This window comes from Zophobas morio, unplaced genomic scaffold, assembly GCF_036711695.1.
Source record: "Zophobas morio isolate AGI-343-1 ecotype UQ-CSIRO unplaced genomic scaffold, CSIRO_AGI_Zmor_V1 ptg000011l, whole genome shotgun sequence".
In the NCBI taxonomy this organism is placed as follows: Eukaryota; Metazoa; Arthropoda; class Insecta; order Coleoptera; family Tenebrionidae; genus Zophobas; species Zophobas morio.
Window position 1 is genome coordinate 2341815 of NW_026972116.1, and position 72089 is coordinate 2413903.

The following is a 72089-nucleotide window of genomic DNA, read 5'->3' on the forward strand; positions in this document are numbered from 1 at the left end:
TGAATTTATTTTTTCGTTAAACTATCCATTTTTTAGTTATTATTGATTAAAGCATGTATTTGTGTATTTTGCTGTATTATGTCTCTATAATAATCCCTGTTCAAATCAACCCAAATCAACATTCACTAATTCTAGTACCCCTACAGCTAATTAGGTAGGCACAAATATCAAATAAAAAAAATTTCTAAAGAAAAACATGAACTTGTTACACTTGTTATCCTCATCTGACCAATAACTGACCGACTGCTCTGCTGTTCTGTTCTATGTACTTTTAGTGGATAAGTTAGTGTAAAGTAGGATTTTAGGAGGTGGTAAGTTTTAGGTATATTGTAGACAGATTTTAGGTATAATTTATAATTTCTTTGATTAATTAGGTACTTTAAATATTATTTTTTTAAATGAACTCTTCATCAAACAATACACATCCTAGCATGAGCGTAAAACGCAAAAGTAGGAAACAAACAATGAAAAATGGTTGGAAGAATTTAAGAAAAGGATTAAAAATGTTTAGTCAGTGAGTGTTTCACAGCGATTGTGGAGAATGAAAACAGATGTACCTAAGCAGACTGGTAACAGTTTTATTCCTTCTGGACGTAGAATTGGTGACATAGGATATTTATTATCAATTTTGAAATACCTATGTCTGGTTGTACTTTCGTTAATCTTGAAATAATTAATGAAACTCGTTATTGTTTTAAAAGTATATTTTCTTACAAATGTTTTTCAATGTTAATGATGCGGCTGTTTGTGGAGTAGCAATGAGAGCCGATTACTTTCAACCTACAGAACTTTGTTCAGCATTGGACATACCTCAAATGTCTGTTAAGAGTACATACAATAAAGCAGAGAGCAAATATTTTAAAAATTACTCATGAATTTTGTGAAGAAGAAATGGTAAAAGCGGGCAAAGAAGAATATAGGCTTGCCGTTGAGGAGAGAAATAGATCGTGATGGGGTACCTTACATTATTACGGTGATTGTTCAGGGTGCATGTAGTAAGCGTTCCTATAAGTAAGTCAAATTACAATGCACTTCAGGTGTTGGATGCATAACTGGGGCTAGAACAAAAAAAGTTCTTTTTGTTAAAGTCAAAAATAAAATGTGTAGCTTTCATAAAACTTAGGAAAGCCAAAAAAAGGTTCCGTTACATAGGTGTTTAAAAAATTGGGAACAAACATCCATGTCAGTGGAAGTCACTATAATTTTAGATGGTTTTAAAAATTCAGAAAAAGTGCACAATTTAAGATTCAAAAGAAGTATTGGTGATGGAGACAGCAGCGTTTTGGAAAAATTCGTGGTGTAAGGCCGTACGAATCCAATTATTTTATCGAAAAAATTGAATGTTGCAATCATGTTTTCCGAAATTATTGTACAAAAGTAAGAACATTGGCAAAGACTCCAAAAACAGATACTTATGTACAGAATTTATTGAAAAGTAACGTTAACAAATTTAGGACCGCAGTTGTAAGGTGGTTGTAAGTGCCATAAAATTTTGCAAAAATTAGAATTGTTCATTTTATGAAAAAATAGAAAATCTTAAAAAAGACATATTAAATCCACCCCAGCACATATTTAGCAATTACGAAAACTGTGCAACTGATTATTATGTACCAAAAGTGGTCAGCGGAATGATATTAATTTTTAATTTCTTCATTTAAAACATTGAAAAAGTTCTTTGTTTCAATCATTTATTCAGGCACTGCACCGAGTGGCTAATTTATCATCAAGTTTATTATTTGATGTTGATAATAATGCAGTAGAGTCATACATATAATTCGGTTTTAAATAAATTTGTTTGGGGAAAAAGAATAAATTTTTCATTGCGAGGTTCCTATCAGTGTTTCGCTGCCTCCATAAGTTACAATAACAAAGGTACCTTTGTACTTGAGTTATTAAAAAAAATATATGGAGAATATAGTATTGGTTTTACACAAGTTCTTTTGAAAACTGAAAAGGCTCAATGAAGAACGAAAAATCATTGGAAAAAAACACGTATACAAAGTACATATTCCGATAATGGAAAATGTGAAGTTACAAATATGTTAAAATTAAAATTGTATATAATACAATAAATTGTGTTATTCTTTATTTTTGTATTTAGTTCCTACAAAAAATTAAATGTTAAAATTTTATCCAAACATCACATTTTTTGGAAAACGAAGGAACTTTAGTTATTCCTCTTATTAAAATAAAACAAATCTTTGAGGTAGTCAGAGAAATAGAAAAAGAACACACTGTTTGTCGCATTTATAAATCGGTTTTGGCAAAGCCGAACAATCGGCCGACTAGTCGGTTTTTACTGGCCGAACAATCGGCTAGTCGGTTAGTCGGCCAAACCTACAGTCGGTACACAAACCTCATTTGACATACACCTGTCATTGATTAAATACATATGTATTTAATCAATGCACCTGTTAAAACTTTTATGACTTAAGGGGCTTCAGCCAAACCACCCTTATAAGTCAAACTGGCTATTGTAAACTTTGTGGACCCGAACCGCAAGATTATTACTGCCCATTGTTGGCATAATGTAGCTGTGAACTGAGTTAAGTAACACAACAGCCAGTTTGACTTATAAGGGTGGTTTGGCTTAAGCCGCTTAAGTCATAAAAGTTTTAACAGGTGTATGTCAAATGAGGTTATATACTTTACATCCCTAGTAGTAATTATAGCTGTTGAAACAAGTTAGCAAGGCAGTTTTGTAAAAACTTCAAACTCAGTTGTTTATTTGTTATTCTGAAATTGGATTATATAATACTCTTACATAATTTTATGATCCACAACTTCCAGGTATAGAACACACTACGGTCAATTTATTTGAACACTTTTTCAACAAAGGTTTTAAATCCGTCTAAACTATCAATAGTGGCCAACCCTATCGTAAATCATATACTGTCTTTACTCGTTCTTGACGAAAGAAGATGTTTGGTTGTCTACATTTACAAAAAAATGACTTCTTTAAGTCTTGCTTTAATCAACAATAACTAAAAATTGGATAGTTTAACGAAAAAACAAATTCGATAGTCGGGTGAACTACTACCTGTATGTATCTACACTGTCAGATTTTTACAAGCCAAAATACGTTATAGTTTTGGCCCAAAAAGTAAACAACGTTTTTCCGTTTTTATTTATTATTAAAAAAACGACAGGGTCTAATGGAGTATAAAAACTATTTCCGTGAAGATGTTTGCACTGCGAACAAATAGATACGTCGCACAAGTCTTCAAGTGCTGTTGTAAGGAGTGGTGTTTTGCCGTATTTCGGCAGATTTGAATGACTGTAAGGAGGAGCCTTAAGGCTCTACCACACCTCAAGAAAATTTCTATTTTAAAAGATATGCAACTTGTAAAACACCCATGCTACCTCGTTATGACAGCTGCCACTCATCTCTAAGGGTTAAAATCGTTGACTTCGTTTACAATAACTAGTTTTATTACTGCTATTGTCAGCGGGGGAAGTGTATCCCAGCTTGCAGGTCGAGCAGAGTAAGGAACTAAAATATTTATCTACTATGAAAGAAAACAAACAATATTTCTTAGCTTACGTTCCAGAAGTAAAAACGCAAAAACACGTCTACTGGTATATAAAAATTACCATTTTGTAATATTAGTTTCAAAAGTTTTGAGCGATATTTGACAGGTGTATGACATGATCGATAATTTTTTAAATAGCACCTCCTACCTTTTTTTAGCATAAATATGTAATATGTATCAGGTATAACAGGGTCCACTGCATATAACTAAAAGAAAATGGTGTTATTTTATCATCTACACTAACGTAGATTTAGAATATTTTTTGATTGAAAAAGATGATGACTTCTGGAATAAACATATGGTAAATGCATTTGAAATTTTTTATTTAAATGCCATGCTACCAGAAATTGTTGACTCGTAGTGGAGTCGAAATCAGCAACTCCGAAATATATATACTGAAAAAAGATTTATAGACTAATGTTAAGTTTCTTTTGGCAATAAGTGTAAAATGTTGAATTTTATGCTTTGAAGGGGTCTTTGCTTTTTTGTTATTATTTTTATTTTATTAATATGATTTTATTGATGATGATATTTTCCTGTGATTGTTTAATATTTAAATGCAGTGTATAGAGGCAGGAATGTCAGTACTTTGTTTACCAAACTCACAAAACGCAATGCGATTACACCTTTTTGCTATCTATAAATTTCTGCTTGAAAATTCTTTGGTATCATAAAATCTATCTCTCCCTTTCGTACTGTCGGAGCCAACGTACCTATATTCAATATTCGGGGCCGGATTAAAAAACCGACCGCGTCAGCCAGTTTGTATGTACCCGTTTCCATTTGTGCAGTATAAGTACTCCTCTCTTAGGAATTGTAGTAATTTATAGCTGCAATGTTATTTGCTTTACTCCACATATTGTCATATTGCTTAATTATGGAATATTGTCATAGACATATCCTACATCCGTAATATAGCTTGAATGTATTCCAATAATAAAATTCCATTTATCATTCATTTAATTAAAAGGGGGAATCAAATCAAAACAACAACGTAGAAATGTCATCATATTTCTGTAAAAATTTTACTCGCCTATATCCTTCTTAATGCTATTGTCAGGTACTTCAAAGGGTGGTCAAATAAGCTTAAGGTATTTAAAAGGTGCTCTATTGTGTGGGTCATAAATTACAGCTTACCGCCTCAGCTAATATTTTGGGTTGCCTAACTTACCAAAATTTGCCCAAAATGCTTTGCAGTTTTTTTACAATAACTAAAAGAAGTAAAATTTTAACAGAAAACGAAGAATGGCGCCTAAAGTAGAAAAAAATTCTCTATCACCTCGATATTTTTTAAAAGCACACCGAGTAATAGTTTTCGCTAAAAATCCGCTGGGGTTTTACGCACTTTATTTTTTATTTTGAAAACTGCTACGTTTTTTAAAAAATACAAGACTCTTCCTTGAAGATTTTTATGTCATGAGCACGCACATGTATCGCCCTGCTCTTCAACTGTTAAAATAAAGGCGCAAAATGGGTTGGCGTTTTGCCTTATTTTGGCATCTTTTAATGACTGTGTGGCGGAGCGGCGAATTAATATTTCAAAAGAATACGGGACATGATTATTTCTGCTGAAGGTCTGTTGTTGGCAGCCTGTCATAATTTATCCATTCTTCTTCAATATCGGCTTACGATGTTTTTATGAACCATGTCCCGTAATCGTCTATCCCGGCGATGCAGGTATATTTTAGGAAGAATTGCTGGTTGCGTTTAAGACAACAAATGGCGCCTAATTCAAACTTGTCTGTCATCTAGCTCCGTCGGAGCGAGCCTGTTTCTAAATTAGGCAACCTACAATGCAAGCATAATGAAGAGATGTTTGTATTGATGAGGCTGATACGTGTTTAAACTCCATATTAATTTTAATAATAATGAAAAAACTTTCAGAGTTTAAATAATATATTTGTAGTCACTGCTACACGTGTTCGGTACACAGTACCGTCTTCAGGCAGAAGAGAAACTGTTTCTCTGAAACTTTTTTCATTATTATTAAAAAAAATAATGAAGAGAGTTAGACAGCTGTCAATCACTACACAGGTAAGCTGACCGGCCGCAGGCCGCTTGAGACCTTCATAAAATTATATTTAGGAGAAAATAAAGATAAAAGTCTCATAAAGTTTGTCTAGAATTATAAGAATTTTATGGACTCCCAATTCCGAAAGTTAATTCATTTTACAGCCCTGTCGTCAGTTTATTGTACAGCTGAAGAGTTCGCTCCGATGTGCGCTACGCGGTCAGGCAGGTGGCAGCTTGAGGGATACAAACAACAAACAATAGAAAACACCGTTTACACTAGTTTACAAAATTTTAATTTTTGTCTGTTGGCGCCAATTTTTTGGTTGGCAATATTCACTCATCACTTGTTTTTAACAAATCTAAACTCAAAATTTTTAGTACAGATCGAGTTTTTGTGTTTTTCATTTTTATCATTTTTTCTTATTTATTACTCCATAACGTGCATATTTTACTGTGTTAAGATTAATATCTGAAGTTTTTGTGACATGAGTACTTCAAGGAGACGCTGTTTAAATAATCCAAATAATTTTTGCTACATTTGCGGAGAGTATGTGTTTAAGAATTGTCGGAAAGTTATATCAGAGTTGGTTAAAAACACCTATATTCTGTATTTTAAAATGTCCTTGGATAAAAATGACAAGTCTTGGGCACCTAATTGTGTTTGTAGATCGTGTGTTGAATGTTTAAGATTATGGAAAAGTGGTAAAAGAAGTGCCTTTAAATTTATAACACCAACTATTTGGCGAGAACCACAAAATCATCTCGATGACTGTTACTTTTGTAGCGTGAACATAAACAGCATAAACACGAAAAATAGAATCAAATGGCAATACCCAAGTACTACTTGTGTTCAGCTTCCACTGCAACATTCACCTGACTTTTTACTGTCTGAAAATATGTCTGAACCTTTAAAAGAAACACCATCTGACACTACAACACCAGGCTCATCACAAAGTGATGCTAATTTTGAAAGTATAACAAATGAGCCGCAACGCTTTTCCCAAAACGAGTTAGATGATCTTGTAAGAGATTTGAATCTTTCTAAACAAGCTTCAGAATTGTTGGCATCAAGGCTGAAAGAAAAAAATTTACTTTCGCCAGGCACTACAATAACTTTTTATCGTGAAAGAGAAAAAGATTTGCGTCGGTATTTTTCAGAAGAAAACAATATTGTCTTTTGTTCAGACATTAAAAAATTATTGCCGCCATTTTCCTAAATCAACAAATCACAAAGGAGCTTTAAAGCGAAGTTTCTTAGAACTCAATGATTAATTTAATTTTTTAATATTTTTTTCTTAATAAATACTTGTTTTTTTTTTTTGTTTTAAATGTACATAGCTGAAACTGAAAAACTAAAGCTGATAAAAAAAATTTACTTATGTATTTGAAATTAGGATAATATATGTACTCAACAACAGCTAAAATTTTTCCGGCAACAGAGGTACCTACTGTAAACTAGTGTTATTCATCATCGCTCACACAATCGCTATTTGGCTCTGTATTTATTAAAAAAATTTTAAACCAATTATAAAAAGATCCCCTGACATTTCCTCGAGATAATCTAATTTCGCGTCGTTTATTGCTTTCGCTGATAAAAGCAAACTATTAGGCGCCCACCCTAACTTAGATCAAGCGTGATGAATAGAGAGCGGATTTTATGAAATTTGCATATCCTTTATTTTTTGCATATAAGTCTTGATATTTAATATGTGAACGAATCATGCTAATTAAAAATAAATACAGCTATAAAAAAATTGCATATTTGCATATATTTGCCTTCTGCTGCATATTTCACGTAACGGGTGCATATTTTGCATATTTATCAATTTTTGTGCTAATTAAAAAAAATTGTCATTCTTTTGGCATTTAACTAGAAAGACGAAATTTCATGAATCATTGCAAATATTCTCTTGAGCTTCAAATAACTAGGAAATGTTTGGGTTATATGGTAGTTTGGAGAAACCACTGGGTGTTAAGCCATCCTTCCAGGTAAATTCAGGCCCTAATTACTTTTGGAAATACGGTTCATTCCCAATATTTTTGTTCGTTTCTTAAGTATATTAATGGTGTGTTTTATGGTGGTCGAAGACACGTTATCCTTTTATTTTTCATCGTGAGTTTGCATTGAAAGCATTTCATTTAATGTAATATGTCGAAGATAACTTAAATTAATTTATGGATTAAACTTTTTCCTGAACTTATTCTTCAAGAAGGAGCTGTGTTTTGTCGCGCCTGCTCTATTTTTACAATTGTGGACGTAGTATGCCGTTTTTCTATTTACGAATACATACTTTAAAATCACGGGAAAACTTTTTGTTAGAATATTCAAAAAATATTTAAAAATAAATTGTTACCAAAATAGTAATTAAATAGTCTATTACTGTTTTTTTTTTAATTTGTTCTGTTTATATTTATTTTTTAGTATAAGAATATTACCTTTAAAAATGTGATTTATGTGTTAGTGAGATGTAATCAAACACCTTGCAATGTGATTTATGTATTTTTTGTAATAAAACGTAAGGTCGGGAAACCTGTTTTTGTAATTTGTAAATAAATTTAGTTCGGTTATTACGCTTTTTTTTAATTTTTGGAGCATATGCAACTGCATATCTCTGCATATATTAAGAAAGTTACTGCATATTTGCATAAATTTGGTGCATATCATATGATCATATTTGCCAAAATTTTGCTGCATATTTTCCGCTCTCTAGTGATGAATAATAATTCTCTTGCCTTTGGCCGATGGTACATCTAAAGTATATTTGTTAGAATTATCAACCCATCTCTTTTTGACGACATCGTGGCTGTCGTACCAGGTCTCGTCAAGAAAATAAATTGTTTTTTTTCTTCACATTTTTTAATTTCTTTTAACCCTTTCGCTGCTATACTCGTATATATACGTTTTAAAAAAGCGTAAACTGTGTGCGTTTCGCGTATATATACGTTCCTGGATTCACAAACTCACTCTGCTTCCGTACTTGTACGTACGACACTAGAATGCGCATGACGTAAAAAAGCATTGTTTTAGCTTTATTTTGAGCCCAAACACGATGCAGTTATATTGTTTTATTCAGTTGTAAGTTAGCAAAATGTCAGACTATGTCGGACTGTCAAATGAAGAAGTAGCTTGCCTAAAAGAATTATATTCCACAATCGAGTCAGAGGATGAACTTGATGTTTCTGATGAAGAATTTGAAGAACTAGGTAAAATTTCCGAAGACTGGCCAAAGAATTATGCCTAATTCCATGTTTTGAAGTGTATCACACCAAAAAGAATTTTTGAATTTTTGAATGTTTCTAAATTAAATGTTATTTTTATTTTTTGCAGACTGATAGAGTATTTTTTATGTTTATTTTTTTTATTGTAAGAACTAAATTTCAATAAAGTTCTATTTTGATTAAAAGGCCACCTGCTTATGACCATCAAAATAAAAAAAAAATTTACAGTGAATGATTGAACAATTCTTACCCTGTTTGCATGGATTCTCGCTTAGAAAATATTGTGAATAGTGCTGTGCACGTATATAAAAGTGCGGAGTTTGACATTCTCAGCTACTGTATACGTAGAAGTACGTGCGAGAAACTGTACCAGTGCTTCGTACGTACTAATACGTTTTAGCAAAAATAAACCCCGCACAGGAGTGTTGCAAAGGAAATAATAGGTCCGCAGCGAAAAGGTTAAATAGTTGTATCGCCATGCTTTAATTCCAGGGGATTCCATTATAACCTGCCTTTTATTAATTGTTTTAAATAAGAAGCCAATTGATTCTAGGAATTGTCTTAGAGTCTCGACGCCAAACTCTGCACCAATTTCCCTTTCAATAAGTTTTTGTCGCAAACTTCTTAAAGTTGGTACTATTTCTTCCTCATACATTTCATTAATAGGCAGTTGATCGTTGATCTTACGATATGTGCATGTCGGTCGACTTGTAACTTTCTGGCCGTACCTCAATCTTTTCTTGATTTTCTGTCTTGTATATTTACATTCACGCACCTCCACAGAGTAGCATAAGATACAGTCGTTATTCTGTCTTCTTAATGGGACGTTCGTCTTTGTCAACCTCTTTAATGCAGTGGTAAACATTAATAATAATATTTTTATAGCCTCCACTGGCAAATGAATGCGTTGGCGTGATGTCATCTGTTTACTTCTCGTCGATGTTGAAGACATTTCTTCATCAATATCGGAATCTACAAAAAAATTAACATAAAGTTCCATGACTAAATATTTTTTTATGGTTAATAAAATAAATAAAAAAATCCGCTGACATGTATTACCTATATATAGGATGTTCATGTTATCTGTTCACGGACTTTTATCATGTCGCAAGTACTACTTGCGTCAACACACGTCTACATCTGTATTTGAGGAATCGCACTGCAGTGGCTGAGAACAATCTGGGACGACAATTAGTGCTCCCTTGACGGAGGTGTAAGCTTTCTCCATTTGGTCGTTCGACAGCACTTCTTGTTTCTTTTTCCACCCTTTCCGCAAATTGTTCATTAGGGACACCGACTTTGAAAAACTGGGAATGAAACGGCGGTACCAGTTACAAAGTCCTATGAAGCGTTTAATCTCCATAGCGTTCTTCCTATGGCGGGTCGGTACGTAGGCCTTCTGTGCCATGACGTACTTTTAAGTAGTGGAGGAAAATTTGAAAGAATTTACTCTTCCCTACGTTGATCGTTAGATTCGCTGCCTTAAGCCGTTCTCTCATTTTCCCTAAAAGACAACAGTGTTCTTCAAAAATGGAACTGACTAAAATGAGACCGTCCAGGTAGACCAAGATATTTAGTTCAAACTGTGGATCAAATAAAGCTTTCTTCAAATCTCGAGTAGTGATCCACTGCGCATTGCCGTCTATTCTTGAAGGAGGGTATGAGTCGTGCTTCACCACGCTGTCCAGCTTCCTACTGTCAAAACAAAAACGATACTCTCCGGAATTCTTGTTGCTAGGAATCAATAATTAATTATGTACACCTTGCACCTATTTAATATTTGTCAATGACGCAGAAAAAGTGTGTGGAAGGGCGTAATTTTTTTATGAGATTTTTTTGCATACCTTTCAAAAACACCTTGCATATTAGAAGCATGTCACGTAGAAATTTGTTTTGATTTGAACGAGTTTGTCGCCTCAAAATAGGGGAGTAAAATTATTGATTCAGCCACAGTCGAACAGATGTTCTAAATATTATTATTATAATTTTTATTAAATAAAGACGGGCGAATTCCCAGCTTTTCGAAAAAGTGGGGTGACTCGTTCTTAATTTGATCAACAAAAAAATTGTTATGACGTCATAAACATAGATCATACACAACGCGAGAGAAAAAGAAAAAAACGAATGGCCAACTTTGGAATCGAACGCGAGACCTTCGTTGTTTTTCAAATTATCTAAGTATGTTTTACAACACTTTCTCAGTCCACGGTAAAAGAAATTTAACAGTTACCGCCTTGGTTTGAAATGTACTTTCCCAAAATGACGTATAACTAGTATTTTAGTGATTTTAGTGTAAGGAACATTTTTTAAAAAGGAAATTATCGAAACCACTCATGAGTATAAGAGTAGGTCATCCAGTCTTGCCCTCTGTAGAGACTTAATTTTTCCGCAAAAAACGTCGCGGTGCGCCTGTTAACATGCAGCTCTGTGTAAGATGAGCTAACGCTGATCCGTATAATGTAACTGAGGACCTAGATAAGTGACTTCTTGGCTTTTATTATTTTAATTAATTTGGAACAAATTATTGCCTTTTTTAAAAAATTCTTCGCGGTGCGCATTAGAATATTATATTTTCTACTAATTGCCACCTCAAGCTGGTCTTCAAGTTTAATAATAAGCTTAAAAAACGAATCGGTAAAACGTCCGTTTACGCCCGTATTCGGATACCCTCCGACGGACCCTTAACAACCAAGTCTTGATCGACCTCTGAGACTACTACTGCTACATTCATATATATGCATATAATTTAGTAGATATACTAGATGTACAATGTAGTAACGTGGTTGTAAAACTCAACGCAGATTCGTACACCAGACGTATAAGAGTATACATCAATAACAGTTAAATTAAATAAATATAGAATGACGTCATTAAATTGCTGATGGGAATGCTTAGCAACATTTTGGTTATTTAACCATCTACATGATATTTCTAATAATAATGTACATACAATACAACAATCGGTCCAGAAGTTTCGAGATTACATGTATAATAAAAATCGATGCAAACACCAGACAGACAGATAGACAGATAGACAGGCAGACAGACGGAAACGGGAGACTTCTTTTACTTGTAGTAGGGGTCATGAAACGTCGAGAAAATATAAAAGTGGCCATTCGTCCGATGGACTCGATTACTTCCTTAGCTTACGCTGGGGAAGTAAAAAAATCGTCACAGTATCTTTAAGAGTGTTGCTACTTTGACGCCGGCAAGAAATACCGCCGACTAGGTGCTCCATAAAAATCGGTGGTAAAATAATGGCTTATAATAATTACTGAAACAAATACCAGATACCTAATATAACCAGATAATAATACTATTAATGATTGAAGCAAATGTTTGTGTTAACTAATCTTAATTATTGGCGTCCATGCTACTACGTCAGTTTACAGTTGTCAGTTTGCATGAGCAAGCTTAATATACTTTTGATTAGTTGAGGCTAGAGAGCGGAAAATATGCAGCAAAATTTTGAGAAATATTATCATATGATATGCACCAAATTTATGCAAATATGCAGTAACTTTCTTAATATATGCAGAGATATGCAGTTGCATATGCTCCAAAAATTAAAAAAAAAAGCTTAATAAGCAAACTAAATTTATTTATAAAATTCAAAAACAGGTTTCCCGAGCTTACATTTTATTACAAAAAATACATAAATCACATTGCAAAGTGTTTAATTACATCTCACTAACACATAAATCACGTTTTTAAAAATAATATTCTTATACTAAAAAATAAATATAAACAGATCAAATTAAAAAATAGTAGTAATCCACTATTTAATTACTATTTTGGTAACAATTTACGCATATTTCCACCTTGAGCACCATTCCTGTGAAAATCCATTTCCCGGTGAGTTATCTCTAATTTTCCTATTATCAACTACCTATATCTGATAAGTTTTTGTGGGAACCCCTCCGAAACGATGAGTACCTGCGCAAACTGTTCTCAACAATGCGATTCCCGCAATAACTGTTCACAGTGCGATGCCTGCAGTCGATCATTGCATTTTAGTTGTGTAGGAATCACTTCTGAAGATCATGCACGAATCACGCGAAATAAATCCAAATGTATTAAAATCTATTGTAACGACTGTAATGCAGTAGACATAAGATCGCTTTTACTACAGCTCTCTAAGAAAATAGAAATACTTGAAAACAAAATTTCAAACCAAACTAGTTTGACCGAAACTTCCCAACTGGTGATTGAAAAAGTTACTGCTGAGGCAGTTGAACGTATTACGCGTGCCAAAAATATTATAGTCCACGGTGTTGCTGAGTTGAGTGGAAACCCCAAAGAGCAACAGAAGCAAGATGAGAATACGGCGAAAGAACTAACCATAGTACTGTCTGGTGAAGAGTCATGTTTGCCAGTTAGAGCCATTCGCTTGGGAAAGACCACGACAAACAAGCCACGGCCTCTTAAAATAATTCTTTCTGACGCGAGTTACACCAAAACCTGCCTGAGAAACCAAAAGCGCCTAATAAACACCGAATTTGAGAACTTGAAAATTACTGATGATAAAACCCCCCAGCAACTAAACAACCTGAAGGAGCTGCGTGCCGAACTGGGGAGACGTACATCAGAAGGAGAAAAAGATCTTACAATCAAATATATCAGAGGTACTGCAACCATCACAAAAAAGTAACAGCCCAAACCTTGCTTCTTAACCTACCATTTTTTTACACAAATCTAAACTCATTATCTGCTAAATTTGATGAATTTCTTGTTGTTGTTCAATCATTTCAACCAGCCTATATGCTTATCACTGAAACATATCTTTCTAGTAAGATTCCTGATTCTCTCATTTCTATTCGTAACTATTCAATCTATCGATGCGACCGTTTAAACCAAACTGGAGGAGGATGCTGCATTTATATTAATAACACTGCCTTTAAAGAATTCAAAATTACCAACATCTCGTTTGACTGTCCAGGTTGTGAATCCTTAGCACTGTACTTTCGTTCTCCCACATTCGACTTTTGTTTAGTTTGTGTATATCGTCCCCCCAGTACAAATTCCGAATCAGATACAATTCTCTACAACTCTCTTAACGCTTTATTACAACAGTACAATAACCTAATTACATTTGGAGACTTTAACTATCCTAACTTACATTGGCCTTTCCCTGATAGGAACACTTCGTCTGAGGATTTTCTCAACATGCTAGAAAATGCAAACTTACATCAGTTAGTCAGTCAATTTACACGGTTCAGACTGGGTCAAACTCCGTCGCTTCTAGATCTAATTTTGACAACCGATCCCCAACTATTCAGCGAAATAAACTATCTACTCAATATTGGAAAATCCGATCATGTGGTATTACTAACAAACATTCAAGTCGTCATTAGAAACACATCTAAAAACCAAGCCAAAAGTGTCACAGTAACGGATTGGGAAAACGTGTTGGATGAACTCACTCAAGTTAACTGGGATATGCTTCTTGAATTAGACAACGTAAACGAACAATGGTCTCGGTTCAAAACAACAGTTCGTGAATCTCTTGAGAGAAACAGTCGCACAAAAACAACATTATTCAATCCTCTAAAACCATGGATCACCTCCGACCTCCTGAAGAGCATCAAACTGAAAAAATACCTGTGGAGAGCATATTTGAGAAATCCAACACCAGACAGTCTTCTTCGCCATAGACAACACTCGAATACAGTCAGCAAAAAAATCAGACAATCTAGGCAAAACTACGAAAAGAATATAATAAACAGCAACGACCCTAAAAAATTTTATAAGTATCTTAGAACAACTATGTCATCAAAAGTTAGCATTCCTTTACTCAAAAAACCAAATGGCAACTTATGTAACTGCGATTTCGAAGTAGCTGAACTTTTGGCAGATACCAACGCATTATCATTTACCGACGAACCAATCGATGAATTACCCGTATTCAGAACAAGCATTGTAAACCAACTTAGTAATGTCGAATTTACTGATGACATTGTTTCAGCATATATTACCAAATCAAAGAGCAACACTGCCCCAGGTGTAGATGGCATACCACTTAATATTTTGAAACAAGGCAATCTTGTACTATCCAAACCATTAGCCACATTAATGACTTCATCTTTCAAATCTAGTAATCTACCTGACGACTGGAGATGTGCTATTACTACACCAATATACAAAAAACACGACAAGCTACACCCAGACAATTACAGACACATTAGTCTATTACCTAGTTGTTCTAAGTTGATGGAAAAAATCATATTTGACAAGTTGTTCGCATTCGCCATCGACAACAACATAATACCCGATGATCAACACGGTTTCTTTACCGGAAGATCGGCAACAACCAATCTATTGCAGTGTATCGATGACTGGACTAAAGCCTTCGAAAGTCGTATCCCTGTCGACGTCATCTACTTAGACTTTTCGAAGGCATTCGACAGAATTCCCAAAAGAAGGCTGCTTCTCAAACTCAGATCATACGGAGTAACCGGAACACTTTTAAGCTGGATCGAGGCTTATCTGTCAACAAGATCATTTAAAGTACGTGTGGGACAGACTTTTTCTATTTTAAGACCTGTCACAAGTGGGGTTCCCCAGGGTAGTGTCCTAGGACCGCTTCTTTTTATCATATACATTGCCGACCTTCCCAAACTCATCTCCTCCAAATCTCCCTTTTTCGCTGACGATTCAAAAATCTACGATCATTCGTAATCATGACAACATACAGGAAGATCTAAATATAATCTATCAATGGTGCGAAACCTGGCTACTACCTCTCAATACCGACAAATGTACAGTGTTGTATTTCGGTCCCGATAATCCCAAGAACAGCTACTGGTTAGGTAATCATCGCCTAAAAGAAGAAACGTCACACTGTGACCTAGGTGTAACTGTTACAAACAAGTTAGAATGGTCTACTCATATTGCAAACATTTGTAACAAAGCCAACCGTCAACTGTATTTGATAAGCCGAGTACTGCGGTTCAGTATGGAGCTGCGACTTAATTAGGGACACCAACCAATTGGAAGCTGTCCAGCGGCGCGCAACCCGCTTACCATTTGGTAGGATAAGACCATCCTATGAAGAACGGCTTGAAATGTATGGATTGGATACAATAGCCAACAGAAGATCCCGTGGCGACCAAATTTTCACTTTCAAAGTACTGCATAATATCATAGGATCGAACTTAGCGTACATGTATCGTTTGAATATCAATGATAGACTCAGAAGACATCAGTACAATTTGATCAAAGAAAGAACTTCTTCCAGGTCTCGCTCAAATTTTCTTGTAAACCGTGTGGTGAACCAATGGAACAGCCTTCCTGATACAATTGTTAATTCTCCCAGTGTTAACTGCTTCAAGAACAGATTCGACGCATTCAATTTATAAGTTTTAGTAAATATATCCAATTATTTGTATTATTTAGGAGTGCAGCTATTTTTTTTTTCTTTTGTTATTGAAATTGTCTCTTATTTCTATTTGGATCCATAGGTTTTACCTCCATCCTTATTTTTGTATTAATAATAATAATAATAATAATAATAATTGATTTTTAGATATTTTTCGAAATATTCTAACAAAAAGTTTTTCCGGTGATTCTAAACTAAATGTATTTGTAAATAGAAAAACTGCGTACTACGTCCACAGATGTAAAAATACTTACCGGTTTAGGGCAGGCGCGACAAAGTACAGTTCGTTCTTGAAGAATAACTTCAGGAAAAGGTTTAATCCATAAATTAATTTGAGTTATTTTCGACATATTGATACACTTGTATCCCTTTAAATACTTTCAATATAAACTCACGATGAAAAATAATAACAGTATAACGTCCCTTCGATCACCACTAATAAACGTACACTTATTAACTAACGAACAAAAATATTGGGAATGAAGGGTATTTCCAAAAGTAATTAGGCCGCGAATTTACCTGGAAGGATGGCTTAACACCTAGTGGTGTCTCCAAACTACCATAAAACCCAAACCTTTTCTAGTTATTTGAAGCTCAGGATAATATTTGCAATATGATTCATAAAATTTCGTCTTTCTAGATAAATGCCGATAGAATGACAATAATCTTTTTTTTCAAAATAGTACAAAAATTGATAAAAATGCAAAATATGCACCCATTCCGTGAAATATGCAGCAGAAGGCAAATATATGCAAATATGCAATTTTTTTATAGCTGTATTCATTTTTAATTAGCATGATTCGTTTACATATTAAATATCAAGACTTATATGCAAAAAATAACGGATATGCAAATTTCCTAAAATCCGTTCTCTAGTTGAGGCGATGGCAGGTGTCATTAATGTTACTTTGACAATCAGGTATTCCATTATAAAATTTTAAATATGTTACCAACCGCACAAAAAAAAATCATGAACATTAAAAGTCGCTTGGTAACTGCTACTTTATTTTAGATTATTAATCAAATTAATGTGTCTAATATTATTTTTGCAGCAACAGCAGTATAATAAACTGGTCAAATTATTGCTCTAAAAATATTACAAAACTGTTGTAATCATGAATAACGTTTTTATGTACCATTATTTTATTTGGTTCTTTTATTTTCAAGACTATGAACTACATATCATATATGTAATAGGAGTAATATTTAACAAAGAACCAATCTTTTTTTCTGCAGCAACTAAAAAATATCACTTTATTATACATTCTTATCTAGGTTAGGAGGGCGCCACTACCCATATCTCTATCTCTTTCAGTGTATTAACAACCACAAAGGCCTACTCGAACCCTGTCTAAATACTCATATGTTCATTTTCTATTAGAATAATGTATTTTTAAAATAATCTAGTAAAAGCAATAAAATATATCGGGTGTTTGGAAAATGGCGGATTAACTCTCCGCTACCCTCTTAACAATCAACTGGTGAGTTTGGGAAAAATAGTAAAAAAAATCCTTCGCACATTTTGGTGAAGTTATAATGATTTTAAAATTGGTTCTTTTGCTACGTTTAACAACTAAACAACTCATTCATTATCAGAATAACTAGTATTAATACTTTTTGTTAATATTTTTCTCGCCCATGACCATGTTTAATTACCATTTCAGTTAGAATGCACAAAGATATGGCTGTGTTATTTTTGTAATAATTTGATAAAATTCCATTTGACAACAATGTTTGCCTGATATAAAGCGAAGGTGGATTTCAATTACATACCATCGTTACTAACAAACCAGAAAATAAGCTGGAGGTATTCACGCATTGGGTGTGTACAGTGTTGCCAATTTTACTTTTATAAAATTACGTTTTTTTCGTAATCTATATTATAAAGAATTTTTTTATTATTTTTTTGGGACTTCCGAAACCCCCGTGTATAAGGTACTGAAGAGTTAATCCACCATTTTCCAGACAGCCGGTATATTTGGAATTAATAATAATTTGTCTTGTCATTATTTAACAAGTTACAGAAGTCTTAAATTGCCAGAATAAACCGTATTATTATGTAACAACTTTGTTATGTAGATATCGTAGTCGGTTTAAGTATAACTCATTATATTATTTCAAAGAACTTGTTAAAGGTTACAGAAATGGGATAAATAACTTTTTTCTATGTCAAGCGAGCGTTCAATAACAGCTTCCCACACAATGGATTAAAAACAAAGGATGCTTTGATAAACATACAAAATTTTACAATTTTAAATTTCAATTGAATTAATTATTTACGGCAATGTCACCTCTTGTTATTTTGTTCACACAATAATTAACAAACCGATTTAAATTTGCAATCAGATTCATCTCCATGTTGCATGCAAAATTAAGGTGATGAAGTGGGGGCAGTACATAAAAGTCAAGCAGGTTCAACTAGTGCATAATTTTATCGAAGTCGCCATGAAGTTTGCAGTTGTATGTTTTGTTGTAATTGGTAAGTAGATATGTATTTTTTTTGTTGAAATTAAGTGATGTTATTAAATAGGTACTGATTCGTCTTTTGGAATCAGTTTTATTTTTAATGCAATGGAAATTTCTTAATGGAGAAAATGATAATCTATAAAAACAATTCATTTGTTTTGATCAAAGTTTATCAATAAACGAATTACAAAATCTTCAAATCGAGTATTCCGATACTTTTATAATTCTGATTATACGCAATTTGATTTGTTAATATTAATATCAAGCAATTATTGATAACTTAAGAAATCATTCAATTCAAAACGATAAAGACAGATAATGTGAAGGTTCATTGAAGGAAGTTCCAGTCTGTTGACTTCTACTTATCTTGTTCTAAATCTTGACCCTGATTTTAGCTGTCGTGGTAACCAGCAGTTACGGTTTACCAGCGAAAGGATCAACAAAGGCCGCTCTGAAAAAGAAACCATGTCTTAAAGAATGTCCTGATGACTATAAACCCGTATGTGCAGGAGATGGTAGCGGGAAAAACAATAAATCTTTTGGAAGCGAATGTGTCCTGTCTAACTACAACTGCGAATCAGGAAATAGTAATTATTCTTCCTTATCTTATTTTAAAGCTGAGCCGGATTAAATTTATTTATTGTGTGCTTAAAGTTACTGGTGTCTTTAACCGAGCAGAAGTAAGCAATTTAAATTTGAATGAGCACTCATACATTAAACAATCAAGCTTATTCTGCGTTTAGTTCCATAGAAAATTATGACTAACCATAATAAAGCCGAGTGTTAACTCTTTCCTGCAATTATCGTAATTTACGTTGTCTGTCTAAATGGACATAACAATTGAGGCTATCAAGGTTTCAGATCGGATTTGTTTTACAATTGATTCAAACGTAGCAAAGGAATGAAATAATAGCAGCAACAAAAGTTAGATTGTTGAAACTTTATTTAAAAAATATAATTACCACAGCAGGTATAAATTATAGTATTCATGTCATACATATTGTTGGCAAACAATGAATATTGTACGATAATATCTAGGAATTTTGATTTTCTTGCGTTATTTACATTTTTAGCCTAATAATAATAATAATAATAATGGATATTTGCTGGCAGTTCCATCAGATATTTATAGGAATTTATACATCATTTTAAACTAGCATTATTTAACAAAATGTTTTTTTTTTATATAAATTTAAAAAACGAATTTCTTTTTCAAAATATTGTCACTTATTAAGATAAAATGCAGAGCTCTTTCAGATATGCGCCTGCAGATAACACATTTAAATGTTTCTTAAACACTATCAATTTGTGTATATTTAAATAAATTTAAACTACATAATATAATGCGTACTGGTCTTATAAAATAAATCAGTGCCCTCGTACTTACCACTAAGATTTATCTAAATTTCAAAGTCACATTTTTGTCACTTAAATTCTTGACTGTATAAAGCGGACAAACTGCATCAACTGATAAAAAATGATAAAATATTTCCACTAAAATATATAACTATTTATACTAATGATACTACATTTTAACATGTTTATTTTTATGCATTAATAATATTGTATCAACTCATTCCAAGTACCGATGCTTACTTAGCTTACAAATATTTGCATTAAAAAAGACATTTGTGTTTAATTAATGTCGTAAATGATTTACCTATAATTTTAAATTTCAGATCTGAAGATACAAAGTCAGGGAGAATGTCCAGGTGGTGGAGGAGTTCGTTTGTCGTAACCGATTTTGGCAAAATAATCGCAACTCTCATTCTTACCTAATATATATGTTAAATATCAATATTAATGTAAACGTATCATTCAGTTCAATAATAATAATTAATGATAATTCAGTAATCATTTACGTGGATTAAATACTTGTAAAACTAATAATTGTGCTTGAACATTTTTAAAAAATACACTTTAATTTTTGCCTAACTTGTTTTCATTAACGTCGAACACAACTCTTAGATTTAAATGTATGTTTGAGTACATACATATGTCATTTATCATTAAAAATTCTGGGACATTTCTACTGTTAATATATGTTGAAATTTCTTTTAAATTCAAAACAAAATTTATACTTTTATGATTAACTAATTAAATATGTAAGTAAAAAAAGAACTTAAGAGAAATTGTTAAATATTAATTATACATGTGCATTGAAACTAGTAGTGAAATGTTACAATAGTAATATTTCTTATTTTATTAATAAAATGTTCTAACTTAAAGATGTCTTACTCGAGACGTTATTATGTTTTTAATTAACTTTTACAATATTTATTAGTGTAATCTCCTACAGATAATAAGGCCTTGATACCAGACAGTGTCCTTATAAACTCTTCGAAGTTATTTAATTTTTGAGATGTCAAAAATACAAGAACTTTTTTGTAGATAAATGCAACCAGTAATGTGTTTCAGCTAAATTTATTGCTTTTTGGTTTAAAATAAAAAAATAAATGTCGTTATTAATATTCTTTTACAAACTGAAAAATTATTGAGATGTACTGATCGTAGATTAAGCTAACTGTTATCTAGACGACAATTTATCAACAATAAGATGTGAGTTTGCAAGTATCTACCATTTTAACAAGTGATAACGACAATGAATTTAAAACGGTCTTTAAATGTTGAGATAATAAAGAGAAATTTTGTATTATTTATGCTATAGAAGAGACATTGCGGTTTTGTTACAAAGTAATCTGTAATAAAAAGGTCAAAACAAAAATAATTTAACTAAAGATTTTAAATGGTAAATGGAACTTGTTAACGATTTGCCTCCTATATAAATTATTTCGACACGTCAAAAAAGACGCTACTGCATGAGTTTACTTTTTTTACGGAAATTAAATGAAATATGACCTGCCAAAAACTAACCTCCTCTGCTAAATTTCAGTACTGTATATTATATCTTATACTACTTGCCGAGCAAAATGTAGCAATATGATTAATATATGTAAATAGGTACATATGTGTAATCTATATACATATATATATATATATATATACTCGTATTATGAGTTTTCGGTCCCTATTTCTCCAAAAATATTTTGGTAAACACATTCTTCTTATGATAGCGCAAAATATGTGACTTTCTAGTATGTTGTTATTAACAACAATAATTAGTTCCATTGAAATTTTTTTCATCTACGCAAAAAAATGTTCCTTATCGTTTGTAACTGATGGATCTATTAAAAGAAAGGGATTATCTTATCATCGTACCCGTTATATCGAATATTAATTCACATGTTTGTGAAATGTTTGAATTGAAAACGTCATTTTGGCATATACGTATAATGAATATTTCTAATCGCATCACACTTACCTCAAGAAGCCGTCATCCGGGCTGTAGCTTTAGTTGAAGATGGTCGGACCCAACTTTATGTGGCCACTCTTCTGGGCGTTGATCGTTCGTCCATTTCTAGACTAATGCAGAAGTACCATCTACTGGACCAGGACCTCATGTCATGCCCTATGGAGCCTACATAGGGCTGAATTTTACATATATGCACGATAATGCGCCGCCTCAAATAGCCCACATTGTACAACAATACTTGGAAGAGGTTGAAATTCCACTTCTACCTCGCCAGCCAGGAGGCCCTACATGATCTTCATTAAACATGTGTGGGATCATGTAAAATGGAGTTTAAAGGAGCGTAGATTGGTTATTGGAGATATTAATGCCATGTATGTAGAATGCCATCGTGTAAGAATGGGAAAATCTTCCGCAAGAGTACATTAGGAGTTTAATCGACGAATGCAGGCTGTTATTAGAGGTAGGGATGGAAATATTTCGTACTAGTTTGTGTTGAATTGTTATTAACGTTTAATGGCTAAGATAAAAGACCAACTTCTGATAGTAAATTTTGTTTTTGATCGTTTTGTCTTTAGTTGCAGTCGCTTACAGAAATATTCTTATAGTTAATTGCTTTAATTTTTTTCTGGGGTGTGTATTTTATTAACGGCCATAAAGTCAATACATTTTTTAATTTCCAAAATAAACGAAATTATGCAAATTCGTTATTACCTCTTGAGCATATTGATGGTTACAATATCCGTTATGCATAGTTAATACGGTACAGTTATACAGATAGGATTAGGAGTACACAACATGTTTAATAATCATGCTTATGTTTAAGATGTGCTAACATATGTTTTTCTAAAACTTTGTGCTAAATTAACTAAATTTACTATTTACATATTTTTAATATTAACTTGAGGTAAGTAACTTTTCTTGCACTGTAAACTTATTTATTGCAACTCAAGAATCTGCCAGCACTGGTCCCACTCTATTTTTAGTTTCTATCAACGACACATGTACTGCTTTTCAGTCTCTTAACAAATCTAAAACTATTGCCACACTTTTTACTTTAAGAAATTTATTTAATTAAAGCTTTGAAAAGACTTCTTTCTTTCATGTTTATCTCTTATGGTTTGGAATTAAGGGATATGCTGCTTGTGCTGGTCTCCTCTTCAAGTTACAAAAATGTGTGATCATTGATCAGAGTAGGGGCTGGTTTGAATTACAGATTTTAGACATTGCTTTACTTCACTGAATATTTTTACTATCCTTAGTGCATATATTTATTTTTGTTTAATGTATCTATATATGTTGATAGTACATGGTAAAATGGTTTTACTGGCGGACAGACGGATACGACTGGTGAGCCTCAGACTGTCTTCTGGAGCCAGTAAAACCGTTATCATGCATGTATTGTTGAATATTTTATTTGTTCCTCATAAATAACTATTATAAAATATTAAAAATTCTTGAAATTCCGATATTTGAAAAAAATCGTATGAGCTTTAGAGATATAGCCTTGGAAAACCACATCAGCATGGCACTTATGTTGTTGAGTTTTGTCTTTTAGATTTTTCGATTTATCGTTTTTGATTTATTTAAATGAGCGTGCCACTGGCTATAATACTGACGAAGCAGCGAGTTTGCCTGAATTAACTTTGTAATCGAGTCCGTCGACCGATTCTCTTGTTTTACGTTTTCTCTGCCTTTCATGACCTCTAGAGTACGAAGAAATAGATCTCCCGTTTCCGTCTGCCTAGCTGTCTGTCTGTCTGTCTGCTGTCTGTTAGGATTTTTATTAGACAAATAATCTCCGAAACTACTGGACCGATTGTTGTCAAATTTTATATGTGTATTATGAATATTCTGTAGATGGTAAAACTCTAACCCAACTTTGTCTAATCATTCCCACCAATAATGTGATGACGTCGCTTCAAAATTATACGTAGTAAATGGGTTTTAAATTTTAGAAAATAACATACTACTGCACATGTAGTTTATGACTCCGTGACATTTTGCAATTTAATTTTGAATCCACAAAAGCGAATGCTTTGAAATCTTGCAAATGTTTTAAAGTTATAACAAGCATGATAAATTTTTAATCAAAATATATTTGCTTCTCCCCTCGAAAAAATGGATGAACTCAGCTCAAAACTTTGCCGAATAAATCCTGTCTAAAGTAAAAAATATGATGAATCTATACTTGTGATCCATCCCATTCATATTATTTGGATTTGCTTATACAGGGTGACTCAAAAAAATTAATAAATGCGTGGATTTATTTTATTGATTTAATCAGGAATTGCAAAATCGAATGCTTTGAAATCTGGAGATGTTTTATAAGCATGGTAATTTTTTGATGAAAATGTATTTCCCAAAAAATTGATGACGTCACCTTAAAATTTTACTAAATAAATCCTATTTAAATGTGCAAAATATGATGAGTCAATACTTGTGATTTATATTTGCAGTAATATCTTTTAAATTTGTTAATTCAGGGTGTCCCAAAAAATTAATGGCTGAGTCAATTTACTTAATTGATTAAATCAGGAACTGCAAAACCAAATGTTTTGAAATTTTGCACACATTTTGAAGTTATTGTAAGCATGGTTAACCTTTTAATCAAAATGTATCTATTTATCAACCCCAAAAACTTGAAGACGTCATCTCAAAATTTTGACAAATAAATCCTATCTAAAATGTGCAAAATATGAACAGTCTATACTTGTGATTTATCATTGCATTAATATTTTTTAGATTTGCTTAAACAGGGTGACAAAAAAATTAATGAATGAGTCAATTTATTTTATTGATTAAATTAGGAACGGCCCACTCCATTTTTCCAGAAAATTTTGGGAATACAATACTGTTATTTTTAGTATTACACTGCACCAATCCAAGTTGGTGTACGTGTCATTGCTGTTGTTGATGACGTCATTACAAAATTGTGTAAAGTAGAAACTCAACTCGAAAATTATGGATATATTTCATTCTACTTTAGGTGCGAAGGAAGTTCTGTCGAAACAACTTTCGACCAATTTTTTTTCGTTAAAATTTTGAGATGTCATCAATTTTAAAACTGTTATAAGATTTCAAGCCATTCGGTTTTGCAGATTCAAAATTGAATTACAATATGTTGTTATGAAATTTTGATTTTTTTACAAAAAGCTGAATGTCTCGGGTAAAAAGTCAACACGGTTTAATAACTCAAGTGTAGGACTATGTTATTTTATGCAATGTAAAACTCATTTACTATGTACAATTTTGAGGTGACGTCATCAATTTGTTGGTGAGGACGATTAGATATAGTTTGGTTAGCGTTTTACCAACTAAATGGTATTCCTAATATACATACAAAATTTGATGATAATCGGTACACTAAATAGTTCCGGAAATTATCTGTCTAATAAAATTCCGGACAGACGACAGACAGACAGACGGAAATGGGAGACCTAATTTTGCGTACTCTAGAGTTTATGACTGCTGACCAGGGAACTAAAGTAACCTCATTTGACATACACCTGTTAAAACTTTTATGACTTAAGCGGCTTAAGCCAAACCACCATTATAAGTCAAACTGGCTATTGTATTACTTCACTCAGTTCATAGCTACATTATGCCAACAATGGACACTAATAATCTTGCGGTTCAGGTCCACAACGCTTACAATAGCCAGTTTGACTGATAAAGGTGCTTTGGCTTAAGCCGCTTAAGTCATAAAAGTTTTAACAGGTGTATATCAAAAGAGGTTACAGTATATACCTTTTCAGTGACGGCTCGGCACGCTGCAAAACAGTCAGCTGCGCTTGACATTTGAGGTCGTAGCTTTAATAACTGTTTCCGTTCCAGCTTCAGTGTATATTTGTTTTTCTTTTTTTCTTAACAACGTCGATTTGTTGTGTTTACAACATTTTTGGGTAATTATTATTTATGTAAATTTAAACAGAGCCACTGGACCATCACGCGGGCACATTGGCTCAAGGTATATTCTAATTTATAAGAATTAATTGAAATAAATTCGACAATAATTGTTAACATTTTGTTAACAAATAATTAAGAAACCAATAATATAATACACGATGTTTTTTTAATTTTAAAATTATAGCAAACTTTGACTGTTTAACATGCTATTCGTGAATTCGGTTTTGCAATTTAAGGTTAAATTCCAAAATGTTGTTACAGAATTTTGATTTTTGTTACAAAAATTTGGATATCTAGGGTAAAAACTCCACACGAATTCATACAAGCGCAAAGGACTATCTAATTTTATACAATTTATTCTATTTTAGAACCATAATCTTATTTATAAGCACCCAAATGCGGGCATAAATTGGCCTTTTTAGCACAAATCTGTCAGAAATTGCTAAGCAACAATTGATTGTTCATTTACACTAATCAATTAATTATTCAAACAAGCTTTGATATTCAACATTTTTTTTAAGTTGGAAAAATATTATTTTTTCAAATCATTACCTGACCGACTTCAAATTCTTCTAAACTTTCGTTTGAATAAAGGTTTTCCGCTTCTTTAATTTGCATTTTGAAAAACAAATTATCAAATAATCAACGTGGTATCCATAACAACATCAAAATAATAGCCAACTATGTATTAAAGTTCGCATCGGCACAATTCACACAGTCTTGCCGAAAATACTCAATATTTCGATTATTTCGTTAAAAATAGTTTAGAAACTAAAATAGAATAAAACGTTGTATGTACCACGTGCATAATTGTCGATTGTGGCACTCGGGAAATTAAAAGCCCTCCTTCGTCGGGCTTTAAACATTCCCTCGTGCCACAATCTCCCTGATTATGCCCTTAATACATAAATAACTATTAAAGACTCCTAACATTGAATTAAATTGTATAAAAAAATATTTGGTGGCGATATCGTCCCGTTGTTGGTGCGGGTATTAGGTACACGAATTTTCGTTAGCGTTTTATCATCTAAAGTTCTGTACGATATTATTTTCCAATTTAGGTACATATAAAATTTTACCACAATTGGTCCATTAGTTTCGGAGATTATCTGTCTAATAAAAACCAAACAAACGACAGACAGACGACAGACGACAGACAGACGGAAACACCGACTCTAGAGGTCATGAAATATTGGGAAAAGAGCCATTCGTGGGATGGACCCTATTATAATACTTCCTTAGCTTACGCTTGGGAATTAAAAGTGTCATTTTTTCGTAATTGTATCTAATTACACAGTCGAACAATTTTAGAAAAATTTCTTGTTACAAGCATTCTAAAAATGTATTCTGAAAATTTATTTTGTGCTGAATAACTATCTAATAAGACATTATGCCTACGTCGTCAAAAACATTTTTTTTTTGAAATTGTTCATAGATAGTTCCAGTTAAAGGTGTACTATTGTATAATGGGAATAAATATCTAGAACTGACGACTGCATACTCCATACAAACTGCAGAAACATATGAGAATATTCAACACTTGTTAAACTGTATTAACGACAAAAAGTTTGAGTGCAATTTGATAGGCGATTTAAAAATTGTAGTTTTAGTAACTGGGTTTCAATATGGATATACCAAGCATATGTGCTTCTTATGCAAGTGAAATACAAGAGAGAAGCATTTCAACATCTGAAACCAATGTTTCTTAAGATTTCTGCTGCTGACATAAACCAAGGTAAAAACTAAAATATTACAGTGAATTTCAGTTTTCATATTATGTACGTTTTTTATATTTAGGAATTTTCATTGGACATTCGAATGAAGGATCAAATGTTCTACGCCTATTTGAATGATACAGAAAAATTTACTTGGGAATCAGTTAGCTTAGTGATCAGTGAATTTTTAGGAAACAAACGTTCCACAAATTATATCTCATTTAAATTTCTTTGCTGATAATAATCTTTTCATCGAGAAATCAAGAAAGTCGAACAAGATTTAAGAGAAAGATCCAAGTATGAGTATAAAGAGTTAGATCCTTCTAGATGTTCTAGCCAGGTTAAATATTCGTAGACGTAATTAAATATCTGCGGAACATTTTTTTAGTGCTTCTTGCGCGTTTTTTTGTGTAAAATTAGAATTCACTTCATTTTTTCTAATTGTTCACCGGACGACAATAAAAATTTGAATATTTTTTTTCTTGGCGACATGGGTATATTATCTCTTTTAAGAGTTGTTCAGCACAAAATTACCTTTCCGACCATCTTTAGAAAATATATGTAACAAAAACACTGTTCTACTGTGTTATAAGTATTTCTAACATGTTTCTAAGATTTGAATAATATTTTTGTATGTAACTGATTTCAGTTAAATAATGTTACTATTTCAATAAACTATTAAATTAGTCTTGTTACAAATTTCGAGGTCAAATTTCCCATTGAAATTGTATTTATTCTGAATTTTGTTTTAATAGAAACCTACATCAGATTAAAGAAGGTTATGTAGAAGTTTTGTTTTTCATAGATTAGAGCGTTTATTGGTTGTTATTGCGACGATACTGGGTCAGCAAAAACCTTATCATTTTCTTTTCTTAATTTTGGAACCTGGAACTCACAAGAATACTACTAGATACAGCGATAGGTACTCTCGTTTCGTTTAAGATATAGCTCATAAAATTATATAGACCCCATGTTACAAGAGTCTGATCCTTGATTAACAAGCAGATGGATACAACTGTAATAGCATCAGCCAACAATAGGATTTACCGCATCTCCACCCCATCGCCAAGAGCTCAATATTATCACAAATTTTTATGAGGTACATCCTGAACGAAACAAGTATAAGATTCTGTCGTTTGACGGATGTAAACTTTAAAATCGAAAATTTTGCGTAATTGCTAAAATAACTAAAACGCACAACTTCTCTCACCCTTGAAGTAAAGTTCAACAAATCCCACTTTTTTGAAAAATTATTGCGATTTTGCGATTTTTGTTTTTGTGATAACTGATAACCTCTATAAAATAAAAACCACACGGATAGCATTAAATATATAATTTGAATCGGATCATTTGCCTGCCGTAATGAATTTGTATACATATATGTACACTAGACTGCAAAATTAACCGAGCACTCATATTTTTCCTTATCAACGTTTTAAAATGTTCTGTAAAGTAATCTACAGTATGTGTACATATGTAGACATGCAAAATAAAAGATCTAGTGAAGTTTTTAGGTGGTATCATATCATAAGATCCCTTTTTTAGCAATTTTTTTTAGGCACCTTCATTGAATCTGTTTCATGTGGCTCTTTTATTAGTTGCTATTGATGTTGGTTTCTTGGTTTGAAAGTTAGCTCGAGCAGGAAATACGCGGTATTAAACCATGATTCTGCCCAGTAATTTTGCAGCTTTGCAGTGACAGATTTTATAAAAAAATTATTTTAATTTAAAAAAAATCTGATTTGCATAATGGTATACATATACTTTAATATTTAATTACATTTTTTATTGAATTAAATATCTGTTGTTATGTTTATAAAAAATAAAACCTAGTGTCCGGTTAATTTTGTGGTCGAGTGTAGGTATGTTACCCGAAAAATATTAGTATTACAAACATTGTTTATTCAATCCTATGTACCTACAATTAACTTCTAAAATTCACTCAAACAAAAGTAGTGATTAATAAAACCTAATTACAAAACACATTTTTAAGAGATCTATCTAATAATAATATAATGCACGACAGAGAACACTGTAAAACAAGACATATATGCAACATCCGATATTCTAACGGTATACCCAGCCTAGTCAGGATATCTGACAATTATTATCAGATTATCACAGTTCGGCGGATTTACATAAAACCTCCATAAATTATGCAGCTAAACCTTCATCGTGAATCAGTCTTATCTATTAGTGAAAACCGCATGAAAATCCGTATACTTACTTAATAGTTTTTGAGACGGACACTTTGTTTTATAAGTACTATATATGGATATAACATTTAAATTTTAGGATGGCCTGTCCAAATTGTGGTGCATTTCTAATCCCCGACTTAGCGGTGGACAGTGTTATTTTTTATTACTCAACATTCTAAATCAAGAACTTAATGCAATTTAGTAAATAACATGAACAATTGAACATATAATATCTACATATACAGGGTGTCTCAGAAATAAGTACATTAATTTTAACCAGTAAGAGAACTCGTGAAACGGAACAACTTTTTTATCTAGCATTTTTGGAAAACTCAAGTCGAATTTCGAATTTTCCCACCCATATATTCACAAGCCGTCTATGTTCACCTTAAATAATAACTTAAATAATAGCAACACTACAACAATGAAGAAGGTACCGTAGCAACCGTTTTGACACTGACAATAGGCATCTTGCACGTTTTTGAGTAAAACCAGAAAATGATTCAGCAGAACTCATAAAACAAGGGTATTGTTGTAAAAAGTGCATGGGATTATTCATAGTGTAGCAATAAATTATTAAAAATTAATATTTAAATCACGCGCACTTTTGGGCGTGACGTAATAAGCCATACATTGTTGACAAGTCGAGGATGTTTCCGTATTAATATAAGGACTTTTTATGGTTGGCTGTATTTGGTTGTACTGTCAAGTGCGGCTCTGCCAAAAAACAGCGTTGGACAAATAGCGCGCGATTAAAAAACTGCGACAAAACAGCGCCGAGACAAAAAAGCGCTGTAAAAAATGGCGTAGGACAATATCATTTAGAGTCTAAAGGGCGCTAGGACAAATTAACACGCGACAAAATAATCTGCGACAATTAATAGTTACCTATTAATTATATTATGTATTGTCTTATTACTATTAGGCATATAGAATACGTCAGAACAGGGTAGACAAGCGAGAATGATGTCCTGATGCGAATATTAATAATATGAATATTGACGTAAATGTTAAAAATTACCTTTACTAGCCCAATAAGACGTCTCAAAACGGTAATACTATAGCCTCATAATAGATCAGTTATGAATAAACCACACAAAATCAACTCAACTTTAATTCAGAACTAGAAACAGACTATTCAAAAATTAAACAAACAATAAACGATTAAAGCGATAAGTTTAACGCCACAGATTTCAAATAGTTTTCAACATTTGCAAATGAGTACTCCGAAACCAATACTTTCAACCGCTTTCTCAGCTGAACATATTTACAGTTGGCCGATTCTCGATTTCTTATTCCCGATCTGTACCTCGCCATATGCATTTCTGTAGCATTTTGTTCCCTGTCTAATAAGCTTATAGATTTGAGGGTGTTGGCAATCCAAAGAGTGTTTGAAAGAGTTGTGTCAAGCTTCTAGCTAGTTGTTCGTCCTTGGTAGGTCCGTTAACATTCGATCAAACATATTCCAGATGTTGATATCGTACCTAGGCCTCAAATTATGCATTCGTCTTCCGACGTAAGTTTTCTCCCAATATTCTACTAAAGGTAGCAGTTCATGAGGAAAATTTTCATCGATAATCTCCAACGCAAACTGCACGTCCCTTTCAGGTACAAATGCGAGAGCAAGCAACATCTTACATCCTATTCTGACTTCGCTGTTGTTCCATTAGATAGGTTTGCTGAATTTTTCGCCATAAATTTTGGCTTAGATGAAAAAACCGCCGACGGTTCTTGCTTGCCCGAAACACATTCTGACTGCATTCAAAGATGCTATTTCGAAGTCCACCAAAACTGTTTCTGGGCCCAAGTTTGGTTCCACTTCCAGTATGCTTTCACAAAATTTCATGTAAGTTTGTTCTTGCTTGTTGGGCAATAGACCGAATATCACAGGAATCGCTTTTCCGTCTATTATTACGTGCACAGTAAATAATTATTGAAATAATGGCCGCGAGGTCTTGAATGTACCGTCGATCGCCCAGTGTCGAAACTCCGTTAATGTGTCCAAATTCGTTCTGGTGCCAAAAACAAGAATTCTGTGTCTAAGAGCAGAAAATTTTCACCTCTTTCCGAAATCCTGTGGTGTTCTTCAATTACGACTTCCTCTCGGCAGGTAAAATTACCAGAGCTTCTCGAGTCGTATGTCGGTAAGAGGACTGCGGCTTCTTCGGAAGTACCTCCAATGGAGGTTTGAATTATCTACCTTGGTTTTGGAAGTTTCTGCCAATTCCCTCATAGATTGCTTTACACTTCCGACTTCTCTCTTCGCCGGATCTGAGCCGTGACTATGAGCCGTTGTAGGAGTCGGTTCACTTGAATTTTCTGACACTAGCAATCTCCCTTTGCATCCCTTTTGAGAACACCTCCAAGAAACGGAATGGATGTTCTCTTTGTCTTTGCGGTAGCGGTAACCACCATAAAACAATATTCTTCCACCTTTTTGTGATTTCGCAAATTCCATGACGGGCATTTGAAAATTTGACAAAATGAGAAAAACTTTTTGGATTGGCACAAACCTACTACAAAGCTAAAAATGCTGCGCTATTTCATGGCGCAATAAAATGTCCCAGCGGTATTTAATCGCGTGCTGTTTTGTCTCGGCGCTATTTTTTCCCATATTATTTAATTACTGGGCTTTTTTATCTCGGCGCTCTTTTGTCGCGGTTTTTTTAGTCTCGCGTTATTATGTCCAACGCTCTTTTTTGGCAGAGCCGACATCGTAAAATAGGTTATAAAATTATAAGAGGTTATGTACGACGCGTACATAACCTCAAGTTATGGACGCGTCATTGAAGAACAAGTGCTTCAATGTTGCCATGTTCAGCACTGATATGATTGGACTATGGCTTATGACGTCAGAGACTACGTTCCGCCTTTAAAATAAAACTCAAGAATTAAGACTCTGGATATTTTTTACAATTTTTTTTTCAACTTTTGTTGAGGACTTTAGGTTCTATATTACATAGGGAACACTTGCACCAATTTTTATTAAAATTGGCAGTTGAGTGCAAGTACCCTATTATTTTCATGTCAATGTTATTAAACGTTGTCTCTTTAAAGTTTGTTTGGCACAGATTTCTAATTTATAGACGAAATGTGTTGAAATGGCTTTGTTTTCAAATCTGGAATGCACCGATATCGTTTTAACGTACGGTGAAGCTCGGAGAAACGGCACTCGCGCCCAACGAATTTTTTCAGAAAATCTCCCAAATCGTCGTCTGCCAAATGTGCGCAGTTTTAAGAACGTTGCAGCATTTTCGAGAGTACGGATCTTTTAAACCTGGATCTCAGGATCGCCTTTGGGCCCATTGTACCTTCCCCAAGTCCATATCAAGGTGTTTTCCCACTCCTCTACTCGTCAAGCCACCCAACTGCTTGAATGTACAATCGCACGCAAATGTTTTGAGCCTATGGGCGGATCATTTTTGCCTATCGTCACCGAAGGAGGCGGTCCAAATCGTCCAAGGGCAGAATTTGTAGGTAGGCTCAAACTACAACGAAATTTACGTGTTAACCAAATTCTTACTCTGAATTAGTTTTAATGTTATAAATACCCTATCTAAAATGTTCAGACTATGATGAGTCTATACTTGTGATTTACCATTCCATTTATATTTTTTGGATTTGTTTATACATACAGGGTGACTCAAAAAAAATAATGACTGAGTAAATTTATTTTATTGAAGAAATCAAGAATTGCAAAACTGAATACTTTGAAATCTTGTCAATTAGTTGGAACCTGAGCCCAATTTTTTTTGCAATATCTGTGATGTGCTATTAGTTTCCGTAAGTTATAAAATTAGAAAAAAAAACCTATTCTGCTCTAATAAAATCGAGAATATGCTCAAAATCACACTAATATTAGGTCTAATTGTGCCAACCATAGTTATAAAATTCATATTAAAATAAGTCACGGACATTTTTTGAAGTGTACTACATTTCAAAAAACAAAAAAAATGTTCAGTTTATAAACTTCATAATTTTGGTTTAAAGTTTATCAATCATGTTTGACGCTTTACTTTATCCGTTCCATTTGTTATCCTTTACTGCGGTCTCTCTTGATGCGAGGTGTAACACCGGACCGAACGCTCTTCGACCGATAGGATAATTTATTACTTCCGACATCTTTTCGGTGACAAATTTAATCTTCGCATACTTCAGCGTAGTTAGTGAACTCGTTGTGACCACTAAAATATACAAAGAGTAAATTTTGAAATGGAACGAAAGTCGAAGAATACTTTCAAAGCTACGATCAAAATGTATTTCCTTATCTTCGCCAAAAAATGCATGACGTCATCGTAAAATTTGATATCATGAGTCTATACCTGTGATTTATCATTGCAGTAATATTTTTTAGATTTACTTATACAGCCTGTCTCAAAAAAAGGTCACTTTGATTTTCGATTTTTCGTTTTTTCGACCAACCATTTCATCGAATTAGATTTTTCAGTTTCAATTTTTCTATCAACTTTTCGATTTTATTACTTTCCAATTTTCTGATTTTTCAAATTTGCGGTATTTTGAATTTTCGAGTTTTTAGTTTTTTCGTTTTTCAATTTTTTAATTTTTCGTTTTTTTGATTTTTCGATGTTTCGATTTTTTGATTTGCCATTCTTTCAATTTTCGATTTTTCGTCTTTCCATTTTTAGATTTTTGGATTTTTCTGTTTGTCAGTTTTTAGATTTTGCAATTTTTTTGCATTTTTCGATTTGGGATTTTTCAATTTTTCGGTTTTTTAATTTTTCGTATTTCGCTTTTCGATTTTTCAGATTTGTGGATTTGTGTCCGTTTTTTCGATTTTTAGAATATTGATTAATCGAATTTTCGATTTTTGAGCATTTCGATTTTTCGATTATCATTTTTACGATTTTTCAAAATCTCGATATTCGAGTTTTCGATTTTCCATTTTTCAAATTTTCAATTTTTAATTTTGCTTTTTTCGATTGTTGCGTTTTAGAATTTTCCCTTCTTCAGCTTTTAGATTTCAATTTTGTTACTTTCCGATTTTCCACTTTTCAATTTTATTTTTTTTCGATCGTCGTTTTTTCGATTTTCATTTTTCCGATTTTTTTGATTTTTCAATTTTTAGGCCTTGCAATTTTTTTACTTTTCGTTTGTTCGAGTATTTGTTTCATCGAATTTTCGATTTTTCGAGTTTTCGTTTTTCGATTTTTCGGTTTTTCCATTTTCCGATTTTCGATTTTTCGATTTTCCATTTTGAGATATTTTTCGATTTTTTTTGATTTTTCGATTTTTCTGTTCGTCAGTTTTGAGACTTTGCAATTTTTACTTTTCCACTTTTCTATTATTTTATTTTCGGATTATTCGATTTTTGAATTTTCGTTTTTTTTCATTTTTCGATTTCCGGTTGTTTAATTTTTCGATTTTTCGGTTTTTTAATTTGTCGATTCTCGATATTCCGATTTTAGATTTTTCGATTTTCCAATCTTCGATTTTTCAATTTTCAGTTTTCGATTTTCCACTTTTTGATTTTAGGATTTTTCGATTTTTCTGTTCGTCAGTTTTTAGGCTTTGCAATTTGTTTACTTTTCGATTTTTCGATTATTTTACTTTCCAATTTTTTGATTTTTGAATTGTCGACTTACAGAGTTTTCAATATTATGAATTTTCGGTTTTCCTATTTTTCGATTTTTGATTTTTCCATTTTTCGGTTTTTTGATTTTTCAATTCTCGGTTTTTCAATCTTGCAAATTTTCGATTTTTCAGATTTGTGAATTTCCAGTTTTTCGATCGACCTACGTATTAGATTCATTAAATTTTCGATTTTCGGTTTTTCTATTTTTAAATTTTTGATTTTCCAGTTTTGTATTTTCAGATTTTCTGTTTTTCGCATATCTGATGCATCAAATCGATTTTTCGGCTTTTCGATTTTTCGATATTTGATTTTCGAATTTTCGATTGTTCAGTTTTCCATTTTTCAACTTTTAGACTTCAATTTTTTTACTTTTCGATTTTCCAAATTTTCGAGTTTCAAATTTCAGATGTTTGATTTTTCGATTTTCTTTTTAAATCTTTGAATTTTTCGGTTTTGATATTACGAATTTTTTGATTTTTAATTTTTCCATTCTTCGGTTTTTCGACTTCAATATTCTTTCTTTTAAATTTTTCGATACTCTATTTTCCGCTTTTCAGAATTTTCGATTTTCAGTTTTCAGACTTTCGATCATTAAAATTTTGGATTTTTCAGTTTTATGATTTTTCGATTTTTAGAAAATTTGAGTAGTCGAATTTTCGATTTTTCTATGTTCAATTTTTCAATTTAAATTTTGCGATTTTCAATTTGTCCATTGTCGATTTTTAGAATTTTCGGTTTTTCAGTTTTTCTATTCTCAACTGTTAGACTTCAATTTTTTACTTCCCGATTTTTTGTTTTCGATTTTCCAATTTTCAGAATTTCCAAGTTTCTTTATTCAGATTTTCGATTTTCCACTTTTTCGATTTTAAATTTTTCGAATTTTTGTTTTTCCAATTTTTTGCTTTTCCGATTTTTCTGTTCGTTTCAATTTTTAGGCTTTGCAATTTTTTTCTACTTTATATATTTTGATTATTTTAATTTCCGATTTTTTTATTTTTGTTTTTGATTTTTTTAATTTTCAATATTACAAATTTTTGACTTTTCGATTTTTGGTTTTCCCATTTTTCAATTTTCGATTTTTCGATTTTTGAGGTTTGTGAATTTCCACTTTTCGATCGACCTAGGTATTTGATTCATTGAATTTTCGATTTTTTGATTAGCCATTTTTAGATTTTCGATTTTTACGATTTGTATTTTTCGATTTTCTGTGTTTTGCATTAGTGAATTTCAGTTTTTCCGATTTTTGATTTTGCGCATATTTGATTAATCAAATTTTCGAAAAAGTTACCATGCTTACAAAAACTTCAAAACATCTACAATATTTCAAAGTATTCAGTTTTGCTATTCTTGATTTCTTCAATAAAATAAATTGACTCAGTCATTAATTTTTTTGAGACACCCTGTATAACCAAATCTAAAAAATATTAATGCAGTGATAAATCACAAGTATAAAAACTCATCATATTTTATACATTTAAGATAGGATTTATTCTGCAAAATTTTGAGGGGACGTCATAAATTTTTTAGAGGGGATAAGCAAATATATTTTAATTAAAAATGTATTATGTTTATCATGACTTTAAAACATTTGCAAGATTTCAAATTATTCGATTTTGCAAATTTAAAATTAAATTGCAAAATATTGTTTTATAATTTTGATTTTTTTTCCAAAAATCTGGACGTTTCGGATAAAAACTCAACACGGAGTCATAAACTACATGTGTAGGACTATGTTACTGTATACAATTTAAAACCCATTTCCTATGCATAAATTTGAAGTGACGTCATCACCATTATTGGTGGGGATGGTTAGACAAATTTAATAAATTTGCGACATTTATGAAAAAAATATCAGTTAACAAAAATGGCACGTTTTCATTATTATGCCAGTTACATGTGACTCAACGACAATATCGTTTTTTTTTAAGAGTATTTTATTTGAAAAAGTGATGAAATTTTTTATACGGAACAATTGGTCGAAAGATGTTATAAAGCAAAATAATTCATGTCCGGACCATCGTTACTCACGAACGAAAGTGACCATTATTTTATGGGAACAACTACCTGCTAAATCTTCTCCGACAAATTCGAGAGAACTGGTGTGAGCCATAAATATTTCTTACCAAATGTAAATTTCGTTGTAGTTTGAGCCTACCTACAAATTCTGCCCTTGAAGGATTTGGACCGCCTTCTTCGGTGAGGGCAGGCAAAAACGATCCGCCCATAGGCTCAAAACATTTGCGTGCGATTGTACTTGAGTAATGCAGAGGGCGGGAATTCCCTGATTTTTTCCATACTAGGCTAGATGTGTTGATATGGTACTCCTTTATGGTGTGCGCAAATATTTGCATCAATGGTACAGCATTTCCGAGATGATGGTACTTTCAACCTCAAATTCACGATCGTGGCCGTGATAGACAGAAAGAATATTGCAAACTGATGAACAAATTTTGGAACGCGACGAAGAAAAGCCCGACATCAGCATTCGCCGACTTGCAGGTGAAGTTGGTGTTTCACAGCTTGTAGTACATCGTACAGTGTCGTGAACGCCCTAACTTTTTAAAGTGCATTTTGTTTACGGATGAAGTAGGATTCACTCGCAATGCTGTTTTCAACAGCCACAACAATCACATTTGGTCCAATGAAAATCCATATGCTCGTCAAAAAGTGCGATTTCAAGAGACGGTTTTCGATAAATGTGTATCGGTTGGATGAAACAATTAGTTTGTGGAAATCAACAGTGTCCAGAAATTATCGAAGAGCTTCAACAAGAAGTGCAAGTGACAGCCGCTACTCTGGTGGTTTTTTACCTATCAACAAATATCGACGCTCTGACGCCTGTATTGCTAGTCAAGGACAATATTTTCAATATTTGTTGTAAAAAGGTAGTAGCATACTAAGTTGCTCTTATTTTTGTTCTAATAAACAATTTCAAATCGTTGTGGCAAGGACCATCCGTCAGAATCAAAAGTCGATCATCATGAAGCATTACCAAAAAACTTCCGCACTGACATTTAACGATGAATGCAGGATAAGCAGCAAAAAGTCGATTTTACATTTAATTGAAACTGAAAGTGTTTACGTCGTTTTTATTCGAACGTTTTTCCACCTCTATTTACAAGGTGGATCAGTGATTTCGTATCGAGGGTGATCCATGGGGGTTCTGGCCCATTCGATTTTTAATTTGTTTTTTCTATATTTCCACACTACTACCTACCTTACGTAATGCCGTGGTTAAAACTATTGCATATATTTCGAAATCACGCTGTAGGTGTAGTACAAAATCAAATTCTTTTAATGCAATGGCGAGATAGATTATTAAAGTACTAATAAAAACACCTATGTGTAATGTACTCGTAATTTCTATATTTATTTATTTAATCAACGGGATACCCCTTAAGACACATACAATTAATGGTGAAACAAAAAGATCCAGAAGAACGTAAAAATTAAATATAAACACAAAACTAAATAAAAGTTAACTTTCCAAAAAAAAAAAAAAAACAGATATAAAATAACCTGAGTAAATATACCTTAATTTAACAAAACGTGTTAAAATATACAGAACAGAATATATATTTTTAACAAGTTTAGACGCAAGCTAAGAGGTTAACAAATTTCTTCAAGAGAATTCATGTTAAGAGTACACATAATCCAAGTGTAGTCACCTTGGCGATGACTTCGATTAAATTTATATTCAGTTGACCTAAAGAACTTTTTCTGAACTCTTTCCAACAAACAAGAATCAACATTGTAGTAAGGCCGCCATACGGGAGAACAGTACTCAAGATGTGGGCGAACAATGGATACATATACAGTTTTTATGGACCGAGAAGATAACTTTTACAATGACGCTATATATAACCTAACATATTCATCAATTTGTTAAAAATTAACTGATAATGAGGCTTGAAAGTAAGTCTAGAATAAAAAATGACTCCTAGAACTTTCACCTCTTCAACCCTAGACACTAAAGAATCAAAGAATCACCAAGATAATAATCTGTTGTAATGATCCTTTTAATATTAACGAAAGATAAAATGTTAACATCTCTTTATATTGAGGGGCAGCATATTAACAATGACCCAGTCGTATAGGCGTTTCAAATCAATTTGAAGATCAGAAGGATCATCATTATTTCTAATTGTCTTAAACAATTTGAGATTGTCGGCAAACATCAAAACCTTAGAGTATTGGAAGCAGAAATATTATTTCGTTAATAAATAATAAAAACAATATTGGGCCGCAATGTGACCCTTGGGGCACACCTGAAGAAATTAAAAATGGTTCTGATAGATGTTGACCAATTCTGACTTGCTGTACTCGTCCTGACAAAAATGATTTGAACAATTCCACACTATCACCCCTACCTAATTTACTTAATTTAAAGAGGAGAAGTCTATGGTTAACCCTATCGAATGCCTTGGAAAAGTCTGTATAAACAGAGTCCACCTGCAACTTTTCCGCAAAGGCATAATTCAAAAAACAATAGTACTCCAATAAATTCGAGAGGGTAGACCTGTTTTTGCAAAAATCATGCTGTCTATCGTACAATACATTAACTGACATCCACTGTATTAGCTTACAAACTATAAAATCCAACATTTTAGGAATTGCGGACTGATTGCAGACCCCCACAGTATAAAAAAAAGTCGCTTTCCGCTGTCTGTCCCTATGTATGCTTAAATCTTTAAAACTACGGAACGGATTTTGATGCGGTTTTTTTTAATAGATAGAGTGATTTAAGAGGAAGGTTTATATGTATAATAACATCCATTATATAGTAGAGAAGTACTGTTATTTTTGAGGTTTTTAATGTGATGTCGTAAATAATTAAATTTTTTGCGCTTACATTACAAACGCTGGCCGAGATTTATCACAATAATGTACTAAGTATTGTACACCTTGAGAAGGTCTACAGAAAACTCCCCGATGGTATATGTCTATTTCTTATGGATAACCCACATTAAGATTGTTTTACTCCGAATTTAACGCGTGCGAAGCCGCGGGCAAAAGCTAGTAGTTAATAATTAAATCACGCTCTTCCGTTTTGTAAATAGGAGTTACATAACTATTTTTCCATATCTCAGGAAACTCACATTCACGCAAAGATGATTCATACAAAGAACACAATGGCGAAGTAATCGTACAAACACATTTTTTTAACAGAAAGCCAGGAATGCCATGAGGATCAGGAATTAATGAAGATTTCATATCTGAGATATAATCAAAGACATCCTCATTAGTTACCCTCAAAGCACCATCGTTTACTTCCATCTTGGGAATAAAATTATCAACCAGATCGTAGTTATTACCCTTGTCATAAACTGATGAGAAAATATCTGTAAACAAATTAGAAACCTCCTGACCACCTAAAGAATATCTCTGGTCCAAAAACATTTCATACGGAATACCATTACAATTCTTTTTGCTTTTAGTAAATTTCCAAAAATATGCCGGATCATTCAATATACAACCATCAACCTTGCGAATATAGGAAGCATAAAGACTGTCATTAAGTTCTTTGCAACGAACTCTAACAGATTTAAAATATAACTAATCATCAAGGATCAAGGTTACCAGAAACTTGAAATGCCGAGTGTGCTGACTTTTTCGTTTTATATATATAATTCAATAAGTTCCTTATTAAACCATCTTGGGTATGACGAACAACCAATTCTTAATATTTTTGTAGGAATGAAATGATTGATACCATCAAAAAGTATATCACAGGATGTTAAAACTTTGTCATTTAAACTTATGCCTTGAAAGCAAACATCCTAGTTTATAGAAGCAAGATAGTCGTTCAAAAGAGCATAATCACCATTGGCAAAATCAAAAACTTCAACTTATGATAACAAAATTGTCGTGGCGTTGATGTCAAGGGCCCAAGAGTATGAGATGTGATGGTGACTGTCATCAAAAATGGGATCTTCCGCTTTAAATATGTCCAACCGCTTTAAATTTTTAAATATGTATAAGGTCAAGGAAGACATTCCTATTATTCGGGATTTAGTTAACCTGATTTAAATTCAAAAAAGCATAAGTAATATTTTATATATTATAGAGTTCTCTGGAAGAACCAGCTAAATCATTAATAACTCTGTTACCATCCCAGACCAAATTAGGTAAGTTGAAATTACACGCAATGATGTAGTGAAAATCAGGAAATTGTTCAAATATGGATTCCAAATCAGCACAATGATCGGTAAAAGTTTCAAATGAAGACGTAGGTGGAATATATACACCATAAATAATAATCAGCCTCAAATTGTTAATAATAATACGAACATAAATACTTTCCACATTATGACTATAAAGAACGTAAGATGAAAAATATTCTTTATTAATGGCAATTAAGACTCCACCACCTCTAGTTTTCAAAACGGACTCAAATTTCCGATCAGCACGATAAATTTTATAATTGCATCCATTAAACACGATTGTCTGTCTCTTCTTATGGGTGTTGGGTATTTTCCTTGTACTCATTAAAATATCATCAAATGTATTAGTTTTAGGCGTCTTGTTCCCTTCACCTCATTAACTTAATATTATAAAACTAGAAAAAACTAAATGTAAGACAGAGCCGTTAAGAACGTCGCGCGAATAATATTCAGTCGCTGTATTTATGGAAAGTTATAAAATAAACATCTATTAGTAGTGCAAGTATTGATTAATTGTCCCTAGCCATCCCATTACATATGCGAAACTTCAAATTTTGACAAATATTTTTAGAGACAACTTAAACATCCAAATTTTGCTAATTCAGTGATGCCAAATATTTCAGTCAACCTTGATCTCACTGTATATATATATGCACGTATATATTAATAACAATTGCGTTCCTTATAAACTGATTCATTTAACTTGTTAAATAGAATATATGTTTCGAGTAGCAGGTACTTCACACGTTTTGTTAGCGTGAAATGTTTTCGTGTTCGACTATAAATTGCAACCTATTAACAGAACTTTATGAAATTTCATCAAACTAATAAAAAAGGCCACAACTTCATGCGAATCAAAGCTAATTAAAAAATGTGTTCTAGAATTACATATTGATCATTGTTCTAAATCACCAATGTTTAATTTTAAATTAATTATCATGTTAAAATAATTATGTTGTTAAATAATACCGTTATTGAAAGTTTGCTCAGACACTATATAACTATTTCATTTTCCTATGTATATTTCCAATCTGTTAACCTTTGTTCATGTGTGCACTCATTTAATTTATATTTTTGCTCTAATCGTTATGAATAAGATTGTACTTTGATTTAATTTATCAATGTGTTCTCGGTAAAAAAATGTGCATATGTGCGATTGACATACTCTTGATGTAGTTTAACCATGTTGCGACAGAAAAATCGCAGTGACAGTATATCATTAACCGAATTAAAAATATGATCCGTTTACGTTTCACAAATTTTATTACTAAGTCTTCATACAGTTCGTACATGTCGCATGGTTAATTTTACGTAAAAAATAAGTAAATAAAAAGGTTTATCACCAAAGATATTGATGTTAATTAATACATATTTGACTTCAATTTGCGTGTCAATTTAGTAAAATAAAAATAACTTGTAAATGTAAATTGGTTTCAATTTTGTAACAACTACATATGATGTTGGCCATCTTTTCAATAGTTACAAATTCTGGTATTTTTTTTTACTTGCTACAATGAATTTTTCGTTGTCAATTTAAATGCAATATTTTTCTTTAACAACAACCTTATATATGAATACAAATAAATATTTTGTGAAAGATTAAAATTTCTTTTGCTATTTGCAAACAAGTTTTGATATATCTAAAAATAAGTTTTCGCGTCGCCGCGTTGTACTGACTAATGGAAGTTTGATTGACATGTAGGTATTGCAATGGGGCAAAAGTTCTTGCTATCTTTTTGCAAGTTCTCTGAAAATGAGATAAAACATGTTAGTATTGAACCAACGAAACGAAAAAAAAGTTGATTAACAACAATTATCATGTATCCAATTCAACTGTTGTTACAAAAAGCTAAAGTATGTAAATTACTTGTACAAAATTTAATTTAATATACCTTAATTAAATCACACATGATAAAAATATATTTTTTTATGGCTAAAAATGCCATGTGGCTGTAGGGAGCAATTAACTTATAATATTTTCTGTTATAAAGTTTCGATTGGTAGACGCATTGTCGCTTATTTTTATTCGATCCAATCGCAAAGCATCTTTGATGTCATTATGTGGCAGCAATGTCACACTTTTTAAATTTAGTTCGTCAGCGAGACACGGTGTCTTTGAATCAGTCGGTGACAAAAGTTACCAATTAAAAATTAAATAGTTAATTATCCAGTGATCAACTTTAAAGTTTTCTGTTATAGTATGTTGTTAGTTTATTACTTCTTACCATATTTTACTTATGTAAATACTTAAGAACACAAATATCAAAGTGCTAAAAGCAGCTGATTTTTTACTTTTCTAAAGAAGTCGCTTTATTTGATTAAAAAACACTTAAATATAAAGAAGCCGAAATAAAAAAGTGCCCATAAAATAGATTCATATTAAAAATCAACAAACATTAAATCACATTCTAAAAATAAGCTGAAATCAAACTCGTCAAATATATCACTTTATCAGAATGAATAATTATTAGTACATATTTAACAGTCTTGACAGTCATGCTTAACCACTTTGATTAAGACCATCCTTGATCTGATTCTCGATATTACGTCAATGAATCGTTCAGAAGAGCATCAGTGGATACCGTATTCATTCACATAAATTGATTTGTTTTATAATTCTGTCCACATAAGCCACGTGATCCCTTCACCGGAAATATTTTTGATAAATATCTGAAACTGTGCCTGGTTTGATATCTGGATATGAAGCATAAACACTACGCACTGTATTTTGTTTTGGGTATGTACAAACAATTTTTATTTTTAGTCTAAGAAATCTAATTTTAGCATGCAATGGTTTCATCTTAATCCGTGTAATGTTTTAAGAAAATTTATGTTGCTTTAATAATTTTTATTTCGTTAATTTAGAAATACTTTAATTACATCAATTTCAACTGGTGATTTTTCGTTTTATTTTTTTGTTGGGGTTATAAATTTTGACGATTTTTTCTGTTGTTTATTTAAATTAAATTAAAAATGCATAAATCTATTGTTTACCTTTGACGTTGAATGCATTTATTTTGTCTAATTTGCTTCCGTCATCCGTATAAATTCTTCGCTATGTAATTTTTCTAGAACTTTTCTAACATTCTTTTTTATTTTTAAAATATTCCATTAGCATGTCGTGATACAGAAAAGACTTAAATAAAACATAAGTTATCATCTCTCCTTTAAGTCATCATAAAGGAAGCAATAAATAATGTCATAATGAATTCTAAATTCGATTACAGAATTTTATCTCAAAAGTCTAATAACATGAATTATTATTTCTTAAAAAACACATTTTTCACAACAATTGTTAATACTGTGTTCATAGTTGTTGAAATAATAATTTTATTATCATACCGTGTTTTATCATTAGTGCTATTTTTATATCAACACGTTGTTAAAGTTTGACCAGTGATTTCGATTTCAGAAGACAAATTAATTGTCTGCTCTTCCAGATACGTTCATTACAAGGTCAGTACAAAGACTGCGTGATGGGTTTTTGTTTCTGACGGATTTAAAGTTTCTATATTCTGCTTGGCAAAATATATAAATTACAACTATTTAAAAAAGTTATGCGCATTATTGATCTAAGTGTTTTGTTTTTGCATTAAAATTACAAAATTATCAGATAATTAGGTACGTGTATTTTGTTTTCATGTTTTTATATTTTGGTTGACGATAAAACAATCGTATAAACTGTTGAAATCACGTAGCGAGACATATTTTATAGTTTGCGCAATGAAAGAAAACACTGAATAGGTAACAATAATTATGCTAAACAATTCATCCAAAGTTGTTTACATGGAAATTCCGTCACTTTTAAAGCATGTTAGAGTACATTTCTCAATCAAATTTATGTAATAATTTTGGATAGTAATAATAATATGATCTTTATTAACATAAAAAATATTCCATAGTTTAAATATTCAGTGATACTCATATTCATTTTAATATCAGCGGCGTAACACTTTCAACCTTACCTGCTCTCATAATTTCGTAGAATTTAAGTGAACCATTTTTGATGTAATAGCAAAAAAAGCAGTGAAGCTGGGTAATCAACCCGACGCCTTTTATTTACAAGCCGAACGCTCCTGCCACTGGACTACACACCGCAGACTTTACGCAACTCTGCTTGTAGAACAGCATAATTACATAATTATACAGCCACAATTTTAAAAAAGAGTGCTGAGTAGGTTCTAAAACAAACTGTAAAATTAATTCCATTCTACAAATTTTATTTTATTACGATAACCGGTAGGTACATTATTAACGCATAATCAAAGGAGCAGTTTAAAATATAAGTTTTAAAAGAAATATAGTTAGCAACTTGACAAAAAAATTTGTCGCTTTCGAAGAACACAATTTTTTAGCGGCAGAAGCTGAGTATTGCCAATCTCCATCAATCTCTTGGCCAGGCCGAAATAGGCTTTAATAATAAATTTGTCTTATTCTAGAGTCCACAAATAAATGTTAAAATTTTATTTAAAATTTGACTACTAATTGACAGGTTAATTAATTTAGCAATTCAAGCGTCACATTAATAAATGAATTTCATATGATGTAAATAATTTATAAACACCCTGTATTTGTCGGAGTGGATAAACAGACAACTTTATGTAAAATACTTGGATTTTTGCTACCCAGACAAGAACCGCGAATGATAAAGTCAGTTATTAGGGCACATATAAAATACAGCGGAACTAATCTGTTAATCCCCCACAGGTTATGTTGTAATTTTTTATAACATGTAAACGGCAGCGGAGAATCAAATCAGGTATATACTAGCCTTAGTATGAATATGCCGGAAACAGAAGGTGCTTGGAAGGTACCAACAAAGAATACTTAAAAAATAAGTTAATTAATAATATTGATGTTAAAAAAAATCTCTGCATTTTTATTTATAAGTATATTTATTCTTGGTAGGGTTAATATTAGCCGACGCCGCTCCACCCCACAACGCCCTTTTACCGGCCTGTTTGGGTGAAGGTTGTGATATGGATTCTGGTCCTGTGTGCGGCATTGACGATTCAGGGCTGCCCAGAACATTTGAAAACAGATGTATGGCAGATCTAGCGTATTGTCAATATGGAACGTGTATGTATATTGTTGTTTTTTTTTTTTTTTCATAAAGTGACATTTGTATTCTTTAATTACACAGTACAGTGCATGCTTAAAGAAAATTGGCCACTTTAGAGTAATTATACATACTGAGTGACAAAACTAAAAGAACACCAAGAAGAAATCATGATTTACTAATGAAATTTTATATACAGGCTAAGAATCCTCAAATTAACAATTCGTTAGAATTTCAACGTAATCTATTCAGTAGTTTTATTAATGAAAAATAAAATCTTGCACGATGAAAAAGTTCAAATAATTCCTGTAACAGGTCGTGGCATTAATCCTAAGCGACCGTCATTGTTTTCCTTGCTTATTTTAAACCATGTTACCTATACTTGGTCTCCAAGTCCATCCAGAGTCTGTAGAGAACGGGAAAAATGGCGTAGCGTCTCATCTATCATATCCCAAACATTTTCAAATGATCAGGAGATCTGGAAAAACAAGGGAGAAGATTGACTTCAGCTTAGAATAACCCTTGTCATACGTAATCGGAAATTGTCTTATTGAAAAACACGATATTAAAGTGTGTGAAACTATGGAAGAATATGCCCCTCTATATTACCCATTACCTATGTATCGCAGTGCGTTCATTGTATCTTCAAGGAAAACCAAGGGTGATCTACTGCCATATCCATACCATAACCCCAACGTTTTAATACACATGCCGTTCCACGAAAAACGGTGAATGTGTAATCGGTACATTATTGCGAAAGACTTTATTTCGCTTATTTACCAGTCTGCTTCGCTTATTTTTCCAAAAACTGCTGGACAGATAACATTGGCATTCAAATTTTTGACTTATTTTAACAATCTTTAACCTGTATACAAAATTTCATTACAAATTCATGATTCCTTGCTAGTGTTCTTTTACTTTCGTTGCTCAGTATAATATTTCCATCTTGAATCGCACATAAAAAATGATCCCTCATCCAGTGTTGGTCTGAATTTACTTGTTTTCAAATATATCATTTCAATAAAATCTGTTTGTGATGATATAGACAAAATGATAGTACGCGTTTCGTAAAGAAAAACTTGAAAACGGAAAATCCATTTTTGTCGTATAGAGCGATTGCGAAATATTTACCAATTTTAAAATAAATCGTAGCAAACATTTTAAATAAAATAATAAAAAAGTTGAAAATAAGGTTCTGGCAGAAAAACCGGACCAAGTCTGTAAGGGAATAGAAAGAAGTGGCTTTAGGCGAAATCCAAAGGAATCATGGAAAATTGGTCTAAAGTTATTTCGATAGAAATTCTCTTGCCCCTCCAGTCCAACAAATACAGCTTCGAAAAATTGTGAAATTTAACTTTGAGAATTTTATATTTTTTTATGAGCTATAATAATATTATATGCGTGGATTGTTAAGGTACAGTTAAAGAAGCATCGTATCTTTCTAGTGAGTTTTTCCATATGCTTACAAATAGCAAGGACACATATAAAATTGAATATGTGCAGTATAATATCATTAATAACAGTACCGTATCCTCAAATTTTAAGGAAAATAGGATGGACAATAAAACATGTCGCCCCATACATAAGTTTTTTTGAGTCACCTTGTAAAAATATGAATATTCTTGTTTTGTCTAGGATGTACCTTATAAAATTTTATGATAATAAAGAACTCCAGACGTTGGGATGGAGATGCGGTAATCCTATTGTTGGCAGATGCAGTTATAGTGTTTCTTGAGTCTACCTGGTTCTTAATTCAGGATCAGTCTCTTGTAAAGTGAGGTCTATGTAATTTTATGAGGTACATCGTAAATGAGTAGACTATAGTTTTCTGAATTTTTGCAGTTAAGTGTCTCTTGAATCTACCTGTTTGTTAATCCGGGATCCGGCTCTTGTAACATGAGGGCTATATAATTATATGAGGTATATCGTAAATCAAACGAGGGTACATTGATAAACCACAAGTATTGACTCTTAATATTGTGCATATTTTAGATTTATTCGGTAAAATTTTGGGAAAACTCATTTGAAACGTACGCGTAGCACGCTTCTTTACATTTACTTTAATGTTACATACATATGTGGCATCACAATAATACGTAGTAGTAAGCGAGGAAAGATAAGCTCCTCCGTAGTCTAGTGGTAAGGGCACCCGCCCGGCAAGCGGTAAACGTGCGGTTCGATTCCCACCGGAGAAGCAACATTTTTCTTCGCTTACCTACACATATCTTTGGGAGCGCAAATTCCAAAAACCTGTAAAGTTGGTATACTTACTTATAAATAATAATTATAATGCTGTAAATTAATGAAACGTCACTTTATGAAAAGAATTCAATTTTATTTTAGACATGTTAATAATGTGATTTTTCTTGTAGATTTTGCAGAGGTGAAACCGGGGGAATGCTAACACTCTAGTAGGGTTAATCCACTAATGTACTTTAATACATACGTATTTAGAATTAGGATTAAGTACTTCAGTATTGTTAAAAATATTATTGTATACGATTTTTCATAATATAGTTTTTTTACCAAACATTTGTTATTCTTAAAAAACTACAATGAAGCAGCTCGTAGATTTAAATTCACGTAAAACTATTTATTTATTACTATATTTAAGAAGGTTTTGCAAATGATTATACATTTACAGACTTTCGCCAGATGGAAGTTACTCCTTCCTACCTGACTGGAACCAGATATAAGTACGACAAGATATTATTAATCTACCGAAAGGCAGTATTTTTGTTTTAACTGAACAATAAACGGGAGTTAATGATTTGTTTGTGATTAAACACTTTGCAAACGGAAGTTTAGCTTAAATTTAAGTTTAAATACAGCACACAAATAAATTGTATAGTTCAGTTCAAAAAGTGATAACAATCAAATTTTTAGAATGAGAAAACATAAGGTAATTTATTTAAATATCCTGACATGTACAAGTTTTAAATTTATTTAACATAAAAATTCGTATTAAACCGAAAAAAATTTGTCGTGTTTAAAGCTGTTAAAAGTTGAAGTTGAATTAATGAAACAGAACAATAGAATAAACTCATTTATATATTAAATATTAACAGTTGTAAACTTGTCTACTTACCCCGACTTGTGTTTTTAAAATACAGGACCGTACTTGAATTTAAGAGCAGGGTTAACGTACAATCATTGTTGAAACATAAAGAATACGCACTTACTATAAATTCCGAGAATTAAAGTAACCAAAAGTACGTAATGACCTACTTAGAAGCTTGTAAACACACTTGTCTTGGCGATTATTATATTATACATATAACAAAATTTTCATTGCGGTCCATCTCGACCTACCCTCTCCCAACAGTGCCAACCATCTGTGGAGCACACTTCGCGTTATATTTTTGGTCAAATGTTGTACTCCATGCGTTTAAAGATTCGTCATTTATTTTAAAAATATTACCTTGTATATTTAGTTAGTACTAATATTGAGTTTCTGATAGGGGGTCGACGCCCAGAATTTTGTTATTTGTATTAAAGATTTTCTAAAAGTGTCCTTTGTCGATATTTTCTAAGTAATGAATATTCGGTTTCCAGGACATTCATACTAAGGTATATTTGAGAGGCGTTTCTAATTTGCAGACCACAGTTTATCTTGCAGACTGGGGGTTAAAAATGCTCCAATCAAGTTGAAACTTAACATTTGCTTATTTCTCAATACGAAGATTATTGACACAAAATTTCAACCCGATCGGAGAAATCGTTAAAAACTACCCCCAAAACAACCTTGCAGACTGGCACTTAAAAATACTCTAATCAAGTTAAATTTTGACATTCGCTAGTTTTTCAATACGAGGATTCTTGATGCAAAATTTCAGTCCATTCGGAGAAACCCTCAAAAATCACCCCCAAAACAACCTTGCAGACTGGGGGTTAAAAATGCTCCAATCAAGTTAAAATTCGATATTTGCTTATTTGTCAATACGAAGATTGTTGATACAAAATTTCAAGCCGTTCGGAGAAACCCTTAACAACCACCTTTAAAACAGATTTGCAGACTGGGGGTTAAAAATGCTCCAATCAAGTTAAAACTCGATATTTGCTTATTTCTCAATACGAAGATTGTTAATACAAAATTTCAATCCGTTCGGAGAAACCGTTAAAAACTACCCCTAAAACAACCTTGCAGACTAGGGCTTAAAAATACTCTAATCAATTCAAAATTTGACATTCGCTAGTTTTTCAATACGAGGATTATTAGTGCAAAATTTCAGCCCATTCGGAGAAACCCTCAAAAATCATCCCCAAAACAACCTTGCAGACTGGGGGTAAAAAATGCTTCAATCAAATCAAAACTCGATATTTGCTTATTTCTCAATACAAAGATTATTGACACAAAATTTCAACCCTTTCGGAGAAACCGTTAAAAACTACCCCCAAAACAACCTTGCAGACTGGAGGTTAAAAATACTCTGATCAAGTTAAATTTTGACAATCCCTAGTTTTTTAATACGAGGATTATTGATGCAAAATTTCAGCCCATTCGGAGAAACCCTCAAAAATCATCCCCAAAACAACCTTGCAGACTGGGGGTAAAAAATGCTTCAATCAAATCAAAACTCGATATTTGCTTTTTTCTCAATACAAAGATTATTGACACAAAATTTCAACCCGTTCGGAGAAACCGTTAAAAACTACCCCCAAAACAACCTTGCAGACTGGAGCTTAAAAATACTCTGATCAAGTTAAATTTTGACAATCCCTAGTTTTTTAATACGAGGATTATTGATGCAAAATTTCAGCCCATTCGGAGAAACCCTCAAAAATCATCCCCAAAACAACCTTGCAGATTGGGGGTAAAAAATGCTTCAATCAAATCAAAACTCGATATTTGCTTTTTTCTCAATACAAAGATTATTGACACAAAATTTCAACCCGTTCGGAGAAACCGTTAAAAACTACCCCCAAAACAACCTTGCAGACTGGAGCTTAAAAATACTCTGATCAAGTCAAAATTTGATATTAATTTACTTTTTTATTATTTTATTGTTAATTATTAATTAATTTATTAATATTTAAATTTAAAAAATATATAAATTACGAATATAGGAGTATTTGTTACAGATACGTGAATTGTGATAATTTGAGTTCATGTTTATCGCTGTTAGATAGTTGTTGCTACTATGTAAGAATGCATAAGTTCGGCATTTTTTCGTCCAATCTCTCATTTTTTGTGCGTTTTTACACGTCATTTTTGCTGTTAACTTGGTTCATTCAGTACATACTATATGCTGGTTTTGAGTTCTTTGAGATATAATTAAACTTTCATCATCAGTCAAAAAATACAAAGTTAGTGGTGTCCAGAAGAGAAAATTTAAAATTCAGATGAAACAAAATCTTAAAGATATTTTAAAGAAAATTAGAGACATTTTTAATTTCCGAGAAACCTAACGTAAAAAAAAACGTTTTGAGAGAAAGTTTAAATTAATAATAATGGGAAGCTCAAACTTAATTTTATTTGGATTTCAAAAAGAACCCAGAAATGTGCTAATTTCTTAATTAATTATTATTAATGGGAAAACAGATAAAGATTCGTTATATTCAATACGACGCAAAATTGTCTTCATATGTAGGTCTTACAGCCTTTGGATGGTGTCCACGTCCATTTCTCTAACTGTCTGGTAAATTGTTCTTCTTAATTGTTCTTCTAAATTGGCTTCCCAGCCGTTGTTGTAAACCTTTCTACTTAGTATTCCCCAAATTTTGTTTTCGATTGTTTGCACTGGGGGCACTATGGGGGGATTACCTTTTCTTGGGTACAAAACTTATATTATTGCTTTCTAACCAATCCCTGGACATTCTAGTATAATGGCAACTTGCTAAATTTGGCCAAAATATTACATCTTCGTTATTATGGTGTTCCCATATATTGTTATGTATTGACCGCGTCACCTCTAACACGGCCAATGAATTGTGCTGAAACGCCGGCCGGAGATATAGCCCATAAAACCAAAATTTTATCTTCAAACTTTGCCTTCGACTTAAATTTTACTTGTAATTTCTTCTATACTGTTTGTATCAAATCCATCGTTACCTTCCATCTCTGAATGGGCAAACGTAAAATATTTTTCATCGCCCAACACAACCACACGATTGTCCAGAAAATGATGAATTCTCAATAGCCGGCAACATCTAAGAATTCTCTCTAACTGCGATGCTGTATGTTTTGAACATTTAGCTCTTTTGCTGTATTTTAAGTTGTTTTTGCCTATTTCTCTAGAAACTGTTATATAGGAACTCTAAACAATCGAGCCAATCTTCTTGTTGATGTTCCAGGCTCTTGTCTTTCTACTTAATCTTTCTAAACTGATTGTGGTATTGCTACCTGACAGTCTTTAATTGTTCTGTATATAGTTGCGCGTGTAATATATTTGGTCCAAAATATATTCACTATATTAACTGGTATATGGCTCTTTGCAACTCTATTTTGTATGACATTGTTTAAGCGTTAATTGACATAAATCTATGACATAAATTGTATAAAATGGGAAATAAGAAAGGTTGTTTGGTTACGCTGTTGCAAATGTAACTTGATTCGATTGTATTTTAAGTTAAAAAAAAGATAGGAGTATGTGTAAATTTTTCTCAAAACTCTTTTACCTACTAGTGACTGAAAATAGAATTGGAAAATCTTAGTAAAAGTAAATACGACTACAGTTAAGACTAATCTAGTTGAGTGCATGTATTTAGAGAAATTTTAGTTGTATTGATAAATTAAATTCTTAGATGGAAATAACGATATAGATGTGAAAATGCAAGAAAAAAATATAGAATTTGAAAATATACATGATTTTAATCTTTCCAATGGCACTACATACCTTATTTATAAACTGTTGACACATGATGTACAAATTAACAAAAAAAAGAAGACAAATAAACGCAAAATTTAAATGAATTTAACAAAATAACAGAAACAGACCAATTAGGATATTTTCTTAATTAAAATAATAAAGGAGGCTGTTGTTGTAAACAGTGTTTTTCATTATTTGATTATAAGTTTGGAAGTTAATAAACGTTTTCACGCGAAAATAATGTTAACTCTTACAGACGTCTCCCAAATTGTCGCTCTGTTTCTGTTATTTTGTTAAATTAAATTTAATTCTGCGTTTATTTGTCTTCTTCTTTGTTGCTAATTTATACATCATGTGTTAACAGTGAATGGTTCTTTAATAAAATAACGATCACTAGTTAAATTAACAATTTTTAAAGTTTGATTTTGCGAAATTTTACAGCGTGGTTTTGCCGGTCAGTGTATACGCATTAAAATACAGTTATAAAAGGTAACAAAACAATATTTTTCATAATTAACAATGATATTAAGATCATTAGGCGATTAATTATTGTAGGAATTAGCTCGGTTTGCGCAAAGGTGGAGATAACACAACGACCGTAGCAACGAATCTCAACCACTTAAAAACTCAAGTAAATTTGCTGCTGCTACTTTTATATGCTTTCTTATGAAATTATTTTTGTTTTATGCCTAGTATCCCGCAAACGCTTTCGAGTACGCCACTGAAACAACCAGTTTCTCGGAGGACCTGGAAGAACCATTTATGTCCCTAGTAGAAAACGCGGTACCAGGCATTTTTTCAAACAATCTTACCTCCTCTCATTCTAGACATAATGTACTCTTTATATGTGTCTGAAATTTTTCTGCTACTTGTACTTTAAATGAATTTCAACTATCAATCATTTTTATAAGTTGCTTCAAGGTGACTAAAATTTGACATGATAATTTTTGTGTAAAGAACTCAGCAAGTGGCAACTTTCGACTCAATTGGAGTATTTTTAAGCTCCCGTATGAAAGATTGCTTTGGGGTACTTGTTAAGAGCAGCTTAAAAAAGGCTGTTTTTTTTGCATTATCACTTCTCGTATAGATAAAAACTAAACACCAAGTTTCGATTTGGTAATAATATTTTTAAGGCCCAGTCTTCAACGTTGTTTTGGGGGTACCTTTTAACGGTTTCTCCAAACGAGTTGGAATTTTGCATCAACAATCTTCGTATTGAGAAATAAGCAAATATCGAGTTTTAACTTGATTGGAGCATTTTTAACCCCCAGTCTGCAAGGTTGTTTTGGGGGTGATTTTTAAGGGTTTCTCCGAACGGCCTGAAATTTTGTATCAACAATCTTTGTATTGAGAAATAAGCGACTGTCGAGTTTTGCTTTGATTGATGCATTTTTAATCCCCAGTCTGCAAGGTTGTTTTGGGGGTGATTTTTGCGGGTTTCTTCGAATAGGCTGAAATTTTTGTACCGATAATCCTCGTATTGAAAAACTAGCGATTGTCAAATTTTGACGTGATTAGAGTATTTTTTAAGCCCCAGTCTGCAAGCTTGTTGTGGGGGTAGTTTTTAACAATTTTTCCGAACGGGTTGAAATTTTGTATCAACAATCTTCGTATTCAGAAATAAGCAAATATCGAGTTTTAACTAGATTGGAGCATTTTTAACCCCCAGTCTGCAAGGTTGTTTTAGGGGTGATTTTTGAGGGTTTCTCCGAATGGGCTGAAATTTTGCATCAATAATCGTCGTATTAAAAAACTAGATATTGTCAAAATTTAACTTGATCAGAGTATTTTTAAGCTCCAGTCTGCAAGGTTGTTTTAGGGGTAGTTTTTAACGGTTTCTCCGAACGGGTTAAAATTTTGTATTAACAATCTTCGTATTGAGAAATAAGCAAATATCGAGTTTTAACTTGATTGGAGCATGTTTAACCCCCAGTTTGCAAATCTGTTTTAAGGGTGGTTGTTAAGGATTTCTCCAAACGGCTTGAAATTTTGTATCAACAATCTTCGTATTGAGAAATAAGCAAATATCGAGTTTTAACTTGATTGGAGCATTTTCAACCCCCAGTCTGCAAGGTTGTTTTGGGGGTGATTTTTGAGGGTTTCTGCGAATGGGCTAAAATTTTGCATCAATAATCCTCGTATTGAAAAACTAGCGAATGTCAAAATTTAACTTGACTGGAGTATTTTTAACCCCCAGTCTGCAAGGTTGTTTTGGGGGTAGTTTTTAAGGGTTTCTCCGAACGGGTTGAAATTTTGTACCAACAATCTTCGTATTGAGAAATAAGCAAATGTTGAGTTTCAACTTGATTGGAGCATTTTCAACCCCCAGTCTGCAAGATAAACTGTGGTCTGCAAATTAGACAGGCCCATATTTGAGATTATTGGAAATATAATTCTTTTTGATTTGATAAATGCCGCTATTTTGCAGAACAACCATCACAAACCTAAATTTACTAAGATGAAGAAGAAATGAGTTTCGAGTAACCACTACTCAAGGATAAATAAAAGTAGATGTGGTGTCGTGGGACACCAGGTAGGAACGAAGTTCCTTCGGCTAATATAGAATCGACACAATTTGCAAAGCATGAATTCATGAGTATATACTATGTATTGGCGGGGTGGATTGGCAATAGAGAGAGAAGGGACGAGAGAACGAAAAGAAAGAGGGAGAAAGAGAAAGGTATTATCCACTACTCGCTTGTGTATACGACTGTCGCGCCTGCGCACGTCTCATTTAACGGTTTTATTCCACGGACTTTTTTCCACGGACTTTTTCTTACGGTTTTACTATCACATTTGTTTCAGTTCGGTCGCGCAGCAAAATCCCTATCTCCTCCAAGCCTGCCGTAAGGAACTTCGTTCCAAAAATACCGATACTATAAAGCAAGAAGTACTAGACAGCAATACGATACAAATATTTTTGGCTAGTACGGTCTAGCAACAGTTTTTAATTAGTTTTTCCTTGTAGAACTGACTTACAAAGAATTGTATAGAAATGCCATGGAATTCGTCAACAGCTAAATCTGTATTAGTATCTGATAATTTTTTTTTATTTTTGCTCGAGTTGGTCGTGACGCGTACGTTAGTAGCGCAATTCAAACGGCTGACATTGCGTCATGGTCAACTAGAACAGAAAATTAAAAATTCATCTCATATTATCAAAATTCAAAATAAGTTCGTACGAGATCTTCATATAAACCACTGCAACTGGCTTTTGCAAAGTTGGGAATTTTCGCTACTACAACATATATTTCAAGAAAATAGCAAGCATACAGTGGTGGTTACCTTTTGAAGTGAACCTGTGGTCTTTACTAAGTACTTCAGCGTCAGTGGAAAAATTGCTTGCAATTAAACTAGAGAGTTTATAATTGTAATGAAATCTCGAACAAATTGTTATTTAAAAAAATGCAGTGCCTTCTAATTACAAATTTTAATCACTACAAGAGACATCAAGCGGATTATATGTATAAAATGATTACAATATATAACTTAAATGAACTAATGCGACAGGTGCATAGTGTACGATTAGTTAATCAAAGAAACTAACGAAAATATTGTGTCGTTGAGTAATTTATATTTTGAAATAAGGCAATTAAGTTACCTACCATCATCAGTATAACACATTGAACAAGTGAAAAATTTCTGTAGCATCTGATAACATTATAAAAAGGTAGAAAGAATTTTGAATTGCCGAATAAAAATTAATTTCATGAGTAGTATGTTCTTGCTACGACCTGTTTACTTTACCATAGGAACAATGGTTCATATAATTTATTAATTAAATTTGTTAATTTCTTCAGTGCCTAGATTTTTTTATGAGGTAATGATAATGATAATTAATTAGTTGCGGTGTAGGTAATAATATTATTAATAATAATAATAATAATAATAATACTTTATTTCCTTTAAGACAACATTTACATTGTATAGGACACGTCAATAAGTACAAAAAAAACAATACACTCGCCAATCGCATCACAAAATAATAATTAGACAACACAATTAAAGAATTCTCCTAGACTATAAAACGCATTGTCTACTAGAAATATTTTAAGTTCCTTCTTAAACTTCGCAACAGTTTCGCAAGTCCCAATCCTGGTTGGCAATTTACTGAAAATTTTTGGACCTAAATAGCGCAAAGAATTTAAACAAATATTGTATCTGGTACACGGCACGGTAAGGTTGTTAATTTGTCTTGTGTTATAACTATGAGTTTGTCGTACAGTTGGTATTGTATTTTTGTTTGCATAAGTATAAATCGCCATCTCAAAAATAATCAAGCATGTCAAGGTTAAAATTTTATATTTTCTAAAAATATTTCTACAGGTATCGGTTTTCCTTAGTCCAAAGATCGTTCTTAAAACTTTTTTTTGTGTTACAAAAACATCAGATGCCATAGTTGAACATCCCCACAGACATATCCCATACCTCATCCTAGAATCCACCTGCGCATAATACAAACATAAAAGTTGTGGTTTCGACAAATAAGATCTTAATGTACGAAACATATACACACACTTTGATAGCTTAGAAATAAGACTTTCACAATGGCTGTTCCATGTAAAGCAATGGTCAAAAATCACTCCGAGAAATTTTACCTCATCAACATTATTAATTCCAGTGCCATTTACTTTCAAAGATATATTTTCGCATCTTTTTTGTCGAACGTGGAAGCGAACACACTGAGTTTTATCTGTATTCAAGAATAATGAATTATCACAAAACCAGTTAGAAACTTCATTCAGTACCCTCTGCGACTTCTCTTCTATCTTGACATTTTGTTTATCTGAGATTACGATTGATGTGTCATCTGCGTAAATCGTAAATGATCCTTCCCCCGCAATACTATCTAAATCATTCACATATAACACGAATAAAATTGGTCCAACAATCGAACCTTGTGGAACGCCGACATTAATATTTTGCATATTAGAATTAGTTGCTGTAACAATATTATGATTATTCTTGCTTGTTATACTAACATATTGTTTTCTGTCATGTAAGTATGTCTTTATCCAGTCTAAAGCGTTGCCACGAATGCCAATTCGATCTAATTTAATGAATAATCTTTCATGACTTACGCAGTCGAATGCCCTGCTGAGGTCACAAAATACTCCAACCGGGCACTCGCCTTCATTAATAAACTCCAATAAGTTCTCATGATATTTTTGTAATGCTGTTGCCGTGGATCGTCCCAAACGAAACCCATGTTGCCTATCTGATAAAATTGATAACTTATTAATGTAACCTAGGAGTCTCTGAACAAAACAGTATTCAAAAACTGATGTTACGGGTCTATAGTTTTCCATCAGCTGGGGGTTATTTTTTTTAAATATAGGTATTACTTTGCTGGTTTTGAGTAAGTTAGGAAATTTCCCTGAACTGAAAGACAAATTAACTAAATAAGTAAGTTGATTGGCAATAGTTGTTATACTACGTTTTATAATACACAAAGGAATATCGTCTAGTCCTGCTGAGCTCTTGTTTTTCATTTTTGTCAATAACAAGTTAACTAATTCTTGCGAGTGAAAAGGAGTTAGATAAATTGAACTTTCTTTTGATGATGGAAAATTTATTCGATTTTTATTATCGTTTTGCTTGGATGGAATCTGATTAATAACATTCTCTGGAGCATCTTTGAAAAAATTATTAAATGCGTTAGCAATTAATTTTGGTTGTGTAAGCTGGATACCATTTCTTTCAATTTCTATGTCATTCACCTTCTTATCTCGTCCAGAAGCTTGTGCAATTACACGCCATGCCGTTTTAGATGGATCTTTGGACATAAAGATTTTGTTTTGAAAATTTTTTTTTTTTGTTGATGCAACAAGTTGAAAGTGATCTTTTTTTGCTTCTTTATAGACTTCGTTTAACTCGAAATTTCTACATTTGTGAATGTAAAGATCTTTAAGTTTCAAGCTAGATAGCTTCACGTCATCATTTACCCAATTTTTGTGAAGAGCATTCTCAAAATATAATTTTTTAGGAAAGTATATATCGAAATAATACTGAAATGTATTTATAAAATATTCAAAAGCGTAATCTATATTCCCGATTTTGTAGAAATCATTCCAATTCATGTGAGAAAGAGACGTTAAAAAATTCACGATGGCTTCCTGGTCATTTATGTTCCGCTTAAAGAATTTTTGAGATACCGGTTTATATTGCAAAGCGGGTAGATTATACAAAATTGTTCTATGGTCAGAAATATTGTTGTCATTTACACCAGACCAATTATTATCAAACGTCCATAAATTAGAATAGAGAAGGTCTATGGTAGATGCAGAATTATTCTTCACCCGTGTAGGGTTTGTTAAGTGTAATCCAAGATTGAAACTTGTAAACACGCTGCTAAGCAATCTAAGATTTTTACTATCAACCTTTGCGTCAATATTAAAATCACCGCAGCATATAATTTTTAACTTAGGTTTAAAACACAAATTTAACACATTGTAAAGTTGGTCACAAAACATACTAACATCTCCAGTTGGAGATCGATAACAACTAAACAATAATAAGGTATTATTAGAGTCTAATTTGCAGGAAATTCCACAGATTTCAAAATTTTTGTCGATACAAAAATGATCTAATTTGATAGCTTGTACGTTTAGTCCTTTGGCACACCAAATAGCAACGCCACCTCCGATCACAGACTTCCTACAGTAATAAGATACTAGACTGTAATTACTAAAACTAAAACTACTAATTGAGGTATCGGTAGCCCAGGTTTCAGTTAGACAGATAAATTTAATATTTCCGCTATATGCATTCAATATTAATTCTAATTCGTTACATTTATCTACACTTAAACTTCTAACATTTAACAATAAATAATTAGGATTCCCTATTTTATTCTCTAAAAGTTCCGGCCTTACGAAAAAATCTGTACTGCTTAACAATAATACGTTCTGGCCACTTACCGGGATCATACAGTTGTGTTAGTAATTCATTGTCAAATTGAGTGCTAACTTTAAAGGAAGCGTTAGTACCTTTAGAATCCAGTTTAGTTACCGCAAATTGATTGTGAGGCCAATTTTCGGTTAAGTGTTTTTCAACATCTTCTTCTTTTGTTTTAGGATCACAACCTCCAACGTATAGCCAGATTCTTCTATCGGGTGCTTTCAGAGACTGCTTTCCTGAATCATTCCCATTGTCATTTCCACCTGTTCCCTTTATAACGTTTTGTTTAGGACGAATGGGTTGAATTTTCGTCCTTCCGTTATCCTTATCTGAATTGGTAGGCGGATTTGTTTTCTTCATTTTTTCCTTGCTACGATTATCTTTATCGCTATTTTTTGGCACCTCGGTATAAAAAAACTCTTCTGAATCAGTCGAGGTGTCTAATGCTTGAACTTGAATATTTTGGTTATTTCGGTCTTTCATACCATTGCCGCTGACCACGGTTGTAGAATAGATAGGTTTGTACACTAATGGCTTGGGATGGCGACGCTTTTTTTCGATCCCTATATCCATGGAAAGGACACAGACAGCTAGCGCCTCTACCTTGTCGAGCGGAAATCGTTCTAGTTATTTTAGGGATTTTGGTTTACATTGCTTTATGAACAATACAAAATTTGTAAATGACATTTGATCGGAGTCGATAAATACGATTTCTTTTATTAATTACATCGGTTATAGACAGATGCCTATAGAGTTCTGTGTCCCTAAAACGTCAAAAACCAGGCGACGCGATCGGCAATTGGCGTCGCTGACCAGGGATATGCAAATGTATGCTAGTGTATCAACCTATCTATTCTACAACCGTGCCGCTGACATAATCGAATAACCTATTGTTAATTTCTGTCAGATGATTTATTTGATCCTCCAGATCTTCTATTTTTTTCAGAAACTTTGCAGTTTCGCGTCTTACGACATCATTCACTACTTGCCGTAGATCACTCAATTTCACTAAATGGTCGTTAGAATTGTTTTCCTTTTTCGAATTACGTGTATTTGTCATTTTGTGAGAATATAAACGACGTAATTTGACAACAATTACGGACAGCGATAAAGACTACGTAACCCTATTTTCTTATTAATATTACGTGTTTTCGTATTAGTCACATCTACGCAGTTTTAAATGACTGATTAGATCATATTTTAGTTGGATCAGGAAAAAACGGGGGAAAACCTTCTACAGCATGAGGACAGTCATCACCGCGACTTTGATAAAGTACACCAACAAAGGAAGTGGGTAAGAGAAAGGAATATTAATGAGACAAAAAGGAAAAAAATAATTTCTCAGAAATCCCAGTAAAAATTATGAGTAAAAGAAAAAGGTTACATGTACCTATAAATAATAACCAACTATGTAGTAATTTAATCCGCCTTGCCTTATCTTATCAATGTGCAATGCAAAGAATGCTTTAACTCTAAGAAGAAATTCTGTGTAACTCATTTTTTTAACTCTAAAATACACTATAAAGTCCCTATGTTCAATCCTAAGAAAAAACACTTCAATGTATTAGACGTCTGCAACCAATATTACATCAAACCTACGTGATAATTAAATATTGTAGAAGTAAAATTAAACTTTTCAACTTGCCAAAAATATAATTTGGAAATTTGAGAAATATATACAACTGAAAAAAAGTACAAGTATTAAATTGGTACTACCGCCATGCAAGCATTCGAATTGTAGGTACGTGTCATTTTTTTGGTCAAATGTTCAAAATTTCGTGTAAATAATCTATTATGGAAGTTGAATGTGGGGCTACTCCATCCATTTGAAACCAAACATCATTGATATTTAAGTTTTGAATTTAGGGCACTATGTGGTTACGAAGCAGTCTTAAAGAGGAATTAGAATTCAAATTTCCTTCAATAAAGAATGGACCAATTAAGGTTTGGTTTATAATTCCTCCCCACATATTAGCCCTACCATTAAAAAAATTTGCAGACGGCTATTGGTTTTGAGCAACATCTGTAAAGAAAAGAAAAGTATATGAAGGTATAAGAAATTAACAGGACTGACCGATAATTTTGGCAATGGACTTCACCATCTAATGAAAATGATGCTTCATCTGTAAATACAATGTTTTGTAAAATGTTTTCATTATTGTTTCTTAAATTAAAGAGTGTTCCTCAAAAATCCGTTCTTTTAATTTGATCTTCTGGACTTAGTTGTTGATGGTTTGTGAATTTATAAGAATTGTACTTAAACTGTTTCAAAACTTTGCCAATTGAAGACCGAGAAATTCCAAAGTAGTTGCTTGTCATGGTTAACGAAGACAATGAATTCTCTTCGGCATAACATAAGATGTTTAATTGTACTTCTTCAGTTGGGACATAATTTGATCTGTTTCTCCATCGACGCATCTGTGGGTGTTAAATTTTGCAGTAACATTATAAAGTGTTCCAGTTGTCACAACAGGTCTATCGGGATAAATGAAAAAAATGGTCTAAAGAGCTTAGACTATACTTCCCTCCCTGTCGGAAACGTGACGACTGCATGCCTATTATGTTTTTTTTTCATTACATTTTTATAGCGGGGCATTTAAAAAAAAATGCAATGACGTCATCAACATTTTTGCAAGGATACGTATATCAGTTTGGATAGATGTAGTGTAATACTAAAAATAAAAGTACTGTATTCCAAAATTTTCCGGAAAATGAATTGGGTTGTTTTGAATTTTGATTTATAATCAATAAAATAACGAAACAGTTTACTCACGTATGCCGCATGCATTAGCAGAGGTGACTGAAAATTACTTATGTATAAGCATTCTTAATTTAAGACAACAAGCGGTAACACTTGTTGAGATTGTACCTATATGTGAGAGTGAAACAGAGAAACTGCAAACAATACTGATGTTCTTGCAGACATTTTCATTGCTTCGACTTCCGCTTATTATATGAAAAATTGGTCGAAAGTTGTTTCGACAGAACTTCCCTCGCTCCTGAAGTACAATGAAGCAAATCCAGCATTTTCGAGTTGAGTTTTTTCTTTACACAATTTTGTGATGACGTCATCAATATTTTTGTAAGCACACATATATCAACTTGGATTGGTGTGGTGTAGTACTAAAAATAACACTATTGTATTCCCAAAATTTTCCGGAAAAACGGAGTCAATAAAAAATTGACTCATTCATAATTTTTTTGAGTCACCCCGTATGAGCAAATCTAAAAGTGATAAATAATAAGTATAGACTGATTATATTTTGCACATTTTCGAAATGATTTATTCGGCAAAATGTTTAGATGACGTAATCAATTTTTTGAGGTTGATAAACAGATACGTTTTGAATAAAAAGTTACCATGCTTACAATAACTTTAAAACGTCTGCAAGATTTCAAAGTATTCAGTTCTACAATTCTTGATTTAATCAATAAAATAAAGTGACTCATTCATTAATTTTTGTCAGACACCCCGTATAAGCAAATCTAAAAAATACTTATTAATGCAGTAATAAATCACAAGTATAGACACATCTTTACACATTTCAGATAACACATTTTTTTCAACAAAATTTTGGTGTGGCGTCATCAATTTTTTAGGGGGGATGCGCAAATATATTTTGATCAACAATTTTCCATGCCTATTATAATTTTACAACTTCTCCAAGATTTCAAAGCATTCGTTTCTGTAGTTCCTGATTAAATCAATAATAGTTATTTATTATACAAGCGGTTAAAGTGAATGTTTAATGAGCGGTCAGTTTAAGGCGAGAGCGGCGTATGCCGCGAGCGCCTTAAGACCGCGAGTTACACATTCATTTTAACCGCGAGTGTAATACAAAATTTTATTCAATTTTGACAACCCCAAGTCCCAAATTGTGAAAAAATTGGTGATTCAAAGTTCTGACTCGAGAAACGTCAGAATTGACAGCGACCAAATAAAAGTTTTATATGCGTAGAATTTAGTGTACAATATCAGGTGTGTGTGTGCAGTATGTGACTCTGGCGACGGTGTTTGTTTATTTTAAACAAACTAAAATTGTCGAAAAATTGCAAACTCATGCAAGATTCTAACGACAAAACTTGCTCCCAGAAAAAAACAGATCAGAAACTGTATCAAAAGTTCCTTAGATGGAAAGAGCAGCAGGACACTGTAGAAATTACAGAAATGGTAACCATGGTTTTAAAACAGCAAAATAAAAATTTTATTTCGCTAGCGGTTTAAAAATTTTATGGTGCTACCGGATAAACCAAAGCTTTAGTGGCCTACTGACGGCAAAATAAACGTTTGTTTACATGTCAAAATTGAATAAAATAAATTTACGGATTCATTAATTTTTTTGGGTCACCCTGTATATGCAAATCCAAAAAATATGAATGGAATGATAAATCACAATAAGAGACTCATCATATTTTGTACATTTTAGATAGGATTTATTTAGCAAAATTTTGGGATGGGGTCATCGATTTTTTAGGGGGGATGAGCAAATACATTTTGATGAAAAATTTACCATGCTTATGATAAATTTAAAACATCTCCAAGATTTCAAAGCATTCGGTTTTGTAGTTCCTGATTGAATCAATAAAATAAAATCACGCATTCATTAATTTTTTTGGGTCACCTGTATATGCAAATCCAAAAAAATATGAATGGAATGATAAACCGCAAGTATTGTCTCATCATACTTTGCACATTTAAGGTAGGATTTATTCAGCATAATTTTGAAGTGACGTCATCAATTTTTTAGGGGAGGAGGAGCAAATACATTTTGACTAAAGATTTACCATGACTATGATAACTTTAAAACATATCCAAGATTTCAAAGCATTCGGCTTTGTAGTTCCTAATTAAATAAATAGTAGTTATTTTTTAACGTTCGTTAAAAAAAGTGTAACATTTTTTATTAATTTTTGTTTATAAAGGATACGTTTATTTCATCGCACCCAAAAGCGTGAAAAAAAGTGTCATAGCGGTTCATTTTTTCACGCATTTGAGTGAAAAAAAGTGTCGTAGCGTGCCATTGATTAACTGAATAAAACATAGAAGCCTGGAGTTACTAGGATAATTCATCAACACAATTGGTTTGTATTAATTTTCTCGGTGTGTTGTGGTAATTTGTGTGCTCGAACAATGGAATCGGACAGCGATGAAAATTTCTCGTACACCCCCGAAAAAATTGTCAAAATGGCAAATACGGCTACATTTAATATCTATGTTCCAAAATAAAAAGTTTTTGAAGTTGGTGGGTGTTGCGTTTGTTATGAACGCGAAAAAATTTTTGTATGCGACTCGTGAGTAAAGTGGCTTTTTTTTAGTCGGCGGATTTGCGCACTCGCCTTCGGCTCGTGCGGCAAATTTTCCTTCTCGTAAAAAAAAGATACACTTTACTCACTAGTTGCATAAATAACTACGGCAGACAGACGGACAAACGGACAGACGGACAGAGGGACAGACAGACAGACGGAAACAGGAGACGTATTTCTTCGTCCTCTAGGGGTCATGATAGATTGAGAGAAAATGCAAAAGTAGAGAGTCGGCCGACGGACTCGATTACAATACTTCCTTAGGTTTCAAATTATAGAAGTGTTTCGCTGGCATCACATATTGCCGAAGTTTTAGATTCTATACTTGCAGATATTATTTCTTTTAACGCCCGACAAATAATAGCTGAAGAACAACATTTTTTTATAAAGGGGCGTTCAACGATGACAAATCTTTTTCTGTTTACTGATTATGTGTTAAACAGCATGGAAAGTGGTTTTGAAGTAGATTGCGTCTATACTGATTCGTTCGATCCTGTAAACATAAAAAGATTATTGTTGAAATTATATCACCTAGGTATTGGTAATCCTCTTTTAGCATGGTTAGAATCATGCAGGCGCGGATCCAGGGGGGGGGGGGGGCAATGGGTGCAATTGCCCCCCTCCTGACACACGACCGAGGTCCTTTATTTTGACCAGTTTCAAAATTTTGAAATCATATTTTATTTTGTATATACAGTACAATCTCTATAATCCGAACTCACGATTGTCTCAACATCCAGTAATCCGAACAGATGCTATTTGAAGTCGATGCCTCTTTAATCCGAACAAAAACTCTGCAATCCGATCTGAACTTGAAAACATGCATCTACTTCCAAAAATGACGCAAGATCTTTCTGCATATGTGGTATGGAATATTTCGAAATTTTTAAAAATTGCGATATTTCAAAGCACTGAATTAATTAACTAATTCTGGAAAAACGGATGAAGCTATCGGAGACCCGAAATCTACAAGAGAAAGTATTTAGTTAAATTTCGAAAATTGTCGAAAATGGGTCGAAATTTGCATGAGAAAAATTTCATTTTCGAAAAAATTTTCTAAAAATTTTGAAAAAATTCAGAGATATATATCCCAACGTGCTGATTCCAAAAATATACCATGTTTATGGTAACGGAGCAATATTTTCGGAAAATTCGCTGTGAAATTCGAATTTTTCGAAATTTTTAAAAATTGCGATATTTCAACGATTCTGGAAAAATGGTTTAAGTTATCGAAGAAATGAAGCCAGAAGTGACTTCTGAGGTCCAAAATCTACTAGAAAATACATTTAGTTAAATTTCGAAAATCGTCGAGAATGGGTCGAAATTTGCATAATGGAGGTAATATAGGTAACATAATGGAAAATTTCATTTTTGAAAAATTCATCTAAAGCGTGTTTATCGTCACGGAGTAATATTTTTTTAGAATGTATCTATTATCCACTGTTGCTTAAGAATTCTTTAATTTTTGTTTAATAAAATTTAGGTTTATTTCTTGAAGTTTGTTTTCAGCACGGCCAACTGTATTAATACATATGGCCATCCCAATTCGTATAAAAAGTTGATTCTTTGACGTTTCCAGAATCGTTAATCAGGCAACGACATCTGTTGAGTACAATTATGAACTTGGTTGGCAAATAATTGTCAAAATGACGTTTTAAAATATCACGTTTTTCTGAAAGTGTAGATAATGGCACAAGAACATTAATGATATTACTCATATTATTTAGTTTTGAAATAAGATAGATATATTTTTACAAAACGAAAATTATTTAACAAAAAGGAAGGTACATATTCATAATTTTAAAACTTTTCTGCTGGTAGGTTTGTTACAGATCGTTATTTTCTTCAACCAGTCTGTTTGTTCCAAACAAATATTATCAATAACTGGTTTCACTGTTGCTCGAATAATTATATCATAAACTCTTGATTTATGTTCCAAGCAACAAAATAATGGATTTTGGTCCAAAGAAGGATGGAGCAGATTACATATTTGTTGACATGTCCTTTTAGAGTTTAAAAACGGTGGTATTAGAAAGTTTTTTAAAAAGGGTAACACTTAGATTCAGTTATTTGAAGACAAATCGTGAAAAATATTTTAGATTCGTAATCTGCGAAAAATTATCTATAAGCCAACTATTTTCCGCTGGATCAGATCGTCTTTTAACTGTTACAGACAAAAAATTTTTGGAAATTACAAAAAATGTCTTCAACTAATTTTGTGAAATAGTTGAAAAATAGTTGAAAATGTCAAAAGTGCGAAAATTAGTTTTATCTTATCAAATACTAGCCCCGCCCACCCACCTTCTATTTTCTTGGAAGGTATGTGATTTGCCAAAATCAGTATTATCTTAGCAAGTACTATTTAATTATTGTTTAATCATTTATTTTGCGATTTCAATATACAATATAGTACTTGCTAAGATAATACTGATTTTGGCAAATCACATACCTTCCAAGAAACTAGAGGGCGGGTGGGGGGGCTAGTACTTCCTAAGATAAGACTAATGGTGGCAAATGACATATCCTACAAGGTAAGAGAGGGCGGGTGGGCGGGGCTAATATTTGCTAAGAAAAAAACTGATTTCAGTAAAAAACATCCCTAAGAAAATACAGGGTGGCTGGATGGGGCTAGTACTTGCTTAAATAAGGCAATTTTTGGCAAACGACATACTCTTTAAGAGAATGGAGGGTGAGTGGGTGGGCGGGGCTAGTATTTCATAAGGTAAATTTGCGATTAGTATTCTATAAAACTAGAAAGTCAATGTTTTCCTCTCAAATAAAGCCATTTGGAACGGTTTAAAATTTTTTGGAAATGTTGGGAATTTTTGGACTCCTTTTCTCGCATTTCTCAGTTATTTGAAGAGAAATCGTGAAAAATATTTTAGATTCGTCATCTGCGAAAAATTATTTATAAGCCAACTATTTTCCGTTGGATCAGATCGTCTTTTTACTGTCTCAGACAAAAAAATTTTGGAAATTACAAAAAAATGTCTTCAACTAATTTTCTGAAATAGTTGAAAAATAGTTGAAAATGTCAAAAGTGCGAAAATCAGTTTTATCTTATCAAATACTAGCCCCGCCCACCCACCCTCTATTTTCTTGGAAGGTATGTGATTTGCCAAAATCAGTATTATCTTAGCAAGTGGTATTTAATTATTGTTTAATCATTTATTTTGCCACTTCAATATACAATATAGTACTTGCTAAGATAATACTGATTTTGGCAAATCACATACCTTCCAAGAAACTAGAGGGCGGGTGGGCGGGGCTAGTACTTCCTAAGATAAGACTAATGGTGGCAAATGACATATCCTACAAGGTAAGAGAGGGCGGGTGGACGGGGCTAATATTTGCTAAGAAAAAAACTGATTTCAGTAAAAAACATCCCTAAGAAAATACAGGGTGGCTGGGTGGGGCTAGTACTTGCTTAAATAAGGCAATTTTTGGCAAACGACATACTCTTTAAGAGAATGGAGGGTGAGTGGGTGGGCGGGGCTAGTATTTCATAAGGTAAATTTGCGATTAGTATTCTATAAAACTAGAAAGTCAATGTTTTCCTCTCAAATAAAGCCATTTGGAACGGTTTAAAATTTTTTGGAAATGTTGGGAATTTTTGGACTCCTTTTCTCGCATTTCTCAGTTATTTGAAGAGAAATCGTGAAAAATATTTTAGATTCGTCATCTGCGAACAATTATCTATAAGCCAACTATTTTCCGTTGGATCAGATCGTCTTTTTACTGTTTCAGACAAAAAATTTTTGGAAATTACAAAGAAATGTCTTCAACTAATTTTCTGAAATAGTTGAAAAATAGTTGAAAATGTCAAAAGTGCGAAAATCAGTTTTATCTTAGCAGATACTAGCCCCGCCCACCCACCCTCTATTTTCTTAGAAGGTATGTGATTTGCCAAAATCAGTATTATCTTAGCAAGTAGTATTTAATTATTGTTTAATCATTTATTTTGCCACTTCAATATACAATATAGTACTTGCTAAGATAATACTGATTTTGGCAAATCACATACCTTCCAAGAAACTAGAGGGCGGGTGGGCGGGGCTAGTACTTGCTAAGGTAAGACTAACGGTGGCAAATGACATATCCTACAAGGTAAGAGAGGGCGGGTGGGCGGGGCTAGTGTTTGCTAACAAAAAAACTGATTTTAGTAAATAACATATTCCTAAGAAAATAGAGGGTGGGTGGGTGGGGCTAGTAGTTGCTAAGATAAGACAATATTTGGCAAACGACATACTCTTTAAGAAAATGGAGGGTGAGTGGGTGGGCGGGGCTAGTATTTCATAAGGTAAATTTGCGATTAGTATTCTATAAAACTAGAAACTCAATGTTTTTCTCTGAAATAAAGCCATTTTTTGGAAATTTTGGAGATTTTTGGAGTCCTTTCCTCGCATTTCTCAGTTATTTGAAGACAAATCGTCAAAAAATATTTTATCTATAAGTCAACTACGTATTTTCCGGTGGGTCAGATCGTCTTTTAACTGTTTCAGACAAAAATTTTCTGGAAATTACGAAAAATTGTTGTCACTTTTTTCGCTAATTTTCGAAAATAAATGAAAAATAGTTGAAAATGTCAAAAGTGCGAAAATCAGTTTTATCTTATCAAATACTGCTAGCACCGGTTTTCGTGGTTTCACTCAAGAGACTGCACATGCTTTAAAATTTATTGCCAGAAGTACATATTTGTGTGTTAAGTTTTTATTAGAACAAGCAGGCTTTTACTATGTTCTTACGCGTTCCTTTAGCGCCGATGCGGTGGAAGCAACGTTCTCACACGTGAGATTAAAAGGAGGCTCCAATGATGCAACGGATGCCAGAGCGGCAGAATATGCAATGCGTCAGATGCTCCGCTGCGGAATTGTTAAGTGTTCCAAATCATCTAATGTTTCCAATATAGACTTTGTCAGTACTGCAAAATTCTCGGTTTTGGATCATGATACAAAACAAGACAAAGAAAATTTTGATGTACCTTTCAAAAAAAAAAGATTCAAAACCTAAGTAAATTAATTGAACCCTGTGCAAACATTTCATCGGCATCTGTAGCCTTTTTGGCTGGCTACATTTTAAAGTAATTAGACGACAAATTTCATTGCGACAGCTGCCTTGCGCCGCTGTTGTCCAAAGAGGTTCCTGGTCCGCTATTAAGACTCATCCTGTTACAGGATCGAGGTGGATTAACCTATCCCAATGCATATTTCGTAGGCATTGTGAAGGAAGTGGCTGACGTCACTCAAAAAATGTTGCCGTTTTTAAACTCCAAAAAGACATGTCAACAAATATGTAATCTGCTCCATCCTTCTTTGGACCAAAATCCATTATTTTGTTGCTTGGAACATAAATCAAGAGTTTGTGATATAATTATTCGAGCAACAGTGAAACCAGTTATTGATAATATTTGTTTGGAACAAACAGACTGGTTGAAGAAAATAACGATCTGTAACAAACCTACCAGCAGAAAAGTTTTAAAATTATGAATATGTACCTTCCTTTTTGTTAAATAATTTTCGTTTTGTAAAAATATATCTATCTTATTTCAAAACTAAATAATATGAGTAATATCATTAATGTTCTTGTGCCATTATCTACACTTTCAGAAAAACGTGATATTTTAAAACGTCATTTTGACAATTATTTGCCAACCAAGTTCATAATTGTACTCAACAGATGTCGTTGCCTGATTAACGATTCTGGAAACGTCAAAGAATCAACTTTTTATACGAATTGGGATGGCCATATGTATTAATACAGTTGGCCGTGGTTTTCAGTTGTGTATGAAGTTGTTATTCAATTACCTTTCAGATTTTTGGGAAAATTGCTGATCCAAACAAATCGTTAATCCGAACACACCTTTTTCCCAATTAATTAGGATTATCGAAGTTCTACTGCACACTATACGTGTAATGAAAAGAACCAAATGTCACCCATGTTATGTGAAAAAGAGTATACTAGCTAAAATTTTATAATTTTTTTTTGTTTAGAACGAATTTCTGGTAGATGGTAAAATTGCACAAAAATTGCCCCCCCCCCCCCCCCCCCCCTGAACGAAATCCTGTATCCGCGCCTGGAATCATATCTGACTGGTAGAAAACAATTTGTAGAAATTGACGAAATTATATCAAACGCAATTCACGTTCCATCGGGTGTGCCCCAACGTTCCCATCTAGGCCCAATCTTGTTCATTTTATATGTTAATGATGTAGTAAATGTTATAAAGAATTGTAAAATCTTACTTTTTGCTGACGATTTAAAGTTATATTTAAAAATTTCTAAAATTGAAGATTGTCAACTCATTCAAGATGATATCAACGAATTAACTGTTTGGTGTACTTTAAATAATCTTAATTTGAATATACTTAAATGCAAGGTCTTAAGATTTGGCCATAAGGTAATTAGTAGCTGCTATGATTATTTTATTTCCGATAATAAATTAGAAAATGTGAAAGAATTTAATGATTTAGGAATCACTCTTGATCATCAGTTAACTTTTTCCACCTATATTAATAAAAT

The 72089-nt window shown here is 32.6% G+C and overlaps 1 protein-coding gene across 1 annotated transcript; it reads left to right on the forward strand.

Moving 5' to 3' along the window:
* The first annotated feature begins 18507 nt into the window (after positions 1–18507).
* LOC135127401 (turripeptide Pal9.2-like) lies at positions 18508–20539 on the forward strand. Its single transcript, XM_064053843.1, has 3 exons — positions 18508–18622; positions 19005–19196; positions 20289–20539. The coding sequence occupies exons 1-3, from the start codon at positions 18523–18525 to the stop codon at positions 20345–20347; spliced, it is 351 nt and encodes a 116-aa protein (XP_063909913.1). The 5' UTR covers positions 18508–18522; the 3' UTR covers positions 20348–20539.
* Positions 20540–72089: the final 51550 nt, after the last annotated feature.

Bases quoted from the DNA above. Each gene is read 5' to 3' on its own strand.
- LOC135127401 (XM_064053843.1), top strand. From the start codon at position 18,523: ATGAAGTGGGGGCAGTACATAAAAGTCAAGCAGGTTCAACTAGTGCAT. The intron at 18,623-19,004 runs GTAAGTAGATAT...CCCTGATTTTAG, and splicing joins TGTATGTTTTGTTGTAATTG to CTGTCGTGGTAACCAGCAGT. The intron at 19,197-20,288 runs GTAATTATTCTT...TTTAAATTTCAG, and splicing joins CAACTGCGAATCAGGAAATA to ATCTGAAGATACAAAGTCAG.